The following is a 72,089-nucleotide window of genomic DNA, read 5'->3' on the forward strand; positions in this document are numbered from 1 at the left end:
CGGGACCTCAACCAAAGGTACCAACAAGCCACAAACCACTACCCAAACTTGTACCAATCCTTAAAATGACCTAAAACAACATCGAAACCTCTAATTGACCATGGATTCAAGCCTAAGATCTCCAAAATTCCCAAAATACGCTTTCGATCAAAAAGTCTATCAAACCTCGCTCGAATGACCTGAAATTTTGTGCACATATCACATTCAACACTACGAAGCTACTCCAACTTTCGGAATTCCATTCCGACCCTTAGATCAAAATCTCACTATAGAACCGGAAACTTCAAAAATTCAACTTTCGGCATTTCAAGACTAATTTAGCTACAGACCTCCAAAACACAATCCGAGCACGCACCTAAGCCCGAAATCACCCAACAGTGCTAACAGAACCATCGGATTTCCATTCCGAGGCCGTCTTCATATTGTTCCGACTACTGTCAACTTTCCAACACTTAAGCTCTCATTTAGGGACTAAGTGTCCCCCAAAACTCTCCGAAACTCAAAACCGAACATCCCGGCAAATCAAAATAGCAAAAATAAACTTGGTAAAAACAGTTAATAGGGGATCGGGGCATTAATTCTTAAGACGACCGGCCGGGTCGTCACACAATCGCTCTTGTACTTCATTCCCAATTTTCACTTGTGCTTGTCAAACTCCTTTGCACCAAGAGCTTTAGTGAATAGGTATGGAGCATTTTCCTTTCCATCAACATTTTGAATCTAGACGTCTCCACATCCAATGATTTCTCTTATCAAGTGATCCCTTGGCAGAACGTGTTTGGATTTTTGGTATAATTTTGGTTCTTTTGCTTGAGCAATGGATCCAGTGTTGTCACACAACAATGGAATTGCACCTTCTATTGATGGAACCACACCAAGTTTAGTTAAGAACTTTTTCATCGATACAGCTTTCTTAGCATCTTTACTAGCTACTATATATTCTGCTTCAATCACTGAATCAGCTACTGTAGCTTGTTTGGAACTTTTCCAACTCACTGTACCACCATTTAAGGTAAATACATAACCAGAAATAGATTTGCTATCATCTTTATCTGAAGAGAAACTTGCATCTGTATAACCTTCAAGTTTCAACTCAGAATCTCCATAGATGAGAAATTGGTCTTTAGTCCTTTTTAAGTACTTAAGAATAGTCTTCACCACCTTCCAATGTTCCTTACCAGGATTTGCATGATATCAGCTAGTCACTCCAAGTGTATAAGCCATATCAGGACGTGTACATGTCATGGTATACATGATAGCTCCCACTGCACTAGCGTATGGGATCCTACTCATGCGTTCTCTCTCTTCAGGTGTTTTAGGACAATCCTCCCTACTAAGAGTAATTTCGGTGCCTATCGGTAGATAGCCTCTTTTGGAATTATCCATATTATGTCTCTTTAAGATGGTATCAATGTACAAAGACTGGGAAAGTCCAAGCAGCTTCCTAGATCTATCTCTATAGATCTTTATTCCTAATATATAAGCTACTTCTCCCAAGTCTTTCATGGAGAACTGTTCAGATAGCCAAATCTTGGTACTTTGCAATACCGGTATGTTATTCCCTATGAGCAATATATCATCAACATACAACACTAAGAATATAATTGTGCTCCCACTAACCTTTTTGTGCACACAAGGTTCTTCTTCGCATCTAACAAAATTGAACTTTTCAATTGTCTTGTTAAAGTAAATATTCCAACTTCGAGAAGCTTGCTTTAGTCCATAAATGGATCTTTATAGCTTGCAAATTTTATTATGATCAGACGAAGATGTGAAACCTTCAGGTTGTGTCATGTACACATCCTCTTCTAGCTCACCATTAAGAAAAGCTATTTTCACATCCATTTGTCATATTTCATAATCATAGCATACTGCTACAACATGCAAAATCCAAATAGATTTGAGCATTACCACGGGAGAGAACGTCTCGTCGTAGTCAACTCCTTCTTTCTGGCGATATCCCTTGGCAACAAGACGGGCTTTGTAGGTCTCCACCTTTCCGTCTGCTCCAATCTTTTTCTTAAAAACCCATTTACAACCTATAGGTTTTATATCCTTTGAAGGTTCAACTAAAGTCCATACTTTATTTTCTTTCATGGATTCCATTTCGGATTCCATGGCCTTTTGCCACTTCTCATAATCAGAACTTTGTATAGCCTCTTCATAGGTCTTAGGGTCATCATCATTATGATCAACCTCAGTTGATACATGACATTCTCGTGTAGACCTTCTAAGAGGTACTTGTACAACCTGTTCACCTTGTGCTGGATTTGGTCGTTGTTCAATTTAGTTTGGAACTGGTTCATTAACCTGTTCTTGATCTTCATTTAGTTCTTCAACTTCAACCGTTGAAGATGACAACTTTCTTGGCAACTTCAAAACATCAAATAAAGGTTCTTCAACTTGGGTCTTATGATCTTTATATTGTGTTGATTCATTAGTTTCTTGAACTTCATCAAGTTTTATTTCTCCATTATAATTTTCTTCTAAAAGAAATTCCCTTTCCAAAAAGGTTGCTCCTCTAGCCATAAACACTGTATGGTCAGAAGGGTGATAGAAATAATATCTCATTGTTTCTTTGGGATACTCAATGAACCTACACTTATTAGATCTTGAGTCAAGTTTATCAAACTGTAGTCTCTTAACATAAGCTGGACAAGCCCAAACTTTAATATGTTTAATGTTAGGCTTACATCCTTTCCATATCTCATGTGGTGTTATAGAGGCTGACTTAGTGGGAACTTTATTTAGTAAGTATGTTGATGCTTCCAAAGCATATCTCCATAAATTTATTGGAAGCTCAGTGAACCCCATCATATATCTCACCATATCTAATAAGATTCGATTTCTCCTTTCAGATACACCATTGTGTTGTGGTGTTACTGGAGGTGTCCACTATGAGAGAATCCCATTCTCTTTGAAATATCTGGTAAAATCTTCAGTAAGATATTTTCCACCTCTATCAGACCTTAGCACTTTGATACTTTTACCAGTCTGCTTCTCCACTTCACTACAGAACCTTTTGAACATTTCAAAAGATTCAGACTTGTGTTTCATAAGATACACAAATCCATATCTTGACATATCATCAGTGAAGGTGATGAAGTAAGAATATCCACCTCTAGCTTGAATTTTTATGGGCCTACAAACATCTGTATGAATTAGTCCCAATAATTCAGAAGCTCTTTCTTCACTTCCAGTAAATGGAGATTTGATCATTTTTCCTTTGAAGCAAGATTTACAGGTTGGATATGATTCAAAATCATATTTGTCAAGGTACCCTTCCTTGTACAACTTGTTAATTCTTTTCTCTCCAATATGACCAAGCCTACAATGCCAAAGGTATGCATGATTTACTTGATCATCTCTTTTCCTCTTAAGACTTGAAACATGCATAATCGAATTAGCATTCACATTAGGTAAGACATAAACGTCATGTTGGAGATAGCCATTCACATATAAATTATCACTATAATAAATAGAGCAAATATCATTGCCTATATTAATGCGGAAACCACGTTTGTCTAACATAGAAGCTGAAATTATGTTCGAAACAAATTTAGGAGCATAATAACAATCATCCAACATAAGTACTTTGTCCGTACGCATTATTAAAGAAATTGATCCTGCAATTATGGCCGCAACTTTTGCATAACTTCCAACTTGTAGATTAACTTCTCCATTCTTTAGTCTTCTACTTATCTTTAACCCTTGCAACATATTGCAGATGTTATAACTACTGCCAGTATCTAATACCTACAGTGAAGAATTAGTAGTAGCTAAAGAAACCTTGAAAAATATTTTTCATTAATGTCTCGCCTTGTTTCTTGTCCTTTAGAGTTGCAAGATACTCCTTGCAGTTTCTCATCCAATGCCCTTTCTTTTTACAGTGAAATCATTCAGCATCATATACTGACTGCAAGATCAAATCTTCAGAAAGCTCTTTACCAAGCTTGTACCCCAACTTCTCATGTTCTTCGATAAGAACAATCATATGATTGACAAGGGATCCAACTGAAGATTTTTCAATATCCAACTGTGTACCAACCATCTTCTTAAGATGTTCAATGATTGCAGTTGGATCCATATTTTGATGTTTCCTCTGGAGTTCAGAACTCATAGAAGCGAGAATGAAATGTTTAATAGCAAGGCATTCTTCCAAGTGTTTCTGATAAACCTTGGTGCCTTGATCATCATTCTCTGATGGGATTATCTTTGTAGGCTTATCGATCACATCAATGAGCTTTTCATGCATGAGAACAATTCTCAAATTTCTATACCAGTCATCAAAGTTTGGTCCTACCAACTTGTAGGTCTCAAGTATTTCACGCAGTGATATAACAAACATATTGAGAAATCTAAAATATAGAAAAGAAAAGGCAATGATATAAGAACATATTTGCATATATCATAAAGACATGGACTTTTATCTAAATGATATTTCCACTAATTATTTTAAACTATTGACCCTCATTATAGTTCACGAAATCTTTATTTCTGTTAGTGGAGCAAAGGAATCTTTTAACAATATATATGAGCCCTTTGGAAGTCAAGTCATTTCTCACATATATTTTAAAGGTAGGTACTCTTACCAATTGCATCCCCATACAATTTTCTTAAATAGCTCTATGTCAAATAGTCTCATGGTAGTCAGGTTGATCCTACTGGCATAGTTGAGTTCAACTATCATGATAGCAAAGAACTTATTAAATTTTATACTCCCCGAGTAGTCCAGGCGTCTAGTTTAAAATTAAATAATTCTTTCAATCCATACATCTAATACAATAAATAATTTTAACATATTCTCAAACTATAAGTCTCCTGGTAGTCAGGCCGCTCCTTATAAACAAGAAATAAGTAAAATTATTTACTTTGATGGATAGATCAATAATAAAATATCTTATATTTTATTATTTAAGAACTCAAATTTTAGAAAGAGGGAATTGTTACTAAAGCAGTTTTTAATAACATGAAGATCAAATCTTTTATAGCATGTGAATTTAGTTCAAGATGTCTACATGCTTAGTCCTAAATTGATTTACATCACATGTAATAAATAATTCAAAATTATGTAACGAATAAGCATGTGACATAAAAACGAAATTCAACATCTTCTAACATGATTATCTTATATATCACATAAAAGTAATTCATGCCAGAATATCGTTATTAATTAACATCTCATGAACTAATAACAATTAAAAAAATTATTTACATGTCAATAGATCGGATTTAAGAAGTACATGGTGAAGAAAGTCTCGTTTCAAATTCTTCGATAATGCGAAGACTCTATGCGTATCCACACCGAGATTGATCCTTGCTATCAACTCTTTGATCAACGAAACCCGCGAACAAATTGAATGAAAAATATTGTGTTGAAATTTTTCTCAAAAATCTCAACTCAATGTTAGAAGAACAAGAAACACTTTTCTTGTAATTGTATTTTCTCTCTTGGCTTTGTATTGCACTCTCACTTTCACAAAGTATTTTTTCTTCTCGAGAATTAATCATCTGGCAAAATTTTCTCCATCACCCTTTATATAGTATCACCTATAAACCCATATTTGATTGAGGTAATGATTTACTTAGGGTAAAAATTTATTCCAAAAATAAACTTATGAAATTTTCCATTGGAGAAACATATATACCATTCCAATCGGAAACGTCGTCAGCTTGTCCTCTAAGGACATTCCAATTCAATTCCAAATTGGATTGGATTGTGAAAATTAACTAATATTTTATATTAAAAAATATCAATCCCATTCTTAATGGGTTTGAGCTAATCTTACGTCCACTTTTGGACTTTGTTATCCATTCCAATTCTAAATTGGATTTCCAAATAAGTTTTTATTAATATACTATATGCACACTTTGTGCAAATAAATATTAATTATATATATCACATATATATTTTAACCAAGAAATATAATTTATTTTTCTATTCCAAATAGAAAACTTCAATTCGTTCACAATATTAATTATAATCTCTGTGCTAGCAAAGAGTATAATAATATTTCATTTGGACTAACAACTTTATTTATTTGACTAATTAAATTTTTTAATTCAATTATCAAATAATAAGTTAATTCTTTAGCAAAGATCAGAACACTCGTTAGAGTGCGACCCCATAAGTTCAATACTAAACCGGTAGTAAATTGATCACATCAATATACTAATCAAGGGTGGCGTCTAGCTACACTCCTTAACGACCGGATAGAATGAAGTATACAATTTACTCTCAAGAACCTGTAGAAGAATAATGTAGTAATTCATTCTGTCCTTATAGCTCTGGGTCACCCTAGGATATGATTCAACTGTCAAATCCAAATAGGTGACCAACTATGTGTTCATGTCAAATATAATTGACCACTGAATGACCTAAGAAACTCATTTCTTCTTTCATTCAGTTGCCCTGACCAAGGTCTTAGTTTGGTCGTTTATAATTCATGACAACATGGAGCTTAAACTCATTACCAAGAGTTGACAGATTCCATCTTGATCAATCACTAATTCTACAAGTATTTAATCGTACCCAATTATCCTTTCAACTATCACCTAGGGCCATTGGTGTCTAGTATCAAAGCACAATAAATAACTTGTCAATTACTATGACGATCTCAAGTCAAAGGAAACTTTTACATTACATTCTTCAAGAGAATATCCTATTGACAATTTATGGTAATTCTAACCATTAGGAATTATCCAATGAGTCGGTTCAATGATCATATCTCTATATGCATCATCTATCTATGTAATTTAGTTAATGAGATCAACTAATCTTTATCCCATAAAGACGATCACATAAATATTGATCTAACCGGATTACTAATGTCCAAATTAATAATCCTACGATCAAGAACAAATTTAGATTAAATTGTAAGAGACTTTCTCTCATTATCATGATCTCTATCATGATGACAAATCTCAAAATTTAATCAAGGACCTTATCAAATTAATCAAACAATTAATAATAACTATGATAAAAGAATGCCATATATTTTTATATCAAATAACGTTCACAAAAATATGTTCAAATCATCAACTATTAGATTGGATCTAAGACATATCTACTATATCCCTAACAGAAGTGACTACATGTATTCAGAGGATTAGAGACATGATACTGCAATTACACCTCAGATTACAATATCAGAGTAAATGAAAGAACCTTTTGGAAAGTTTGAATAGTTATAGGGATTTTGTTTTTTGGCTTAGCTCTAGCATCCAAGTGAGCTAGCGGTTTTTTGTATATATCTACACTTGGTCAAAGAAAATTTTGCCCATTTAACCATTTTTTTTTTTTGGGTGTAACTGGGTCTAGTAAAGTGAAATGAAACAACTTTTGGGATGTTCAAATTTGGGAACTTTATGTCCAGCCGACAGGATTCACATTTGCTTTTCCTAGCTAGTATACATGGATTATATATCAATTATACACGATTATACACATATGAACTATAAATTATACGTATACTACATATGCGCTAACTGTTTTTAATTTAAACGATTGAGTGGACGGCTATTTAAGTAAATTCTTCTTTTAAAAAAAGTATTCTTTGGTTTGGGCCATCCTAGGCTTGTTGGGTATTGATCATGGACAAGTCCTTTTGCAAGCCAGCCTCAGGAGCCAAGGCCCAAATGATATTTTTGCTTTTGGACAAGATAAAGATTTTCTCTTGATACTCCCCCTTTTAATGTCAACCAATCATTCTGATAAATCAACTTAGCTCCACTTCCATGTCATCAACCACCTCAAATGTTTTCTCTTTCTATATTATTCTTCTTTTTCCCTATGAAATGCTATTGATTAAGACCACCAGAATCTTTGGCTAGCACCCAAGTTTCTTGAACTAGTTCAAAGGAAAAAAAATGTCTGCTTTTGCTCCTTTTAGTAAACTTACACTTCAATCAACTAAAGACCATAACTTTAAGCAACTTTTGTCATCTCATTTCATCAATCATGTTCAGGTAAGTACAGTCCCTTATGCAATTCCTTTTCTTTCTGTGAATGTACCCTTTAGAGTTAATTCAAGAAAGCTTAAACCAATCACAGCTTTAGCTGCCTCTACTATTGAAAGCCCCAAGATTTCATTCAGAGGTAAAAATCCAAAAGATATTAAAGTTTTAGTTGTGGGGTCAACTGGTTACATTGGAAAATTTGTGGTTAAGGAGTTAATTAATAAAGGGTTTAATGTTATAGCTATTGCTAGAGAAAAAAGTGGTATTAAAGGAAAGAACAGTAAAGATGATACCTTGGAACAATTAAATGGAGCTAATGTGTGTTTTTCTGATGTTACTAATTTGGAGAGTTTGGAGAAAAGTGTGGAGAATTTAGGGGTTCCAATTGATGTTGTTGTGTCTTGCCTTGCTAGTAGAAACGGTGGGGTAAAAGATTCTTGGTTGATTGATTATGAGGCAACAAAGAATAGTCTTGTTGCTGGGAAAAAATTTGGGGCTTCACATTTCGTTTTGTTGTCTGCAATTTGTGTGCAAAAACCCCTTCTTGAATTTCAAAGAGCTAAGCTTAAATTCGAGGCGGAGTTGATGAAAGAAGCTGAAATGGATGATGGTTTTACTTATAGCATTGTTAGGCCAACTGCATTTTTCAAGAGCTTAGGAGGTCAGGTTGAATTGGTGAAAGATGGGAAACCTTATGTGATGTTTGGTGATGGAAAGTTGTGCGCTTGTAAGCCGATAAGCGAGCAAGATTTGGCTTCTTTTATTGCTGATTGTGTATTGAAAGAGGATAAAATCAATCAAGTTTTGCCAATTGGAGGACCGGGGAAGGCGTTGACGCCATTAGAGCAAGCGGAAATTTTGTTTAAACTTGTGGGGAAAGAACCAAAGTTTCTTAGGGTTCCTATTGAAATAATGGACTTTGCGATTGGGTTGCTTGACTTCCTTGTAAAAATATTTCCATCGTTGGAAGATGCGGCCGAGTTTGGGAAGATTGGGAGGTATTATGCAGCGGAGAGTATGTTGGTTTGGGATCCTGAGACCGGGGAATATAATGCCGACGCGACACCTAGTTATGGAAAAGATACATTGGAAGATTTTTTTCAGAAAGTACTCAAAGAAGGAATGGCTGGTCAGGAGTTAGGGGAGCAAACAATATTCTAAAATTCTCCATCATGTTGAAAGTTTGTAATCAAAGAGGTCTTAACTAGCTACTCTCTGACAAATCAATTTTGAGGTATGCAGTTTGTTCAGCTGTAGCAGATATTGAAAAGTTATCAATTTATTTATGTGTACATTTTACTCTAATATGAATATATGCGGTCGTACCTATCCAATAATGGAATATGGAATGGTGTAAATTCCTGAATGTTAAGCAGCTCACCTATCATGCGCACTTTTCTTAATTGTTACTTCTTATAACTAGTTGTGTCAAATTAGATCATTCTTTTCCTGCATAGACAATATGGAAATTACCCTGCTGTCAAATTGCACTGTTTAGGATATGCTAGAGGTAAATTTAACACCAAATGAGCAATTTAAATGATCCCTTATCGAGGATAATTTCTGAGAACAGATGGTGGAGTTCAGTTTCAGAAGATGATAGATGTTCTTTTAGAGTTGGTCTTATGCTCTGGTAATATATAATAAGTACTGAAAATGCCATTTATACGAGTTAACTGATATACGGTATTTATAGGACTGGTCATTGCAGTCGTGGTTCACTTAATTTGTATGTGATGGTCTGGTTTATCTGGTTTAAAATGTGGCCTTCAAATCTAGGTAGCCCACTCTCCAAACCCAATTTTGCAACTACACATCTTTGTGCACAATTGGTTCGCAAATTTGGAGTCTGTAGAGAGCCATTCATCCGTAACACTCACGCTTTTTGTATGGTTCTTCGCCATTCTTTTAAGTTTTACCCTCCTCTTGAGGGTGCAATTGATATGTAATTGTCTGATCGTGCTAACTTGTCTTAGTTTGGAAATGCTTCTTTCCTAAGATTAACACGGTAGCCTTTATGCTCACCGAAGAAAAATACTAGTAATAATTGAACTCAAAATCTAGATAAGGATAGCTTGCGTCGTATATCATAAGATGATCGGTGTGAAAGCAAGTCAAAGGTGTGGTTTAACTAACTGAATGCATAAGAATTGAATCTGTTCTTGGCTAGTTTGACCAGCAACATTTGTTTGGTTCTGGACGTTGTCCAATATTATAGTTTTACTTCTTCTTGGTTCATTCTGCTTTTTAAACTGTGTTATTCAGATGATGTGCATATACTTGTTAATCTATGCATGTGTAAGTGTTGCTGAATATCGTGGGTTAACTAACACACAATCTCACACAAAGCAAATAGAGAAGAAAAATCAACACAAGGATTTAACGAGGTTTCGCTAAGCCTAATCCTCGGGGCAAAAGAAGAGAGTTTTCCACTATGAATGAGAAGAAAAGCACAATACAATCTATAGAATCCCCAACTACAACCCCTATATATAGATCCCAAAAGGTCTCAAACGTATAAGAGAAAGATTTCCTAATTTGACAAGGACTATAGATTTTCCTTTCCCAAATCTATTAGGACAATGAGTTTTCCTAAACCTATAGGGACTATGAGTTTCCTAAAAATACAAGGAAATAATTCAAGCCACAAATAACAAATCTTCCCCTTGGCTTGAATTCTCTTCATCAACAGGAACAACGTCTCTCTACCTTGCCCTCAACCCTCGCAAGGGCTCTATCCATTGCCGCACATCAACCAAGTCTAGGCTATGCCTAAACCTGTTAAGAGACTTAATCTCTTTAGCCATAGCACTAATCCGTCGATTTGGTTCTATACTCGGAATAGCTTCTAGATAGCTATAACACTCAAATGCATCAACGGTCTCTGCAACTGCCAAAGCAAATCCCACTGGATTCGTATATCCAAGAAGATTCCCATCAGCTACGTTTGCAAACCTTTGCGGTCGGTTGATCACTCTCTTCTCTCTGCCTGTTGCAATGCTATATGGTTGTTGTTGTGCAGGTGCATCAACATTATCGTCTTGATCAATATTTTGCACCTCCTCCACTTCCTCTACTTTAGAACTATTGGGCTGAGCTAGTGGAGATTCAATTTCTAGCTTTATGCGGTCACTGACACCACGATCTGTTTCTACTATTGCCTTCTCCCTTTGACTGTCCAGTAAGGCAGATTCATTGAATGTTACATCCCTACTGATAATTAGCCCTGGAGTCTTTTGATCTGTGCACCACAACTTATAACCTTTCACCCCAGTTGCATACCCTAGAAATATGCACTTCTTTGCCCTCGACTCAAGTTTTCCATCCCTCACATGAGCATAAGTAGGACAACCAAATATCCTTTAATTTGAATAATCAGCAGGCTAACCGGACCATACCTCAAAAGGAGTTTTGAACTCAATAGCTGTTGATGGAGATTTATTGACCAAATAACAAGCTGTATTGATTGCTTCAACCCAAAAATCTTTGCTAACACATGAGTGTGAAAGCATGCTTCGTGCCCTATCACAAAGCATTTTATTCAAAAGTTCTACAACACCATTTTGTTGTGGTGTTCCGACACAAGTGCGGTGTCTCATTATGCCTTCCCTGCTGTAGAAATTATCGAACTCAGAATTGCAAAATTCCAACCCATTGTCAGTTTGAAGACGCTTAACTTTTCTTTCCGTCTGCCTCTCAACCATCGTCTTCCATTTAACAAATGTCGAAAATGCCTCATCTTTTGTTTTCAGAAATACACCCATACTATCCTTGAGTAATCATCAATCAAAGTTATAAAATACCTGGCACCACTCTTGGAGGGAACTCTATTTGGACCCCACAAGTCAGAGTGTATATAATCTAACTTGTCTCTGGTTTTGTGCTCGGCCTTCTTGATGAACTTTACCCTTGTCTATTTACCAAACACACAATGCTCACAAAAATTCAAAACTTGATTTTTGTACCCATTCAACAAATTCTGCTTACTCAACAAAGACAATCCATTATCACTTATATGGCCAAGTCGCAAGTGCCACAACTGAGACTGATTCAGATCACTTTTTCCAGACGCTGCAGCAGCTTCCCCTTCAACTATACTGGCTTGAAGATGATACAATTTAGAATTTAATTTACCCTTCATGAGTACCATGGAGCCTTTACACACTTTAAGTATTCCATTCTCGGAGTGAAATTTATACCCTTGATCATCCAAAGTCGAAAGAGAAATCAAATTTCTCTTTATCCGAGGAACATGCCAACACTCAATGTTTCTAATAATTCCGTCGAACATTCTCAATTTGATGTTACCAACCCCCTCTACTGGTAATGGATTATCATCTCTCATACAGACAGTCCCACTCATTTGTTTGTAAGTTGCAAACTAATTCTTGTGTGGACACATATGGAAAGTAGCACCAGAATCAAGAACCCAAGAATTTTGCCCATGACTAGAATTCATAGCACAAACTTCCCCTATATAATCACTATCATCAGAATTATTGCCAGTGTCAACAATATTTGCCGAATTATCTATTTTCTGCTTTCCTCTTTTCTCCTTCAGCTTAAGACAATCTCTCTTGTAGTGACCTTGCTCCCCGCACTCATAACAGTTTTGCTTCCTTGCTCTAGACTTTGATCTTGCGGTTGACTTTTTCCTGTTAAAGTCCTTTTGTTGTGTTCTTCCTCTAATCACAAGACCCTCGCCCTCAATTCTGTTATCTGGAAAGCTCTTTTTCAACTCTTTAGATTTTAGTGCATTACTAACATCTTCTAGTGAAATGCTATCTTTCCCATATAGCAGTGTATCGGCAAAAGTGACTGTGGTAAAGAACATAACACAATCAAGGCCTGATCCTCACTCTCAATTTTGATATCCACATTCTTCAGGTCCATTATAATTGAATTAAACTCATCAAGGTGAGTTTTAACAGGTGTACCTTCGTTCATACGGAGATTGTATAACCTCTTTTTTTAGGTAGAGGCGGTTTGTCAGCGATTTCTTAGAATATAGATCTTCCAGGTTCTTCCATGCCGTTGTTGCAGAAGTTTCTTCAGCAATTTCCCGAAGAATGCTATCTGTAACGCTCATGAAGATCGCATTCAAAGCCCTCTCCTTCAGGTCTTCCTTCTTTGTCTCTTTCATATCTTCAGCAAAATCATCATCAATTGCTTTCCATAATCCTTGTGACACTAAGGACGATTTCATCCTAATCTTCCATAGACTGAAACTAGAACCTCCGTCAAATTTCTCTACTTCGTACTTTGTTGAAGATGATGAAGACATCTTAACCCTAAATTATGTGTAGAAACCCGAACCTTGCTCTGATACCAATTATTGCGGAATATCGTGGGTTAACTAGCATACAATCTCACACAAAACAAATAGAGAAGAAAAATCAACACAAGGATTTAACGAGGTTCGGCTAAGCCTAATCCTCGGGGCAAAAGAAGAGAGAGTTTTCCACTATGAATGAGAAGAAAACACAATACAATCTATAGAATCCCCAACTACAACCCCTATATATAGATCTCAAAAGGTCCCAAACCTATAAGAGAAAGGTTTCCCAATTTGACAAGGACTATAGGTTTTCCTTTCCTAAATCTATTAGGACAATGGGTTTTCCTAAACCTATAGGGACTATGGGTTTCCTAAAAATACAAGGAAATAATTCAAGCCACAAATAATAGTAAGTATTGAAATGCTCCATTCTTTCCATAATATCATAAACCATTTACTAGTTATACTTGTATATTAGACAACATTTCTTTACAAGTTATCCGATTACCTAGTACTGCATAGTTTTTGATTTCTATTGAACACTGTTAAACATATGGGATGTTCACTGGGGGTTGCTAAACTACAACTTCAAGTCCATAGAATTGAGACTCAAAACTCCATCCGTTAAAGGTAGGGCTACTTACGCAAACGGGTGCCTCAGATACCAGTAGGTTTACTATATTTGAATCCAAAATGCAGATGGCCTGCTGGTGTATCATTAGAACTAATAGAAGTAAAACACCATAAATTGGAAACTTTTGTTAATCCCAAAACAGGTAGAGATGATTGAATTCATATACAAGCACTGGTGTAATGTCGAATTAAACAAAGGCTACACAAGAAAAGAGACAAACATACACAAAGAACACAAACTTGAACAGTACTTAATAACAGACTCTCACATGCTGACATTTAACAAGGGGTTTTCTGCTATACATCAAGAATTGTACTTTTTGTGGCTAGCTTGTTTACTTTGGGATCTTCTTAGAGTATACAGAGAGGAGAACAAGAAGAAGAAGCAGAACGGTTGAGAACAATGAGACTCCAATGGAAGCTCCAAGGTATCTGCAGAATTTGCCATACATGTTGCAAACCTTTCCCCATCCCACATGAGTGTTGCCTTTTAGTCCTATGTATGCCACTGATGCTGCTGCTCCGGTTGCTGATGCTACTATCCCTAGCAAAAGCTGCAAATACACATAAAGATTACTGTCACGAGCAGTGGTGGACCCAAGATTTTATCTATAGTTGTGCCATAGTGATAGTAAACACTATTCTTATGGCCTAAATGGAAGCAGGAATTATTAGACCACTCAGACACACTCTTGATTGTTACAAAAAGTTCATACTGAAATTTCATAACCTTAATCCTAAGACCCTAATATGGAAGCGTAGCTCGAGAAACCTCAAGCATAAAATCCACTATCATTGGAGATACTTAAGCCACATTTCAATCCATGGTTGAAGAACAAGATAATCAAGAAAGTCTCCAACCCCACCCCACCCTACTCCCCTCACAATGTGCATCTCGCGCCTATGGGCCGCTGTAACTACCCAAGAAGAGACTCGAACTAGAAGGATAAGCAAATCCATCTGGTGGACTACCAACTTACAAATCCTGTGACACACGAGCGGGATTCGCTAAAAAGCTAAGGTCGTGGGTAGCAAAGAGGTACCACTTGGAGACTTGGGAGCTCAATAGGAAATACGAAGGTTGCTTAAAGCCGGCCAACCAAAGAGAATCAACTAGTTTAGTTCTGAACTGAAAAGGACTACGTAGTATTTCTCATGTGTGTTTAAGGGTGGGGGCACCCTATTAGAATAATGAAACATAAAAGAGTGTAAGAACTTACAACATCAATGATAATGAAATGGGAAATGATCTTTGCAGAACAACCAGGCTTAGTGAGGGAGTACAAGGAGCCAAGTGTAGTAATTATGCTGAAAAATCCAGCCACAGAGAATGCTGCTACAAAATAGCTACAACGTAAATAATTCTGTGTTAGGTAGCTTTCTGAAGTCAGTTGGAAATGTTCAAATGTAACCAACATTATTTAGTCAAAATGAAGAATCGTATTGATAACCAAGTAGTAAAAAGATAGGTACAACTAACAGTCTCGTCAAGAGATATTTTATTATGTATTAAATGATATAAAAATAAAAAAAATGACAGGATCAAGATGAATCCTGATAATGAGATTTGACTCATAAATAAAACAGCCAGTTGAGGCCGCTGCAAATCCACATGCTTCACATATTTTCAGAATTATATTGACTAAGAATAGATACAAAAATTCCAGTCAATAACGAAATATAATATAGTATCATAACAATAAAAACAAAAGAACGCAAAAGAGAAAAGAAAAGAGTTGGCTTAGCAACCACCCCGGATTGCATTTAATCGGGGGAATAAATACACAAAGTTCCAGTCAATATTATTGAATTTAATAACAATGAAAAAAATGGCTCTGTCCTTTAAGTTGTGAGTTGTTTAGATAGGAGGGTTGTTCAAGTGGTAAGCACCACTTGAATTGAGTTGTTCAATATTATTGAGTTGGCTTAGCAACCACCCTTCATTTTTTTATCCTAAGATTGCAGGTCTGAGTCACCAAAGAAGCAAAATGGAAACTCGAAATAATCATCTCAAGTTAAAGGCAGGAAATTCTAGTTAAATTGTGTTCCCACAAACAATATTCCTTTTGGTCTAATTTAATTATAGTATTTCTCTTTTACACATCCCTTTAAAACTATTAGCAAGGACTTTTTGTTTATCATACTCTTATTTACTCTTCGTATTTAGGTTTTCTATGCTATGTAATCAATGTTTTTTACATTCAAGAACAGTTAATATTAAGGGAAAAATTAACAAAAATTAATTATATCTTATTTTCTAAAATGATAGGTATTTTAGAAATTTAAGAACCATGACAACTAAAATAGACCGGAGGAAATATTTGTTAAAATGCAATTACGCAAAATTCCGGCTACACACAACATCTAAGACTTTAATTATTTAATTTGTTATCTTGAAAGAAATAAGGCTAATCTTTCTTATAATCATACTAACAAATTAAATGATCACAGCATGTGATTGGTGATGGATGAGTCTTACTAATCAGAATAATTTTCTCTTCATAATCAACTATATTTCAACAGTTTCTCTCTTACGTACTAAGTAATACTATCTTTTCAACCCACTGATGACATTTCATTTTTAGAGGCTTTGCCTGCAAATGTTTTGTGTATAGTTTTGGTTGTCAGTCTATCATGGTAGCCTTGTCGGCCCACACATATATGAGCAAATAATTTTCTTCTTGATAATTATCATATCATGTCATACCATGAAAAATAGTATATACGTACTTAGTAGTGACAAAATGATTAAAAGAAAACAGTTATTCACCCATATTATTCATTTAAAAAAATGAGTTAGATAATGAACTTTTTAAAAACGGGTTAAATATGAATAAGAACCATATTATCCACTTAGAAAATGGATAACCAATGGATAACTAATGAGTTTTACATTTGTAAAGCCACAAATTAGGAGTTCCTCAAGTTTAGGAGATTAGGAATTTTCCAAAAAATGATCATATTCAAGAAGCCATGGATAATAGAATATCCATATTATCCGCTGGTTAACCCATTTTTTATCTGTATTAAATATGGGTTGGGTTGGATAATTTATCCGTTTTTACACTACCCGTTTTCGACCCGCCCATATCCGATCGGACCTGACTCGCCCGTTTGCCGCCTCTATCAATGTACTATATATTACTATTTGAAAAATCTGCTACATCCCATGACAAAGTCATACCTTAGTTAAGGCTTCTTAAATTTTATCACAGTTCAAAATAATCTTCGCTTACAGTGGTCTTCGCAACACATCAATATTTTTCCGCTTTCGCTTTCTTTCTTTCTTTTTTTCTTTTTTCTTTTTGGGGTCAATACCCCCTTTAAAATTTGGCTATTAAAAGATCACCACCCTCCCAAGTGCAAAAATCCTAAAAATTTCACGTGTATACGTTAAATCCTATCCATATAACTTGGAAAGTACAAGGTAATTACGATTTAGTCTTAACTTATTATGAGGTTACTAATTCAACTTTTTATATGGACGGGTTACGTGTACATATCTTTTTCGTAACTTGATAGTACAACAATTATTTTACACTAGCAGCATATAAAAGTTAGACTCACGTATATTATGTTGACCAAAGAGAAGATATCTAAAACTTACATAAGTGCTGGTGAATGATTGAACTTAGCAGGGAGAGGTGCTCGATAAGGTGGAAATGGTGTTGGAACCATTTCTGTTTGCTTACTAACTGACATGACCACCACAGAAACTAATGCTGAAGCAAATACTAACAACCTCAACACCACATCCGCCACCGCAAAGTAGTCGGTGGGTCCGGTCGTCGGTGGCGGAGCCGCCTTTTCTGGCTCTGCCACCGATGCTTCTGCGGGTGGAACAACCTTTTCGGGTTCATTAGCCATAGGTGCACAATAGTACTATACTAGAGGTGCCAAATTGTTTTGAATAATAATTAAATTAGTGACCCTAAGAAGTGTGTGACTAATTAACACAATCGATAATGATATTTATAGGATGTACTTTAACCTAACTAAGGTGGTTGGAATTGCCCACACGCCAAGTTTAGATTAATTTGCATTATACTTGTTTTTCTTGAGGGTGTTATCAAAGTTAATTGATGCTAGCTCAAAAACGTTTTTGATGTCACGATTGATATACAGTCAGACTTCTCTATGACAGCATCTCTATATAACAACCATTTATTATAAAAGCCAAACTTGTGTCGAAACGATTTTTATGTTGTTATAATATGTGTTATCTATAACAGCACTTTATTATAGCAGCCAAAAAATATCGAAACAAACGAGATTATTATAGAAAGGTTTGACAGTAGAATGATAATTATATATAATTAGGACTCTTGTTGGTGTCAAATCTAATTTTTGTGAACGATAAGAAGCTTTTACACAAAGTTGAAAATGATTTAATGATTATCTTGAGCTGTAGCACTTTATTATAGGCCAATTAATATCATAGTCTTTTTGTTAGGTGAATAACTATTTTCCTAACTTCTACTTTTCTCAGTGTATCATGCACCTCAATTGTGACATTGCTTGAGTAAAATTAAGGATGTTGAAGGAAATATTCATGTTAAATTTATATGTATACTAAATAAACGTAATTTTCAACATCTCCAGACAAATTACTGAACTTGTTTGATTTTATCCTTTTAATCTGGGCTCGTGCCATTTACGTTATTGCATTTGTAATGGATAAAGAATAAGAAAGTTGGCGAGTTGGGTTCTATTAAAAGACAATATAGTCGATTCAATCTCTAATGTTGCTGAACCACCAACCAAAATTAATATGTGGGGTTTCCCACAGGTCCACAACACTAATCTGACTGGTTTCTTAATTGGTTCCTTGTTATGGGGTTTATTTAATTTGGGACATTATTATTTTCAAAGAAGGATTTAGAATTTTTTTAATTAATAATGATGTAGGGTACTATTTAATTTTTTTATTGCGAAAAAGTACTATGCCATTTACTGCTACTTTGTGACAGTTGATGAGAATTTATTATAAATATTCACTTTTAAAAAAAATTACATACATATTTATTTGAACTAAAAGCAATCAATACGTCAACAAGGCGGAGTTATAGTATTAGATATGCATTCAGACGAGTATATATATAAATATTTAATTGTAAAAATAGTAATTAAAACGAGTTATGAATTTATAAATTTAGAGTCATAAACTTAAATGTTACCTCCGCACGGTCAATATTCTTTGAAAGAAAAGGTTTAATCACTCATGACCTTAAGATTGTGTGTATTGCTGTGTAGTGGGTGGCTGATCTTCCACTTGTACTTTTCTTTTGATAATAATAAAGCTAATCATTTTTCAGAAAGCTTTGAGTTTGCTTTTTTGCTTCTGATAATGATCTTTTTTAATTTAATAATTGGAAAATAGGAAGCTTCAAGATAAATGATCATTGTCCAAGTTGATACGATATGTCACAAAAGTCTAACATAGATGTTTTTTTTTTCTTTTTTGTGCATGCAAACACGTCAAGGGAAGTATAAGCAGCTCTTATCCATTCATATTTGTTTTTCTTTTTTCCTGATTACTTGTCTAGTTCGAAAAATATCTAAATTTCTCAGGTAAATTAAACCTTAACTTCAATCTTTAATATAATTTGCCCAAAATACCTTCTTTTACGATGACTTTTTAAGGAAACTTAGTACTTTTTAAAAAGGTGAAATAGTAAATGAAAAATCAGTAAATTTCTTTTGAGAAAAAAAAAGTTAATTAAAAATGGTAAATTTTTTTACATGGAATAAAATTTAAGCTAAACGTATTATTCTTGGAGTCGTTTAGTAATTCAGTTTAGTAGCTAGTAAGCTGAATAATGTAACTTATCCAAATTTCTCTTTCTAATTTTCCTAATATTTCTAAGTAATTTTAATAACATTGGAGGGAAAAGATTTGAATAAGAACTTGGGAGGTCTGTGCAATAAATTAAATTCGAAGCATGTATTAGATATTTCTCAAACTAGACGGAATGTCCAAAAATGTTTTTGTTAAACTAGATTGGGGGTTTAAGTAATTTACTTTTCATTTTTATCATTATATAATTATTTTAATATCTCAAGAAAATTCCTGGTTAAGTAAAATAAGAACTCTAAAATTTTGTTCCTGGAAACCATGACATTTCAATATATCAATGAAAGAAACCGTATTATATAGGAATATGCAATAAATCTTTATCCAAATCTGTCCATGCATCAAAACAATGAAGTATACATATATCCTATATAGGGGTGTACAAAGAAAACCGATAAATCGTACCAACCCGATTATTCAAGTCAAACCGAGAAAAAAACCCGATTATGGTTTGGTTTGATTTGGTTTGGTGTTGGAAAAAAAAATCCGATCATAATTTGTTTGGTTTGGTTTTAACTAAAGAAAGTCAAACCGAAACCAAACCAACCCGACATTATATATATAGAAATTTTAGATATATTTAATATATAAATATACTTATTGTGATGTAATTTATAAATATTTCTTACAAAATTTCGTAATTTTATCTTTTAAGGTATTATTTCAAGGTTAGACTTAAAACTTTTAAATGTTCCAATAAATTTTATAGCCATTAATATTAGGAAATTAAATAATGCTAACAAAAACACAAACCAAAATCAAATCAATACTAATGCTAACAAAAGACATTTCAATTCAATACTACGAAGCGAAATGTATTGAATATCTATTTTTTATTTTGCAATAATTTAGATAAAAATGCATAACCTATTTTTATTTAATCTTTAGCGTTTAGTCATGTAATTAATACTCCCACTACAATATTATGTATCTATAGCTACGAAATTTTTGCTATGAATTTAATAATTATAGCTAATACCTAATAATAGCCACACAAATTAGAATTCCGTGGCTATTTACAAAATTATAAAATTTCTTTGCCACGAAAATTAAGTTGGTAAAGCTAATTCCTCGTATTAGCTATACTTGCTAACAATCGTGGCAATAGCTACATAAATAGCTATAAATTTATTGTTACAAATTAAATTTTGTAGCTAATCATAAGTTTTTGTCACGCGTCAATAGTTAGTATAGCAAAAGTAACCTTTTAGCTATAATAAATTATTTGAAACAAAATATTGTAGCTAAATGAATACTTTTGCTTCAAGTTTTAGAAAGTTGAGGCAGTAGTTAAGTGATATAGCTACAAATTTATTGCTATAACTGAATTCTGTAGCTAATCATTAATATTTTGCCACTAGTTGAAACTTACTATAGCTATAATAACTTTTTAGCCACAATAAAATATTTGAAATAAAATATTGTAGCTAAATGAATATTTCTGCTTCAAGTTATAAAAAGTTATGGCAGTATAGGTTAAATTAGCCACAAATTTTTTGCTATAATAGAATTTCATAGCTAATCATTAATTTTTACCATGAGTTGAAACTTCATATAGCAATAATAACCTTTTAGTCACAATAAATTTTTTAAATCAAAATGTTACTAAATAAATAATTTTGCTTCAAGTTCTAAAAAGTCATGGCCATAGTTGGCTTAGTAGCTACAATTATTTGTCACGCTAAAATGATACCACAAAATTGATAAGATAAAATTTTATAACTCATCATTAGTTTTTTTTTCCACAAGGTAAATCTAGCCACATTAAATATTTGAACTACATTTTGTAGTCAGATAAATATTTATCTTCTAAAATAAAAATAGTTAGATAAAAGTTAAAACTATTTGTCATGACAAAATTAATAGCCACAAATTTAAAGAGACGATAAACTTACTAGTTAATTATAACTGTGATCGTATAGTTAGGATTGTCACTGCAATAATAGTATTTTAACCACAATAAGTTATATGTACAAAATTTCATAGGTGAATATTTTTATTTCAGTGATAAAAATAAGAGTTGCTCGAACACTATCAAGTAATGAAAATTCAATTTTAACTATAGAAGTTAGATTTTCTCAAAATAATTGAAAATATAGTAATTATGTATAGATTGAAGTATTAATAAACTTTAAAATAACAGAATAAATTGCAAAAGTTAATCTTCAATAAAGATCATTTGTATGCCTATTTGTAGCCTCAAAACTTACCAATTTACTTTTATTCATCAAACTCATATTTTATTTTATTGCAACATGTTATATTTGGACGTTAATTATATATATATTTAGTGTAAAATTCAAAATATATTAACATATATAGAGAATTTATGTATGTCTTGTACTTAACTATTTTTTATGTAACTACTTAGAGTAATTTCTTATATATTTAAGATTTACTTTTTATTTAGTCCTCATATATTGAAGGCTTTAAGAGTTGTTTGATATATATATATATATATATATATATATATATACATTTAAGTATTTTTAATAAGTACTTAGAATAATTTCATATATCTAATGATTCATTTTAAAAATAAGTTCTCATATATTGTAGAACTTTGTGATCGTTTTGGTGCATTTAATTTTGATAAATGACCAAAGCTCCAAAATACATACAATGAACATATTTAACACTACAAAAATTTATGAAATTATAATTCATTAATTTTTATATAATTCTGTTATCGCTATTTACACAAAGAATTACGAAATAAATTGATACTTAAGTCCACATGAAAATTAATTATGTTATAATTCTTATTAAATATAATGGAATTATAGTTAATTAATGTGTGGATGACTAATTATATAAAATTTAAACAACTATAATCTTGTACCATATATGCGCGCACACACACTTAAGTCCACAGGAAAAATAATTATATATATACAAGTTTCTAATTTTCACAAATTAAATTATACTTCTAACATAAGAATTGAGAATTAAATATGATAAAGATATAGGAAGATCGGGATCATGTTTCTCTTGTGACTATTATTTGATATTTTATAATATGTACATAATTCAATATTATTAAGTTTCACTTCAAAAAAATTTAAGATTTTAATATGGGTTATTGATGATAGGCTATAATTACGTATTTTAGTCGATTATTATACTCTAATTTACTGCACTTTAGTTGAGTTTGCGCTTTAATCGCTAGTGTTTTGCACTAATGATGTGTTTTATGCTTTGTAGGAGTGATTCCGAGCTATATAGATGTTATAGAATAAATTCAAGTGATTTAGAGCTTTGAGGTCTGAGTAAAAGCCCAAGAAATTAAGCCGGGATCGTATTCGGGGATCAACAGATGATAAAACAACAAAACGAAGACTCGAGTAGGCATATTGCGCACTGTCTAGTAAAATACACATAACCTTTTGCTCAAGACTGCATTTGGGCTCCACAATATATGGTTGGAAAGCTAACTCAAAGAGCTAAAACTTCCATGTTTTACGTTTTTCCAAATTCCAAACGTAACCGGGTGAGAAAACGCGGTCGAAACCGTAACCGCGGTAGGACCGCAGCAGAACACTGTTGCAGATTCTGAAGGCCACTCTGGCCGCGGTCCTGGCGTAACCGCGGTAGGACGCGTAAATTTCAGGGACCAAAGTGCAAAATACGGGATTTTTAGCCCAAAACCCTATATTAAACAATAGAACTCGCACAAGGGAGGCATGTAATGTTTTAGAGAGTACTTTGGCAAGAAAAACAAGTGTGAGAGATCACCCAAAACATCATATTTTCTTCTTCTCTTTATTTTTCTTGCAATTTTGATCATAAATATTTTCATAGTTTATTTATTTACCCATTGTCATGAGTAGCTAAATCCTTTGTCTAGGGTTTTGATGGAACCAATTGAAGGATGAACTTCTTGATTATGTTAATATAGTTTGCCAGTTTAATCTCTATTTGTTCAACTATGTGTTTGTTGTAGTTAATTGACAGGATCCTCAATTAGCTGTGCCTATTTAGTGTGCATAACTCGGAAGAGAGTGCATATTTAGGTGATTGTTGAACAACACCACTCCCAAAGTATAAGAGGGATTTCTAACCGAGGGTTTAAAGGCAGGATTAGGGATGACGAAGCCTTGGGTGCGATCTGAAGTGAGATGTATTAAAAGCCAACTAGCATAGCTCGGGAGAGTGCGTCTAGTAAATTGTTGTGATTATTCGGGAGAGAATTACAATATGCAAAGTGCTCATGATCGGTAGAGAATACTTAGGCGAAATTATAGAAGACATAGAGGGAAGGATTCCGACAATTGGGGAAATCTTAACTCTAGACCTCCTTAATCTTCTCTCCAACCCGTAGTATCTTTAGTTGTTAATCTACTAATTTAATTATTTAATTAATTAGATATAAGAATCTTAATATTTATAACTTAGGAATTGTTAGAGCTTGTCTTTTTAGCAATATTGAACAGTTGTAGCTAAGCCTTAGTTCTCTGTGGGATTCGACTCCGGACTTGTAAATCGGATTATATTTGCAACGACCGCATTGTCCTTTTATAAGGCATAGTTGGGCGTGATCAAATTTTGGCGCCGTTGCCGGGGAACTAACGGTGTAGTTGTAAGTGTACATATTGCTAGGTTTCAAGTTTGAACTTTTATTTTATTTTTTAGTATTTTATTTTATTTTATTTTTTATTTTTAGTTTTATTTGAGAAACATGGCATCATGGAATTATGGGAATTTTGATGTTGGTAATTCTACTTTTAATTCTCCTTATGCATATTGTGAAGGAAACCACCCAGGGCAAAATTATCAAAATATTCCCGAGAACGAGTTTTGTGCACCAACTCAATCTTATGTGTGGAATGTGTGTGATATGTGTGGTGGTCAAGATGGTCACTTTCACGGTTGTGCTTATATTTCTTACCTTCCCCCAACCCCTTACTTTGATGGTTCTTCTTTTTCTTGTGAAGTTAATAGGAACAAAGAACCCAGGTATGGGGACCTGAAAGAGATCGAGGATATGCTAAAGTGCCTTACGGAACATGATGAGATACAATTGCAGGTACAAAGGCAAGGGGCAACTATTCACAACTTGGAGGCTCAAGCGAATAAATTAATTGAACCTTGTAAAGTACAACAAGTTGACATTGTGGATAGTAGCCAATATGAGCATGAATTGGCTGTAGAAATTGCCATTCTACTGGAGGATTTAAAAAAATACGAGGATGAGCTAGAGGAGGAGGCTAGAGTAGAACACCAACAATCAATCGCACTAGAGTTTGAGGATGTCGATGTTGTAAGAGAGATACTAGAGTCAACCAAGGATATTGAGGATACATATTTAGTTGACTCTATTGTCATTAGTGTTGAGAATGTAGACAGTCCCAATGTTCATGTAGTTGAGCGCATTGATCCTCACTCCAAGCATTTTTCCACATTGTGTTTAGATGATGATATGGAAATAGAGTCGTCCGAACCATTTGAGGAGTCAAGGAATGAGGAATAAAGTACTTACATTCTGGAATTCTTCTTGCTAGAAAGTCGGGATTACATACCTCATACAAAGGCCAAGGAGTGCAGAATACTACATTATTTCCTTGGGCCAGTTAGATTCATTCCACCGCCCCATGACCATAATCATAAGCTTGAATCAAAACTAGGGGTCCAATTCATATGTTCAAAGTGGAGGCAAAAAGTGATTCGTGTCATGCCGCGACGTTAAATCAAGCGCTTGTTGGGAGGCAACCCAACTTTACTGCTTTATTTTTTTATTTTTTTTTTATTTTTAATTATATTATGTTTGTAGTGTCGATTTTTAATTTTCTAGGAGCATGGAAAGCAAAGCTATTGGAAGAATGCAACAACAAACTAAATGGTTGGAACTAAGTGTGAGGTACCCGCACGAAGGACCAAGCTTGGGAGAAGTCTGAGTTACCCATGAGCTGCTAATGCTTCGGCCTTTGGCCTATCAGGGAGTCTCTTTTACCCTTTTATTAGTTATGGTGTGCATTGGGGACAATGCATAATTTTAAGTGTGGGGTGAGGAGATTGTCTGAGTGACTTTCTATGCTATTTTAGTTGTGTTAGTAATTGAATAATTATTTTTTTAAAATAGAAAAGAATGGACTTTTCCCGACGATGGATCTATTAGACAATTTTCTTGAGGGATTTAAGTCTTAAGAAAAAGTACAAAAAGATTTTTTTTTTGTTAGGTAGTGTAATAATTACCCCTTGGTTTTTCTTTAAACCACGATTCTTTTCCAAGGGTTTTATTTGAACTGGGTGTAGTTAGTTTTTTTGGGAGTAGGAGCCATTGTGTTGTGTTTTAAAGTGAAGCAATATCTCTTGACTTTGTTATGCCTTGAGAATAGTGAGTACTTTGGTTGTGATGCTTAAGCTCAGTTTTGACTCTTGTATAAGTACCTTAAATTGTGTGTTCTTAAAATTGCTTAACTGCTTTGACTAGAGTGTCCATGAATCCAATCCTAAGTGAGTTATGTGCCATGTGTGTGTAAGGAATTGTTATATTCTGTGCATTGCATTTGATGCCTAGAACTTGCCCTGTGTATTTGCAAAGCGAAATAGTAGTTTTATTCAGTCTTGGAAGTGATATAGGCGTTTCTTTGTTGAGCCAGATATGTATATTTTACCCACCTAATTGTTATATATCGTAGTTAACCCCTTTGAGTCTGTAATCTTGTTTCTTTGGCAACCACATTACAAGCCTTACCCATTTATTTGAATTAACCATCTATTTGAACCATTGTAACCTCTCATGAGCACTTGAATTGTTATGAACTTTGTAAAAGTTAAAGTGTGGGGTGATTGGTTTGGCTTTTGAGTTGAACTAATGAAATAAGGAGAAAGGTGCACTATTTTAAAAAAGTAAAAGCCACTTGAATTGAAAAAAAAAATAGCTGGATTGTTGTAAAAAAAAGAAAAAAAAAATAATTCCTTGATAAGTGGTGGCTCTTGATGTAAGTGTTCTTAAAGAAGTATAATGTAATATACATTGATGTGAAGGTGGAGTTTGGTTTGACATAAGTATGTGGTTTGAATGTTAAAAATATATGTATTAAAGTGCTTAGCGATGTGTAGTCACTCTTATATATAAATATATCCTACCCGGAGTGATTTGGAGTTTTGAAGTCTGAGTAAAAGCCCAAAAAATTAAGTCGGGATCGTATTCAGGGATCAACGGATGATAAAACAACAAAACAAAGACTCGAGTAGGCATATTGCGCACTGTCTAGTAACATGCACATAACCTTTTTCTCAAAACTCCATTTGGGCTCCATAATATATAGTTGGAAAGATAACTCAAAGGGCTACAACTTTCATGTTTTACGTTTTTCCAAATTCCAAATGAAACAGGGTGAAAAAATGCAGTCGAAACCATAACCGCGGTAGGACCACGGCAGAACACTATTGCAGATTCTGAAGGCCACTCTGGCCGCGGTCCTGGCGTAACCGCGGTAGGACCGCGACAGGATGCGTAAATTTCAGGGACCAAAGTGCAAAATACGGGATTTTTAGCCCAAAACCCTATATTAAACAATAGAACTCGCCCAAGGGAGGCATGTAATGTTTTAGAGAGTACTTTGGCAAGAAAAACAAGTGGGAGAGATCACCCAAAACATCATATTTTCTTCTTCTCTTTATTTTTCTTGCAATTTTGATCATGAATATTTTCATAGTTTATTTATTTACCCATTGTCATGAGTAGCTAAATCCTTTGTCTAGGGTTTTGATGGAACCTATTGAAGGATGAACTTCTTGATTATGTTAATATAGTTTGCCAGTTTAATCTCTATTTGTTCAACTACGTGTTTGTTGTAGTTAATTGACAGGATCCTCAATTAACTGTGCCTATTTTGTGTGCATAACTCGGGAGAGAGTGCATATTTAGGTGATTGTTGAACAACACTACTCCCAAAGTATAAGAGGGATCTATAACCGAGGGTTTAAAGGCGGGATTAGGGATAACGAAGCCTTGGGTGAGATCTGAAGTGAGCTGTATTAAAAGCCAACTAGCGTAGCTCGGGAGAGTGCGTCTAGTAAATTGTTGTGATTACTCGGGAGAGAATTACAATACGCAAAGCGCTCATGATCGGTAGAGAATACTTAGGCGAAATTATAGAAGACATAGAGGGAAGGATTCCGACAATTGGGAAAATCTTAACTCTAGACCTCCTTAATCTTCTCTCCAACCCGTAGTATCTTTAGTTGTTAATCTACTAATTTAATTTTTTAATTAATTAGATATAAGAATCTTAATATTTATAACTTAGGAATTGTTAGAGCTTGTCTTCTTAGCAATATTGAACAGTTGTAGCTAAGTCTTAGTTCTCTGTGGGATTCGACTCCGGACTTGTAAACCGGATTATATTTGCAACGACCGCATTGTCCTTTTATAAGGCATAGTTGGGCGTGATCAGTTATATAGCAGTGTATAATAAAACTAACAACTAGTATATCATAATTCATATTAAAAAATTATACTTGTAATTTTCAATACATTTTAATTAAGTATGTAAGTTATAAAGAATATAATTTATTATATAATATCTTTATTTCATGCAAGTTAATATTTTTATTTTATTTAGTATAAATTATGTATTTGATCTTTTGTATTTTACATAGACAATTTTCTTACTTACTTGCATATGTTAGGAGTAGTACTTACGTTTCTAGCATTTATGGCATTTGTAATATATTTAACTAAGAAATAAAAGGAATCAAATATATATATTAAAAATAGAAAAGGAACATAAAGGCCAATTGGGCCAAACCAAAATTCACAAACCTAATAACATTCTCACTTTATATGTTTCCCTACCCTGCCGCCAACCCCATCCCCCTTTTTCATTTCCTTCTTCAACAGCGCCTCTCTTCACATGAAGAGAGCAAACCAGCGGAATCACTGGCTAAATAGCCCGATGGCTTCTATTTTTTCAGGTATATTTATGTATATATATCTTAGAATTTTTAGATCCCAATACATCTAGGGGTGTGCATTCGATTTATCGATTCGATTTTTGACCCTTATCGATAATTACTTATCGATTTGTACATATGCTTATCGTTATCGTTTAAATAAAGTTTCGATTTTTTCGATTTCGATTTATCGATTTTGGGGGCTTATCTGTAACGACCCGACCAGTCGTTTTGAGCTCTAGCGCGTCGTTCCGCAGTTTGAGGCCATGAGCAACTTCACTTCAGGTATTATGACTTGTACGCATGGTCGGAACTGAATTCCGGGAAGTTCGGAGTTGATTTGAAAAGAGAATTCTCATTTCGGAAACATTAAGTTGAAAGAATCGACTAAGATTGGGTTTTTGAGTAAACGACCTCGGAATCGGGATTCGAAGGTTCCAGCAGGTTCGTATGATGATTTCGGACTTGGGCGTATGTCCGGATCGGGTTTTGGAAGACCCGGGACCATTTCGACACATATTGTAGAAGTTAGCATTTTTTGGGAGAATTCCATAAGTTTGGGCTGAAGTGCATTTCAGTGTTATCGATGTTCGTTTGGGATTCCGAGTCTGGGATGGTGATTCTGGTGTTGGGAGCGCGATCGGAAGTGAATTCGGAGGTCCGTGGGTCATTTTTGAGCCATTTGGCTAAAAATAGAAATTTGAAGGTTTTTGAGAAGTTTGACCGGAAGTGGACTTTTTGATATCGGGGTCGGAATCCAATTCCGGAAGTTGGAATAGGTCCGTAATGTCAAATATGACTTGTGTGCAAAATTTGAGGTCAATCGGACGTAATTTGATAGGTTTCGTCATCGAATGTAGAAGTTTGAAATTCTAAAGGTCCTTAAGCTTGGATTGGGGGTAGATTCATGATTTTAGCATTATTTGATATGATTTGAGACCTCAAGTAAGTCCGTAATGTGATAAGGGACTGGTTGGTATGATTGGATGGGGTCCTGGGGGCCTCAGGTGGATTCCGAAAAGTTAACGGATCGAATCAAAATTTGGAAGAATAGCTGAATCAGCTGATATCTAGTATAACCGCACCTGCGAAGATTTGGCAGCAGGTGCGGAGCCGCAGAAGCTGCCAAAGGGACGCAGATGCGGTGGTGAAGGGCGAAGGCTGGGACCGCAGATATGGTCAGGTCACCGCAAAAGCGGGACCGCACCTACGGAAGAAGGAGCGCAGAAGCGGAAATGGGCTGGGAGCCCAGGATCGCAGAAGCGGCAATTGGTCCGCACCTGCGGGACCGCATGTGCGAAGGACTGGAGGCAGTGAACTCTCTTTAAAAATCGAGTTTTGGTTCATTTCCACCCATTTTCACTTCAGGTTGGACGATTTTGGAGCTTTCGGAAGAGAGATTTTCTTCACCTATGTCAAGGTATGTTGTTCCCACTCATTAGACGTTAAATACATGGTTTTGTTTCGGATTTGAGCATGAAAATTGGTAGAAACTTGGGGTTTTGGTGGAAAGACCTAGGATTGGTATTTTTGGATTTTGACCACGATTTTTGGCATGAAATTGAGAGCAAATTATATATTTGAGTTCGTGAGGTTATGTGTAAACTTTATCTTCGAAAAATTTCGGAATTCGGGCACGTGGGCCTTAGGGCAATTTTGTCAACTTTTTGATCGGGGTTAGAAATTGTTATAGATTGGATTATAATGAGTAATTGAACATATATTAATGGGTTTACATAATTATTGGCTAGTTTTGGAGCGTTGTGCGTCAATTTGAATCTTCAGAAGGACGTGGAATGCCGGTGAGAGATCTTCGGAGCGAGGTGAGTCTCCTTTCTAACCTTGTAAGAGAGAATTGTCCCCATAGGTGATATAATTGGTTATGTGCTCTTATTTGTGGGGGCTACGTAGGCACGAGGTGACGAGAGTCCGTGCGTAGCTACTAATATGTGTAAGTCCGGGTAGTCTAGGACACAAAAGCATGCTATACTTGGAATATCTGTAATCTTATTGACAGTTGAATTGCTTAAATCCTATCGAATTGGTAAATGAATTTCTAAAAGGATTAAACTTCATTTTCTTAAATCGTTAAAAGAGAATTGGCTTTTATTTGGATAAATGTTCCCCGATAAATTCTTAATTGGCTGTTGGAGCATGTATTTCTATGTGTACCTGCATCGCATGTATGATTCGCGAGCAGGGTGATTGTTTATTTAAATTTGACCGCGTCGCATGTAGGATTAGATGCATCTATGGTTCGCGCCGTTCGACCCTCGGCAGTGCACATTTTACATTTATGTTGGATCGGGCCGTACGACCTCAGTATGATATGCACATGCTTGTATTGTTGCTTGAGATTTATAAATGTTGACATTTGCCTTTCCTGGCCGGAGATAAATTGATAAAGATAATGAAAACTAAATCTTTGGAAATTCATTATTATTTGGGAAGCTGTTTACATGCTATCTGACTTTATGAATTATAATTGTTGTTTTATAAAATGCCCTGGTCTCCTCACATTTTTTACTATATTATCATTGGACCACTAGTAAGTGTCGAAGTCGACCTCTCGTCTCTACTTATTCGAGATTAGACGGGATACACATTGGGTACACGTTGTTTTGGTACTCATACTACACTTACTGTGCATTTTTGTTGCACAGGCACATGCAGCTCTAGTGGCCTAATGGGCGTAACAACATGATTGATACGGAGACTTAGGTGAGCTGCACTTTTCGAGATGACCCACCGCCAGCAGAGTCTCTTTCGAATTTCTGTATTTACTTTCTGTCCAATATTGTATTTCGGGCGGTTGTTGTATTACATTATTTCCTAGAAATTGCTCATGTACTTGTGACACCAGGTTCTGGGATGATCACGGGATTTTTCAGTAGTTAAATTTTGTAAAGACATCCTCATTTATCCAACAGGATTTATTATTTATTATTTATTTGTTTAAAGGAAATGATTTCAAAATAATTAAAATGAGAAATTGCTAGTAAGTTGTAGTTGGCTTGCCTAATAGTGGTGTCCGACACCATCACGACCCTTAGTGAATTTTGGATTGTGACAACATGGTATTAGAGCACTAGGTTCCCTTAGGTCTCACGACTCATGAGCAAGTCTAGTAGAGTCTCACGGATCGATACAGAGACATCTGTACTTATCTTGGGAAAGCTACAGGGCTGTTAGGAGCACTTCCCTTCTTGATTCCTCATCGTGTGATCTGATTCCTTGAGGCTTATGCCCTTGTTTCCTTCCTACTCAATCTTACGCGACGCGAACTGCTTGTTATAAATCGAGAATTAAAGGATTTTAATGGTACTACAGATGTGGTGCGGGATGTTTCTCCCGGTATAGTTGGTCGGGCTATTGTCGTCACCTGGCCGAAGAATTTTTCTATCGTTTTGGCTCGGTAGTTGTGCTTCTAAGAGCTTGGAGGTTATGCACAAGTTGCTATGATGCTCACGATTGGTTATCGCACAGTATTGACTTGATGGTAGGATACTTGCCTATGTGTTGGGGCAGTGAATGATTTGAAAGGAAGCCTACTCAGTGCACGATTCAAAGATCTGATATTTCATTTCCGATAGAGGAAAAGCAATTGGCCTAGGGACGTCTAGATTTGGAGCGATGGAGTAACAAGACTTGGTGATTTCAAGCGTGATGGGATTTTCATCTGCGATGTGGTGTCGTCGTCCGCGATTGAATGTGTTAAGTTCGCCGGTGTTATGGTCTTCTGCAATTCGCCTTTGGGGTAAGATATTGTAAAATAATATTGGAGAAATGACTGTCAGAGATCGCAGGGTGTGGTGGTTCAGGATTGAATCGGTATTGCTAATGTTGACGGCTCGAGAAAGATGATCTTCAGAAAGGTTTAAAGTTAGTAGCGATTTGTGGGTTCAAGTGCTACGAAGATAGATTTTATTTAAGGCAACAACTGAGCAGCAAAGGATGAGGAAGGACATGTGGGAAGTGTCAGGCGGTGGTTAAAATTTCTAGAAGGCCAGGCATAAGAAACAAAGGTCGAGTAGTCGATTAAAGGGGGTGAGTTCCGCCAAAGTGGAAGAGTGACGGAGTTGCATATGGGCTTTGTAGTAGGATGACTACGCACCTTAAGGAGAGTTTGGAATGATTTGGGAATTTTAGAGATTGGTGATTGGGGCCTACGGATTTAATTTGGAGCATGGGCTATTATGCGGCAGGAAATTTGATATAACGGAAATGAGCTGCTTGGAATGAAGAAGGATACAAAATAACTTTGAATGGGAAGGATTTCAAGGAATCTGCGGTTTAATTGCGCGAGGTCATGTCAATAAGAGATAAAGAATCTTGGTGAATTCCAGAGGTTAAGTGGCTTCAAGCTAAGTGGGAGAGTCCCACTGCCTATGATTGGGTTGCATAGTTAACTACTTGCGAGGTTTTTGGTTATTAGCATATTGATGAGTTATTTCAGCTACGGAAAAAGGACATAAGTGGTAATTTGAGCAAAGGGATTGTTAAAGGTGTGCTATGGTTTGTCTTATTTGGCTCATGTTTAGACTGAGGAAGGATTCAGTATTTATGCCTTGTATAGATGCAGGTTCCAAGGGAAGTGATTCTGCCGGGTGCTTCGTCGAGAGGGTATTCATGTGCTAGAAGATTCATGGAGTTGATTACATTCGGGACCAAGTCAGAGCGGGTGGCTCTCAACAACGGTCCTAGTGGATTCAAAGGGGTAAAGTGCGATGCCTAATGATTTCGAGCCTATAGGTACGGTTAAGAATCAAGCTTTGTAGCAGCTTATGAGAAGAGGCCCAGAATGTTCTATGATGTTTTGACTTGCAGTGTAGCATTTGGGCGGAAAATGAGAAAAGACTTCGGATTCGTAGAGGGATTATCAGAATGGGCATGCCAATTGAGGATGCGAATGTGCACGCAAGGGAGGTATGAAATGGTTCGTGGGATTGGAGACAACATGGTCTCGTGATTCAAGGTCACTCGGGATGAGTGCGGATGGAGTGTGTTATGTGTTGAATGAAGTTATTAATATTTCTAAGGCAATCAAGGATAAATTGGAAGAAGATAGATTGGTTAGCCATAGTTAGGTTGGCGTATTGGTGGTAGTGATCAGTTCCTTCAGCATGGTCAAGATATGCAAGTGAATTGTGACGGTGCGTGTGAGGCTTGTCGGCCGCCATAATTGATGTTATTCAGAAGTATTCTACTATTATGGCCTGTTATGTGTAGGCGGATCCCAGAAGTGCTATGGTGGCTTAGACCACTACTTAGAGATTTCCATATTCTATGGTTGTGAGACCTCATCTGCGTGTTGCTATGATTCTACTGAAGTGAGTTAAGTGAAAGATTTTTATATGATGAAGTGTTAATCTATTAGTGGTTCCGGAGTTATGACGAAAATCATGTTTTATCGTATATTGGAATGATGGGTGCAGTGAGTGGTATGAAATTTAAATTGAGGATCAAGGTTGCAGTTTGGTGTTGACAAGGATGTCACGAGCTCGGAGGAGCAGGAAGGGAGTTTCGATGTTTAAAGTAAGTTGGTATTGTCCTCAGCGTCACCTGAGATTGGTGCTTTGTGAAAAAGTCTTTGCATCCTGGTTAAGGATTCTTGATCGCTTTTCAGTGTTAGTGCGGCCGATGTTTTGGATGTACAAACCTGTTATCTGTTACAGAAGGTTATGGGAGCGTGCCCCACGGGAAAGTTGTATAAGTGTGGCATGTAGTCACTTGATTGATTGAAGAGTTAAACCAAGTATGAAGATTGTAGTGATATCGTTAAATTGAGAATTGATGCCTGGAGGGCACTCGGTTTATTGGGTTGTGGACTGTGGAGGATTACTCCGGACGTGATGGTAGTTTTCGTGTGTTATGAGAAAAAGGGGAGTTATTATGGACCTTTGAAAGGTTATTAGCCTAGTTCAGTGTGATCAGAATCAGCTTGAGGTTTGTGGATGGATCTAAATATGAATATGGGCTCTATATCAGGCCAGATGTGTTCATTTCAGCAATGCACTCACTTATGGAAGAGTAGTCGGGGTACTATTTCACCGTCAGCTATCTCATGTAATGATATATTGCATCGTATGAGTTGTGAGACGGCTTGGTGAATTTCTTATGTGTTGAGGTTCCGCATAGAGATGATGTTATATGAGCAGAATGGCTCTTGAGATTCAGATCGTATATCGCACCTCACTGTGCTTGAGTTTTGTAGCTTATGGCGCTATATGGCTCCCCAGGGATGGTATTATGCACTTAGCGTGCTTGTGATAGACATTCAATATTTTGTTGTAATGAGCAATCTGGCTCGGTGTGTATCTCCTTATGTGAATTTTATGTGTGGATCAGATGGCACGCCTCCATGTGTATGTTGTTTGGATCGGATTGCGCGTCACAACAGTGTGGCATTGAGTACAGTTCCCCGTATATGTTTTTATGTGTTTTGTTTCCTATTTTTTTGAGGAAAGCTTATATTAGCTGTGTGCCCGCGTCATATGTATGATTCGCGAGCGGTGTGTCTATTTAATTATTTTGACCATGTCGCATGTATGATTCGCGAGCGGGGAATTGGATTTCCTTTTCAGAGTTTGTTTCCTTTATGTATCATGTTCGAATTGGTAGCCTATTGGCACATAGTGATAGCATATGAGATTTTTTGGGCTTATTGCCTGAGTAGTTCATACGGGGTGAGACGAGATTATTGGATTTAGGATCATTGTAATCTGATTATATGAAGTATATTAAGGAGCAAAGACCATTATTTGGTTCAGAATAAGGTGATGGTTCCTGACAGGAGTATAGACCCAATGAATTGTTGATTCGGCAGTTGGTTATGAATTTCTACACATCTCTTCCGTCGTTACAGTATTGTAAGAGTTAGATCAAGACTTATATATATCATGAGGTGCATTGGGAGCTTTAGATTTGTGGAATTTCGACTAATTTGATCAGAGAATGTTATTATGGTCCTGTGAGTAAAGTGGTGCAAGGTGCGAATTCGGCTAAGGTATGCAGTCATGTTTTGGTGCTGCGTGTAGTTATTAATACAGTGAGCATATGTTGGAAACAGGCCTGGCAGAGAATTCCGGATGTTGGAATTGGGCTCTAAGGCTTATTTGCTTGAATAAAAGGAAATATCTTCAGAATTGATCGAGCTAATGTGCTCAACTGAGTTGTGTAGCACGGGTAGGTGCACGAGGTGTTAGACAGTGATTTCAGACTACTTCAGTGTAGTTCTCAGCACGTTCGATGACGAACGTATGTTTAAGTGGGAGAGAATGTAACGACCCGACCAGTCGTTTTGAGCTCTAGCGCGTGGTTCCGCAGTTTGAGGCCATGAGCAACTTCACTTCAGGTATTATGACTTGTACGCATGGTCGGAACTGAATTCCGGGAAGCTTGGAGTTGATTTGGAAAGAGAATTCTTATTTCAGAAACCTTAAGTTGAAAGAATCGACTAAGATTGGGTTTTTGAGTAAACGACCTCGGAATCGGGATTCGAAGGTTCCAACAGGTTCGTATGATGATTTCGGACTTGGGCATATGTCCGGATCAGGTTTTGGAAGAACCGGGATCGTTTCGACACCTATTGTAGAAGTTAGCATTTTTGGGAGAATTCCATAAGTTTAGGCTGAAGTGCATTTTAGTGTTATCGATGTCCGTTTGGAATTCCGAGTCTGGGATGGTGATTCTGGTGTTGGAAGCATGATCGGAAGTGAATTCGGAGGTCCGTAGGTCATTTTGGAGCCATTTGGCAAAAGATAGAAATTTGAAGGTTTTTGAGAAGTTTGACCGGAAGTGAACTTTTTGATATCGGGGTCGGAATCTAATTCTGGAAGTTGGAGTAGGTCCGTAATGTCAAATATGACTTGTGTGCAAAATTTGAGGTCAATCGGACGTGATTTGATAGGTTTCGTCATCGAATGTAAAAGTTTGAAATTCTAAAGTTCCTTAAGCATAGATTGGGGGTCGATTCATGATTTTAGCGTTGTTTGATATGATTTGAGACCTCGAGCAAGTCCGTAATATGATATGGGACTGGTTGGTATGATTGGACGGGGTCCCGGGGGCCTCGGGTAGATTCCGAATGGTTAACGGATCGAATCAAAATTTGGAAGAATAGCTGAAGCAGCTGATATCTGGTATTACCGCACCTAGGAAGATTTGGCCGCAGGTGCGGGGCCGCAGAAGCGGCCAAAGGGACGCAGATGCGGTGGTGAAGGGTGAAGGCCGGGAACGCAGATGCGGTTAGGTCACCGCAGAAGCGAGACCGCACCTGCGGAAGAAAGAGCGCATAAGCGGAAATGGGCTGGGAGCCTCGGATTGCAGAAGGGGAAATTGGTCCGCACCTGCGGGACCGTAGGTGCGAAAGGACTGGAGGCAGTGAGCTCTCTTTAAAAATCGAGTTTTGGTTCATTTGCACCCATTTTCACTTCGGGTTGGACGATTTTGGAGCTTTCAGAAGAGAGATTTTCTTCATCTATGTCAAGGTAAGTTGTTCCCACTCATTAGACGTTAAATACATGATTTTGTTTCGGATTTGAGCATGAAAGTGGTAGAAACTTGGGGTTTTGGTAGAATGACCTAGGATTGGTATTTTTGGATTTTGACCACGGTTTTTGGCATGAAATTGAGAGAAAATTATATACTTGAGTTCATGAGGTTATGGGTAAACTTTATCTTCGAAAAATTTCGGAATCCAGACATGTGGGCCCGAGGGCAATTTTGTCAACTTTTCGATCGGGGTTAGGAATTGTTATAAATTGGATTATAATTATTAATTGGACATATATTAATGGGTTTACATAATTATTGTCTAGTTTTGGAGCGTTGTGTGTCAATTTGAGTCTTCGGACGGACGTAGAAGCCGGTGAGGGATCTTCGGAGCGAGGTGAGTCTTCTTTCTAACCTTGTAAGAGGGAATTGTCTCCATAGGTGAAATAATTGGTTATGTGATCCTATTTGTGGGGGATACGTACGCACGAGGTGACGGAGTCCGTGCGTAGCTATTAATATGTGTAAGTCCGGGTAGTCTAGGACCCAAAAGCATACTATACTTGGAATATCTGTAATCTTATTGACAGTTGAATTGCTTAAATCTTATCGAATTGGTAAATGAATTTCTAAAAGAATTAAACTTCATTTTCTTAAATCGTTAAAAGAGAATTGAATTTTATTTGGATAAATGTTCCCCGATAAATTCTTAATTGGCTGTCGGAGCATGTATTTCTATGTGTACCTGCATCGCATGTATGATTCGCGAGCAGGGTGATTGTTTATTTAAATTTGACCGCGTTGAATGTAGGATTCGTGAGAGGGGTAATAGATGCATCTATGGTTCGCGCCACCCGACCCTCGGCAGTACACATTTTATATTTATGTTGGATCGGGCCGTATGACCTCGGCATGATATGCACATGCTTGTATTGTTGCTTGAGATTTTTAAATGTTGACATTTGCCTTTCCTGGCCGGAGATAAATTGATAAAGATAATGAAAAGTAAATCTTTAGAAATCCATTATTATTTGGGAAGTTGTTTATCTGCTATGTGGCTTTATGGATTATAATTGTTGTTTTATAAAATGCTCTGATCTCCTCAAATTGTTTACTATATTATCATTGAACCACTAGTAAGTGTCGAAATCGACCTCTTGTCTCTACTTCTTCGAGATTAGACAGGATACTCATTGGGTACATATTGTTTTCGTACTCATACTACACTTGCTGTGCATTTTTGTTGCATAGGCACATGCATCTCTAATGGCCTAATGGGCGTAGCAGCATGATTGATACGAAGACTTAGGTGAGCTGCACTTCTCGAGACGACCAGCAGCCAGCAGAGTCTCTTTCGAATTTTTGTATTTACTTTCTGTCCAATATTGTATTCTGGACGGTTGTTGTATTACATTATTTCCTAGAAATAGCTCATGTACTTGTGACACCGGGTTCTGAGATGATCAAGGAATTTTTCAGTAGTTAAATTTTGTAAAGTCATCCTCATTTATCCAGCGAGGTTTATTATTTATAATTTATTTGTTTAAAGGAAATGATTTCAAAATAATTAAAATGATAAATTGCTAGTAAATTGTAGTTGGCTTGCCTGACAGTTGTGTCCGGCGCCATCACGACCCTTAGTGAATTTTGGGTCGTGACATTATCGATTCGGTTATCGATTACACCAATAAGAAAATTTGTGGGATTCCACGGAAAGTATATCGCTATAAACACGCCTAACTAAAATGGACAAAAAAGAAGCTAAAATAAGACGAACACCGTTTATAACATAAAATTTTTGTTAACAAGCACATGCAACAAAACTAAAGTAAGAGATCAAATGTATGTCACCAACACTCCAACGGTATAAAAAAATAAAATAAAATATATCATCACCGCTAATTCTGTTTTCCATTAATTTGAACTTCATTCCCTTGATCTTTAAATATGATCATTCCTTAAATGTAGTAAAAGAAATAATAGAGTTAGAGACTTAGGGTAAAGGAAAGGGTATTATAGAAAAAAAAAATTAGTATATCTTATCGGTTTATCGATAAACCGATAACCGAAGAGGACAAAATCGAAATCGAAATCGATTGCTCGATAAGAAAAATTTCGAAATCGAAATCGATAAATCGATAAACCGATATCGATGAACCGATAACAAATAATCGATTCGATTTATCGATAAACCGATTCGAATGCACACCCCTAAATACACCTATTTGATTTAAAATTTGGAATTTATATTCTAACAATTTGATAGATATTTTTGCCGTATTGTGATAGGTATTGAGTGGGACTTTGAAGATTAAAATCTAATATTGGAAGGAGCCACAGTTCGTCGAAAAGACATTACAAAAATGAGATGAGAATTCTTTCAAAAGTTTTTAAAAAAGTATACAGGTTTATTTTCTTATCTTGTTGCTTTGAGTTTCCCCCTCTTATTGTATACTAAAATTCTTGTATTAATGCGCTTTTTGGTTCACTCATTCTTTTGTGTTAATTATTATTTCTTTTAAATTTATAGGGTGCATTTCAATCTATTCAATGCAAGAAAATTAAGGATTCAACCTTGATGCAAAGAGTGAAAGTACTTCATCCTTGACTGCAAAAGATCATCTGGTGGTGACATCTGAAATTCCCGAATCAAATACTTAGAACTTAATTTTCTTTTGATGTGGAACCCTTGAGAATTTTATAGATTATAGATAATGGTGCATAATTTGTATTATACTCCTATTAGTTTGACAAGAATGTGAGTTTTAGTTTTTTCTATTATCTAGCTGCATATTAACTAGTTGTTATGTCTCTTGTACAAGAGTTACATACTTGTGGAAGTGTGAATATTATGTATTGTAAATAGACAATTATATATTTTAGAATTAATTTATTAAACTATTTAGATTTCAATTTGTATAAAATAAGTGATATTTAAAGTTTATTACTGTGTATTTCTATGGTTTGATAAAAAAAAATGTATGCATATGGAATATTTGAAAATTTTAATAAATTAATTTTTGATCAATAAAAATAAAATGGATAAAAATCTATTCACCAAATAAAATATTTAATCGTGGATATTTGACGATTTATAGCCATAAAATTATGGGTTGGTAGCTAAATATAAATGCTATAATATAAATCTAATATGAGAGCATAGCTACGTATTTGAATTTTGTAGCTAAATAAATAATACATTTTGCCACAGTATATCCCTTTGTATCTAAAGTATGGAAGATAGTTACAAAGTTAATTTATCGTGGCAAAAGATAAAATTATTAGCTATAAATATATATTCTTTGTGGCAAAAAGTTTTATTAATATAGCCACGTCACAAATTTTTTTGTAGCAATAAGTATTAATCCTTAGCCATGAAATGTTAAAGTTTGTAGCTAACTTTTAGTTACGCTACTTCTAGCTACGGATGCTACGGAAAAATTATTGTGGCTAAAGTGTTTAGCCATGAAATTTTTCATGTTTAGCTACGACGTACTTCGTAGTTGTATATGCATAATGTTGTAGTGTCCCTTATTAGTCTACTTATTTTAGCATTGCTTAGTACTTTTAGATTATTTTTATTTTTATTATGGCTGTTTAATTAACAATATTTATATTATATAATTTTATTGTCTTTATTGTTGAATATTTTAGGATACTGGCGTGACAACTCTCATGTTTTGTATTATTTTCTTGGAAAATGCTTTATATAGTTGTATGACTGTATCTTACTAAGATTAAAGAAACATTTTGAGCACAAGTTATATGTTTTGTTCTACGAAGATTTTACCGGAAACAAAACCCAAAAAAATCCGAATAATCCGAAAACCCGAGAAAAACCGAGATTGAAAAACCCGAGTTTTATTGGTTTGATTTGGTCTTTAGATTTAATAATCCGACACAATTGGTTTGGTTTGGTGATTGTAAAATCCGAACCAACCGACCTATGTACACATTCACATATATAGTTAAGGTTCATTATAGTTAAATGATATGTGTTTTAGTTTTAAGTTTAATTTTAACGACTCAACTATAGTGAATTAGCATGATTTGGTGCATGAATTTAGTACGAGTCTAGAGACGCAATAAACGAGTTACTCTAGCTGTTAATTATAAGTTGTTTTCGTAATTCATTATAAATATGGTCTTCTTTTCATTATATGGTTAATGACTTGAACTTCAAAATATTAATTTAACCAATTCGATCGGAATTATCACTTTGCTTGATCTATTTGATCTTTCTATTGCGGGAGATTTCATTTGTCAGCAGGATTTTGAAAGTCTACACTGGTCTCTAGACTTTTTATAAGATATTTAATAGTCAATTTTAATGGTGATTTGCCTGTAAAGAATAATGGATAAAGCGAGTTGATAATTATTTTTCAAAAAATATTGAAACGCTACGGCAACTTTAACTTAAATCTCGCCAAATGACATTACATATTATTACTTTTTTTTTTTGTCATTTTAGTTGAATATCTAATTCGTTGACCAACATGATATTCACGTTGATCCAGCATTCATCAATAGTGCAAAAAAAAGGGCTAAATGGATATTGTTGTTATTGAGATATAACTAATTAGTTAAAGTGTAACGACTCGGCCAGTCGTTTTAAGAATTAATGCCCCGATCCCTTATTAATTGCTTTCCCCGTATCTATTTTCTACTATTGTGACTTGCCGGGATGATTCGTTTTGAATTTCGGAGTGTTCTGGGACACTTAGTGCCTAAATGAGAGCTTAAGTCTTATAATTTGGACTGTAGTCAGAACAGTAGGAAAACGACCCCAGAATGAAATTCCGTCGATTTCGTTAGCTCCATTGGGTGATTCTTAAGTCTTAGAATTTGACCGTAGTAGGAACATTGGGAAGACTGCTTCAGAATGGAATTCCGTCAATTTCGTTAGCTCCGTTGGGTGATTTTCGGCTTAGGGGCGTGTTCGGATTGTGTTTTGGAGGTCCGTAGCTCATTTAGGCTTGAAGTGGCGAAAGTTGAACTTTTGGAGTTTTGGACCGGTAGTAGAATTTTTGATATCGGGGTCGGAACCCGATTCCGGAAGTTGGAGTAGGTCCGTAGTATTGAATATGACTTGTGTGCAAAATTTGAGGTCAATCGGACGTGGTTTGGTTAGTTTCGGCATCAGTTGTAGAATTTTGAAGTTTCAAGTTCTTAAAGTTTGGATTGGAGAGTGATTTGTATTTTTTAGCGTTGTTTGAGGTGATTTGAGGCCTCGACTAAGTTCATATGATGTTTTAGGATTGGTTAGTATGTTTGGTTGAGGTCCCAGGGTCCTTGGGTGAGTTTCGAGTGCTTAACGGATTGGTTTGAGACTTATGCAAATAGTTGAAGTTGTTGCACTTGGTGTAATTGTACCTACGCACTTTGGGCCACATGTGCGATGTTGCAGAAGCAGCCATCGAGCTGCAAATGCGATTTTGGGTCTGCCCAGCTGGGACCGCAGAAGCGGTCAGAGTAGGGCAGGAGCGGAGAAAAAGACTCAGAAGCGGGCGCGCAGAAGCGGCCCTTGACCGTAGAACCGATTCTTGAGGACTTAAGTTAAGTCCGCACCTGCGATGGTTTTTCCGCAGGTGCGAGACTGCAGATTCGGTGGACCCCTCGCAGAAGCAAAAATCGCTGGGCAGAAAAGGGGATATTCGAGGATTTGGAATTCATATCACAAAATTCGATTTTGAGCTCGGAGGAAGGAGATTTTTCAAGGGTTTTTCAGAGGAAATCATTGGATAACGATTCCTAATCCTATTTTGATCATATTTCATTAATCCATAGTTGTTTCCTTCATAAAATTAATGAATAAGTGAAGAAGTTGGGAAATTGAGGGAAAAGTTTCCCAACCAAAAATCTGAGATTTGTGTGGGATTTAGGCGTTGGTTTTGGATGATTCTTGTACGAGTGAACTCAGGAGTGAATGGATGTCCATAATTTGTGACTTTTACCCGATTCCGAGACGTGAGCCCAGGGAGGATTTTTAGGTGTTTTTCTATTTTCTTGCCTTAGCCTTGATTTCATTAGCTAAATTAGTTGCTTGTAGCTATATTTACTTTATGTAATTGATTTGATTAGATTTGGGCCACTCGGAGTTGGATACTCGTGGCAAGAGCATGATTTCGGATTGATTTGAGCTTGGTTCGAGGCAAGTGGCTTGCCTAACCTTGTGTGGGGGACTCCCCTTAGGATTTGGTACTGTTCGATATATATGAGAGTCGTGTACTTGAGGTGACGAGTGCGTGCACGAGCTATTTGTTGAAAAAATTCGTTTTCATTAAGCAAATATCTGTTTTTCCTTTAATTGAGCAACACTAGCATATGTAACTATCTTGTTTAGCTTAAGGAAGCATGCCTACGTGTCTTAACTGCCTATCTGAACTCTGTACAACTTGTTTTTGTGAAATGTCCTGTTTTTCCTTGACTCGGACTTAGCCTGAATTGTGGTTTTCTTGCTGTAACTGCTATCTCTGTTTGGTTGAGCTGCATATTTACTTTGGGACTACAGAATGGTATTCCGGGAGACCCCCCTGTACTGCAAATTTATTTTGGGACTACGGAACGGTATTCAGGGAGATCCCCTGCACATTTATATTTGGGACTACGGGACGGTATCCCGGGAGACCCCCATGCATATTTATGTTTGAGACTACGGGACGGTATCCCGGGAGATCCCCTATTGTTATATCTATGTACTGAGCTGTTGGTTTTCTGTGATTTCATTCTTGTTAAATCTTAGTATTTATCTTTACTGAATTGTTTCAATCTGCTTCATTTTATTATATATATACCAGTAGGTCCTTGACCTGATCTCGTCACTACTCGACCGAGGTTAGACTTGGAACTTACTAGGTACCATTGTGGTGTACTCATGCCCTTTCCTACACATGTTTTTCGTGTGCAGATCCAGGTACCTCTTACCAGCCATATCACCAGTAAGGCGAGTCAGCTATAGAGAATTCAAGGTATATCTGCCGCGTCCGTAGACCATAAAGACCCTATCTATCACGACCCAATTTCATTACAGGTCATGATGGCGCCCAACAGCGTTGTCAGGCAAGCCAACCCGAAGTTATTAGTGTGTTCTCATTTTACTTTACCAAAACAACTTTAGCATTTTCTTAACTTGAATTGAAAATAAGTAATAATTAACAACTTAAAGTAATAGATATACAACCCAAAAGAATAGTCTACCATTGTGTGTTCCAAGACCTGGTGTCACAAGTATATGGGCATCTAGTAGAATATACATAAGAATAAATCTATCCTACTGTCTGAAGTAGAATAGACAGTCAAAAACAAAGAGAGACTCCATCATGCTGTTGAACGACATAGGAAGGGAGCAGCTCACCGTGGAATCTCGGCCTACTATCAAGGATGCGCACCAGACGGGTAGCCAGATGTACCTTCCTCAGATCCTGTACAATTAAGTACAGAAGCGTAGTATGAGTACATAAACAGTATGTACCTAGTAAGTATCCAGTCTAACCTCGAAGAAGTAGTGACGAGAGGTCGACTTGACACTTACTAGGGTCAAATAATATAAGTAAGTGTTATGCTAAGCATGGATGACATAAATAAATAACAAATTTATAGCAAGAAGTGATATGTTCTTTCCTAGACAATATCACATATAGCCATTTACATTTTGGGGCATTTAACACAGTTCAAATCACAGAAAGTACCGAGCAAGAAGCATGCGCAAATAGTGTCGAGGTCGTACAGTCTGATCCAACATAAAAATAAAGTGTGCACTGCCGGAGGGTTGAACGGTGCGAACCATAGATGTATCTGTTACCCCGCTCGAGAATCATACATGCGACGCGGTCAAATATAATTAAACACAACAAACAGTCAAGCAGTAATTTATCAGGGAAGCAATTACTCACAGAAATGTCAAGTTCTCTTTAAATGGTCAAGAAAATGATGTTCCTCTTTATAAATTCATTTACCACATTCAACTTGATTTAAGCAATATACATTGAAAATAAAGTTACAAAAATAGCACATAAAGCATACTTTTGGGTCCTAGACTACCCGGACTTAAGCATAATAGTGGCTACACACGGACTCTCGTCACCTTGTGCGTACATAGCCCCCACATTTAGTGACAATTATTCAACTATTTCACCTATGAGGATAATTCCATCTTACAAGGTTAGAAAGGAGACTCACCTAGCTCCTAAGCTTACTTCCAATATCAAGAACGTGCTCAAACCCTCAATCTGGAGCCGAACGATCCAAAACTAATTAAACAGAGTAAGAACTAGTCAATACAAGCTCAAGAGTTCATATTCCAACTATTAAAGTAATTCCCCAATCCTAAATTCAAGTTTCCTAAAATCCATCCCCGGGCCCACATGCCCAGATTCCTAAAATATTTGAGGGAAGTTGTTACCCATAACCTAAGGATCAATAATATATGATTTTTACTTTATTCCATGATAGATTTCGTGGTTGAATCTTATTTTTATCAAAACCCTAGGTTTTACTCTAATCCCATGATTTTTCACTAATCTTTATGTGTTAATCTACCCAAAACCCAAGTATTAAACTCACATTAAGTAGGGATAACTTACTTCTCAATGCTAGGTGAAAATCCCCTCTTTGGAAGCTCCTAAATCGCCCAAACAATGAAGGTAATATGTCAAAAATGACACATTCCCATATTAAATGAAGGCACTGCCTTCAACGATTTCCGCTAGGGGACCGCATCTGCGGTCTCGCTTCTGCGAGGGATAGCCCGCATCTGCGGAATTGGGCTGGGGCTGGCTGGGACCACTTCTGCGGTCTAGGTGCCGCTCCTACGGAAAAAGAGCCGCATCTGTGGTTCCTGGGCTCCTCCCCCTTGGCCGCACCTGCAAGGTTTCGACCGCTCCTGCGGTATCGCACCTGCGGCTGACCAACCGCAGGTGCAGTTATGATAGATACCTGGAGCTTCAGCTCCTTCAAAAATTTTCCAACTTCACTCGAGCCTCGTCCGATTGATTCTAGGGGCCCCGGTCCCCGTCCGAACATACCGATAAGTTCGAAATCATAAAACGGACTCGCTCGGACTCTCAGAATGCCCAAAACAACGCTAAATCTAAGAATCACCTCCTAAAACCAATTGAATCAAACTTATGAACTTCAAGTTCTTCAATTTACTTCCAATGCGACGAAACACACTTATATTACTCGGATTGACACCAAATTTTGTGTGCAAGTCTTAAATGGCAATACATAACTATTCTCGATCTCGGAACTCCATTCGGACCTCGATAACATAATAACCCACTCCAAACCAAATAATTAAGAACTTCAAAATCCTTAAGGAATCAACTTCCTTTATTAGGCGCCGAAATGCTCCTGGGTCATCCAAACCCCGATTCGGACATGTGCCCAAGTCCGAAATCATCATACAAACCTATTGGAACCATCAAATCCTGATTCCGAGGTCGTTTACTCAAAATGTTGACCTAAGTCAAACTTAGCCTTTTAGGCTAACCTTAAGGAACCAAGTGCTCTGATTTTAACCCGAACTCTTACGAATCCCAAACCAACCATCCCCGCAAGTCATGAATCGCTTAAAGCAAGTATGAGGCAGTCTTATTTAGGGGAACGGAGTTCTAGATAGCAAAACGACCGATCAGGTAGCTATATTCTCCATCTCTTAAACAAACGTTCGTCCTCGAACGAGTTTAGATTCATACCTAGAGTGCTGAATAAGTATGGATATCTTCTCCGCATGTCCTCCTCGGACTCCCAGGTCGCCTCCTCGACTGGTTGGCCTCTCCACTGGACCTTTACTGCGGAAACCCTCTTAGATCTCAACTGGCGCTCCTGTCTATCAACAATGGCAACTGGCTCCTCCTCATTGCCCAAGCTCTCGTCTAGCTGAATAGTACTGAAGTCTAGCACATGGGACAAGTCGGCGTGATACCTCTGAAGCATAGATACGTGAAAAACTGGATGAACTCCTGACAGGCTGGGAAGTAAAGCGAGCTCATAAGCAACCTCCCCAACTCGCCCCAACACCTCAAATGGGCCTATAAACCTGGGGCTCAACTTGCCCTTCCTCCCGAATCTCATAATACCCTTCATCGATGAGACTTTCAAGAGAACCTTCTTACCGACCATGAATGATACATCACGCGCTTTCGGATTCGCGTAATTCTTCTGTCTGGACTATGCTGTGCGAAGCCTTTCCTGAATCAACTTTACCTTTTCCAAGGCATCTTTCACCAAGTCTATACCGTACAACTTAGCCTCACCAGGCTCAAACCACCCGATAGGAGAATGACATCGTCGACCATATAAAGCCTCAAATGGAGCCATCTCGATGCTGGACTGATAGCTGTTGTTGTAAGCAAACTCGGCCAAGGGCAAGAACTGATCTCACTGCCCTCCAAAGTCAATCACACATGCTCTAAGCATGTCCTCCAAAATCTGAACTTTCCGCTCCGACTGTCCATCGGTCTGAGGATGAAATGCTGTGCTGAGCTCCACACGGGTCCCCAACTCACTCTGAACGGCCCTCCAGAAATGGGAAGTGAACTGAAGGCCTCTATCTGATATGATGGAAATAGGCACACCGTGCAACCGGACTATCTCCCGAATGTAGATCAGAGCCAACCTCTCTGAAGTATAAGTAGTCACAACTGGAACAAAGTGTGCCGACTTGGTCAACCTGTCAACAATGACCCACACTTCATCAAACTTCCGCAAGGTCCGGGGCAACCCGACTACGAAGTCCCTAGTAATGCGCTCCCACTTCCTCTCAGGTATAAGCATATGCTGAAGTAGGCCACCTGGCCTTTGATGTTCATACTTAACCTGCTGGCAATTCAAACACCTAGCCACATACTCCACTATGTCTTTCTTTATTCGCCGCCACCAATAATGCTGCCTCAAGTCACGATACATCTTCGTAGCACCTGGATGAATGGAATACCATGAACTGTGTGCCTCCTCTACAATCCTATCACTTAGGCCATCAACATTAGGAACACATAGGCGACCCTGGAGTCGCAGAACACCATCTTCGCCAATAGAAACCTCCTTGGCACTACCCTGTAGCACCGTCTCTCTAAGAACTGCCAAATACAGATCATCGAACTGCCGAGCCTTGATGTATCCCAATAATAAAGACTGAGCAACAACACACGCAAAGACCTGGCTGGGCTCCAAAATATCCAGCCTCGTAAGTCTGTTAGCCAAGGACTGAATGTCCAAAGCTAGTGGCCTCTCCTCTGCTGAAATGAAGGCCAAGCTACCCATACTCTCCACATTCCTGCTTAAGGCATCCGTAACCACATATGCCTTGCCCGAATGATAAAGAATAGTGATGTCATAATCCTTCAGTAACTCAAGCCATCTACACTGCCTCAAATTGAGATCCCTCTGCTTGAACAAATATTGTAAGCTGTGATGATTAGTATAAACCTCATATGACACCCCATACAGGTAATGCCTCCATATCTTAAGAGCATGAACAATCGCGGCCAACTCTAGATCGTGCACAAGATAATTCTTCTCATGAATCTTTAGCTGAAGCGAAGCATATGCAATAACTCGCCCCTCCTACATCAATACACAACCCAAGCCAAGGCATGAAGCATCACAATATACCGTATACGTCCTCGAACCGGAAGGTAACACTAGGACTAGTGCTGTAGTCAAAGTTGTCTTGAGCTTCTGAAAGCTCGCCTCACAATCATCGGACCAACAGAAAGGAACACCCTTCTGGGTCAATCTAGTTAAAGGTGATGCAATAGATGAAAAGCCCTGCACGAATCGACGGTAATAACCTACTAATCCTAGGAAACTCCTGATCTTGGTCACTGAAGTACGACATGGACAACTCTGAACTGCCTCAACCTTCTTGGGATCTACCTTAATACCCTCTCCTAACACAATATGCCCAAAGAATGCCACTAATTCTAGTCAAAACTCACTTGGAGAACTTAGCATATAGCTTCTGCTCTCGCAAGGTCCGAAGCACTACTCTCAAATGCTACTCGTGCTTCCCTAGGATACATGAGTATATCAAGATATCTCAATGAAGATGATGACAAAGGAATCAATATAAGGTCTAAACACCCTATTCATCAAGTCCATAAACGCTGCTGGGGAATTATTCAAGCCAAAGCTCATCACCAGAAACTCATAATGACCATATATAGTACGGAAATCAGTCTTCAGAACATCTGAGTCCCAAATCTTCAACTGATGGTACCCTGATCTCAAGATGATCTTAGAGAACATCCTAGCACCCTGCAACTGGTCGAAAAAATCATCAATGCGCGGCAACGGGTACTTGTTCTTGATGGTAGCCTTGTTCAACTGGCGGTAATCAATGCACATCCCTATGGTCCCATCCTTCTTCTTTATAAACAACACTGGTGCACCTCAAGGTGACACACTTGGTCTAACAAACCCCTTTGCTAACAACTCCTCAAGCTGCTCCTTCAACTCCTTCAACTCTTTCGGAGCCATATGGTATGGTGGAATAGATGTAGGCTGGGTACCTGGAGCCAAATCAATACAAAAATCAATATCACGATCCGGTGGCATGCCAGGAAGGTTAGAAGGAAACACATCAGCGAACTCCCGAACTACTGGAACTGAATCAATCGTCAGAGACTCTACGGTGGTGTCCCGAACATAAGCTAGATAAGCCAAACAACCCTTCTCAACCATATGCCGAGCCTTCAAAAAGGAGATAACCCGACTAGATGTATTAACTGAGGAACCCTTCCACTCCAACCTTGGCAACTCTGGCATTACTAATGTAATAGTCTTGACATGGCAATCTAGGACGACGTGATATGGAGATAACCAATCCATGCCCAGGATGACCTCAAAGTCGGTCATATCAAGCAATAGGAGATCTGCTCTAGTCTCGAAATCGCAAAATGTGACCACATAGGACCGGTAAATCCGATCCACAACCACAAAATCACCCACAGGAGTGGACACATGAACATGAGTACCTAAAGGCTCACGAGGAATATCTAGGAAGTGAGCAAACAGAGATGACACATATGAATAGGTAGACCCTGGATCAAATAGTACTGAAGCATCCCTACCGCAGACGGAAATAATACCTGTGATAACGACATCTAAGGCCAATGCATATGGTCTGGCCGGAATGGCATAGAATCTGGCTGGAGCACCGGCTGGCTGGCCTCCACCTGACTCAGTAGTAGCTGGCTGACCTCTCCTTGTCTGGCCTCCACCTCTAGGATGGTCCCTACACGTCTGTCCCCCATCTCTGGGAGGCTGGGCAACAGGTGCTGCAATCATGGGCTACTGACCTTACTGTACTGCCTTGCTCCGAAGTCTAGGTCAGGTCCTCTTCATGTGACCCGGATCTACACACTCGTAAAGACCTTTCGGCACCATAGACTATTATCCGAAAGTTTGGCCCTGATGGACTGAATACCCATTGGAGGAACTCTGCATAGTTGGTGGACGGTATGAACTCTCCAGCATAGCACTGAAATAAGAACCAGAAGAATCCTGGGGATATGAATACCCACTGGAGGAACTCTAAATAACTGGCGGACGGTAGGAACTCTCAGGGATGACACTGAAATAGGGGTGCGCTGGAGCACCTCGAGGAGGTAGTGGTGCTGGATATAGGGGCCTGCTAGGCTGACCTCTCCCAAACTGACCTCTGCCCCTAGCTGGGGCACCTCTAAACTCTCTGGAGAATCGGGCCCTCTTGTCCTGCTGCGCCTGCTCTCTACCTCTCAAACGGTAGCCCTCAATCCTCCAGGCAATCTCCATTACTAAGGAGTCCCCATCTCCACCTCTCGAGCTATGTTGGCTCTAATGCCAGAATGCAACCCTGCCACGAACCTCCGCACCCTCTCTGCGTCAGCAGGAAGTATTATCAATGCATGGTGGGATAACTCAGAAAATCTCGCCTCATAGTCGGTCATGGACATCTGACCCTGCTCAAGCTGCTCAAACTGATATCGCAACTTTTCCTTCTCAGAGGGTGGAATATACTTGTCCAAGAACAACTGCGTGAATTGACCCCAAGTGATGGGAGGAGAACCTACTGGCCTACCAAGAACATAAGACTGCCACCATCTACGGGCCCTGCCCTCTAGCTGGAAAGTAGTGAAGTCAACCCCATAAGACTCCAATATCCTCATGTTGTGCAGTCTGTCCCTGCACCTATCAATGAAATCCTGGGCATCTCATGACACTCACCCCCAAAGATAGGAGGGTGTAGCCTAGTCCATCTGTCCAATAACTACTGCGGATCACCATCCGCAGTTGGTCTGGGCTCGAGTACCACTGCAGCAACTAGCTGAGCCCCATCCATAGGTTGTGCACCCGGATTCTGATACACTGCAGCTGCATGACCAGAGCTTGAGTAGTATGGGTCTGTGCTCCCCCTCCCTCCTGTGATGTAGATAGATCTGCTGGAAATAAACCAGCCTGAGTCATGGTGTCCATGAACCGCAACATACGGCCCATGACCTCCTGGAAACCAGTGCTGTCATGAAGTCCGCTGGGGTAGGCTTAACTGCGGGCACCTCGCCCTACTCCTCAATGATAGGATCTCCCGCAGGATCCGCCGGTGATGCTACTGGAACAGCTCTAGGATGCCCTCGTCCCCTCCCTCGGGCCAGTGCCCTCCCCCGGCTTCTACCTCAGCCTCTAGCAATGGGGGGAGCGGCTCCTCCCAGGCCTAGAACATCTATCGTGTGCATTCTCACCATCTGTGAGAGAATAAAAGAGGAAAATTTAGTATACCAACTACTGCACGATAGAAAATGAATAAAGAGTAGTTTCCTAACACCCTATAGCCTCTCAAAGATAAATACAGATGTCTCCATACTGATCTGCATGACTCTATTAGGTTTGACCATGACTTGTGAGACCTACATGAACCTAGTGCTTTGATACCATGTTATCACGACCCAATTTCATTACAGGTCATGAGCCCAACACCATTGTCAGGCAAGCCAACCCGAAGTTATTAGTGTGTTCTCATTTTACTTTACCAAAACAACTCTAGCATTATCTTAATTTGAATTGAAAACAAGTAATAATTCGCAACTTAAAGTAATAGATATGCAACCCAAAAGAATAGTCAACCATTATGTGTTCCAAGACCTGGTGTCACAAGTATATGGGCATCTAGTAGAATATACAAAAGAATAAATCTATCCTACTATCTGAAGTATAATAGACAGTCAAAAACAAAGTGAGACTCCATCATGCTGCTGAAGGACATAGGAAGGGAGCAACTCACCATGAAATCTCGGCCTACTATCAAGGACGCACACTAGACGGGTAGCCGGATGTACCTGCCTCAGATCCTGTACAATTAAGTACAGAAGCATAGTATGAGTACATAAACAATATGTACCCAGTAAGTATCCAGTCTAACCTCAAAGAAGTAGTGACTAGGGGTCGGCTTGGCACTTACTAGGGTCAAATAATATAAGTAAATGTTATGCTAAGCATGGATGACATAAATAAATAACAAATTTATAGCAAGAAGTGATAGGTTCTTTCCTAGAAAATATCACAGATAGCCATTTACATTTCGGGTCATTAAACACAGTTCAAATCACATAAAGTACCGAGCAAGAAGCATGCACAAATAGTGCCGAGTTCGTACGACCCGATCCAACATAAAAATAAAGTATGCACTGCCGGAGGGTCGAACAAAGCGTACCATAGATGCACCTATTACCCCGCTCGTGAATCATACATGTGACGCAGTCAAATATAATTAAACACAACAAACAGTCAAGCGAGAATTTATCAGGGAAGCAATTACTCACAGAAATGTCAACTTCTCTTTAAATGGTCAAGAAAATGATGTTCCTCTTTATAAATTCATTTAACACATTCAACATGATTTAAGCAATCTACATTGACAATAAAGTTACAAGAATAGCACATAAAGCATACTTTTGGGTCCTAGACAACCCGAACTTAAGCATAATAGTGGTTACGCACGGGCTCTCATTACCTTGTGCGTACGTAGCCTCGGCATTTAGTGGCGACTATTTAATTATTTCACCTATGGGGATAATTCCCTCTTACAAGGTAAGAAAGGAGACTCACCTCGCTCCAAAGCTTACTTCCAATATCAAGAACGTGATCAAACCCGCACTTTGGAGCCGAACGATCCAAAACTAATTAAATGGAGTAAGAACTAGTCAATACAAGCTCAAGAGTTCATATTCAAACTATTAAAGTAATTCCCCAACCCTAAATTCAAGTATCCAAAAAACCAACCCCGGGCCCATATGCCCGGGTTACGGAAATTCTTTTTTTACCTAAGGATAAATAATATATGATTTTTACTTTATTCCATGATAAATTTCGTGGTTGAATCTTGTTTTTATCAAAACCCTAGGTTTTACTCTAATTCCATAATTTTTCACTAATATTTATGTGTTAATCTACCCAAAACCCAAGTATTACTCACATTAAGTAGGGATAACTTACCTCTCAATGTTAGGTGGAAATTCCCACTTTGGAAGCTCCCAAATCGCCTAAACAATGAAGGAAATGTGTCAAAAATGACACATTCTAGTATTAAATGAAGGCACTGCCTTCAGCGATTTCCGTATCTGCGGTCTCGCTTCTGTGAGGGATAGCTCGCATCTGTGGAATTGGACTGGGGCTGGCTGGGACCACTTCTGCGGTCTAGGGACTGCTCCTGTGGTTCTGCTTCTACAGAAAAGGAGCCGCATCTGCGGTTCCTGGGCTCCTCCCCCTTGGCTGCACTTGCGAGGTTTCGAGCGCTCTTGCGGTCTCGCACCTGCGGTTGACCAACCGCAGGTTCGGTTATGACAGATATCTGGAGCTTCAACTCCTTCCAAAATTTTTCAACTTCACTCGAGCCTCGTCCGATTGACGCTCGGGGCCTCCGGGCCCCGCCCAAACATACCGACAAGTTTGAAATCATAAAACGGACTCGGTCGAACCCTCGGAATGCCCGAAACAACGCTTAATCTAAGAATTACCCCCTAAAACCAATTGAATCAAACTTATGAACTTCAAGTTCTTTAATTTACTCCCAATGCGACAAAATACACTTATATTACTCGGATTGACACCAAATTTTGCGTTCAAGTCTTAAATGACAATACAGAACTATCTTTGATATCGGAACTCCATTTGGACCTCGATAACATAAAAACCCACTCCAAACCAAATATTTAAGAACTTCAAAATCCTTAAGGAATCAACTTCCACTATTAGGCGCCGAAATGCTCCCAGGTCATCTAAAATCCGATCCGGGCATGCGCCCAAGTCCAAAATCATCATACGAACCTATTGGAACTGTCAAATCTCGATTCCAAGGTCGTATACTCAAAATGTTGACTGAAGTCAAACTTGGCCGTTTAGGCCAACCTTAACGAACCAAGTGCTCCGATTTCAACCTTAACTCTTCCGAATCCCGAACTAACCGTCCTCGCAAGTCATGAATTAGTTAAAGCATGTACGGCCAGTCTTACTTAGGGGAATGGGGTTCTAGAAGGCAAAAGGACCGGTCGGATCGTTACACTATCTATTCCACCCCATGTCAACCCTTATTGTATATTTCTTCTTTGTATTAGACTCTGGAGTATGGGAGTACTGTTTCTTTCTTTAGCTTGTGACTTATGACATTCTGCGTTTTAGAAGAGTTTATGAACTGTTCGGAATTGATTAATGTATATGCCGAGCGACATCTCATTTCCTTGTTTAAATTTACTTATTAGTTGATAGCTTTTATGTTTTCATCCTTTATTACGCAAATGTTAGGCTTACCTAGTCGTAGAGACTAGGTGCCGTCACGATAGTTCACCTAGGGAGACACTGGGTCGTGACAAGTTGGTATCAGAGCTCTAGGTTCATAGGAGTAGTGAGTCACAAGCCGATTTATTAGAGTTTCGTGGATCGGTACGGAGACGTTTGTACTTATCTTTGGGAGGCTATGGAACTATTAGGAAAATTCCACTTCATTTGATTCCTTGTCGTGCGATATTATTGACTTCAAATTCTAAACTTCTGTCTTCTATTCTCTCACAGATGGTGAGGATAAATGCAGGCCGGGGCGGGTAGAGGCCGAGGACATACACGTGGTGCAGCCAGAGCACCCGCATGAGCTGCTGCAGAGGAGCCACCAGTACCTCCAGCCGGAGCACAGGCTCCTGATACACCTACTACTACTACTACTACTACTACTACTATTCCAGCTCTCCAGGTGACCCTTACACAGTTCATGAGCATGTACAACACTCTAGATCAGGCGAGGTTAATTCCCCTTACTGCAGCCACATCTCAAGCCGGGGAAGGAGCACAGACTCCGGCGGTCCGTACTCTAGAGCAGCGGGTTCAAGTTCATTAGATCCTGAAGGTTATACCGGTATCGACTGTAGCCCCAGTTCAGCCCGAGGGTAGGGCAGCAACTTTAGAGGAGGAGGAGCGGAGGCTTGAGAGGTACAAGAAGTATAAACTCTACATTCAGTGGTCTGGCATTAGAGAACGCTCAGGGATTTCTGGAGGAGTGCCACCGTATCCTCCGCACTATGGGCATAACAGAGTTGAGTGGGGTTATGATAGCATCCTACGAAGCTCAAATCTATTCAAGGACAAGAATGAAGCCTTTTAATCTCAAAGAGGACCTTTAACAAGATCTCAAGCTAAAAAGTTGCAAAACAAGGTCATTTGACTTCAGGAACGATCAAATTAGTTGTTAGTTGGGAGGAAGAGCTTAAGGATAAAGTATATGAGTTATCTAGGTGTTATAATTATTTTATGGACCAAATTCATGTCTAATAAGAGGTGGATTAGATCCCAAGAAACATCCTCTGAAGAAGGTCCAAACCAGACCACTATTTGACCAATTTAGCCCCTAAAATGTGTCCAAACTTGCAGCCCTTGAAGTCCTACATAAAGCCACGTTTTTATAGCATAAAAAGGACTTACTTGATATCCAAGAATGGTACAATAGTCATGCTAGATGTTGAGTGCAAGTTGGTGCCAAGTTGCTTGCAAATTTCCTTCAAGATTTCCAAGATTTTCAAGATTCTATCCAAGATTGGTTTGGGACTTATTTCCATATATTATGGGACTATATTTATTGCTTTCCTAATTAGTTAAGGTTATGCTTTTCTTTACTAAGATTTTTGGAATTACTTTCCAAGAATGACTTGGTTTTTGCTTCCGAGTATTTTTCTTTTCCTAAGGTAGTTGGACTTGTTGTCCACAGTAGTTTAGGACTTTATTTCCTTTTTTTAGGTACAATTTCATGACCCCCTCTCTATATAAAGGGGTGTCTTCTTTGTTTTTAGACATAGATTATTCAGATTATTATCAATAAAAATTGTGAAATTTTTTTTGTACTCTTGTGTGTGGCTACTCTTGGATTTATTCTTCAACCTTCAAGACTCAAATTAAGGTGGTAAGATTAAACCCTTTTTGAAATCTTAGATCTCTTCTAGTTATTCAAGAAAGGTGATAAGTTTAGGCTTATTGTTGTTCTTGTTATTCTAAAGGGTCGGATTTAACAATCTATCTCTTATTTTTAAGTCTCTACCAAAGACGATTAGTTCTTCGTTAGCTAATTGTTGTTGTTAGGATTCAACTTCAAGAATAGACTTCTTGAATTCAAGAAACTCTTTCTTGAATTCAATCTATCTTTAATTTCTATCTTCTTTTTTGTTTCTTTATTTTCTTTTAGCTTCCGCATATTTCTTGATTTTTCGTGTTTTTTTTACTAATTCTTGAATCCCCTATTATGTTGTTATCAAGTGGTATCAGAGCATAGGCTAATCAAGATTTCAATCTTGATAATCTTGGGAGGTTCTTGAGCAACCAAAAAAAAAACAAAACAAAAAACGAAAATCAGCCCAAAAAGTGTTATTGCTCATTATTATTTTTAGAATTCAAGTATTATTTGGTTTCTAAGTCAAGAAAGGAAACAAGAAGAGGGGATCCTTGTTCTTGAAGACTAAGGAAACTTCTTTCCTTATTCTTGTGGGTTTTGGGTTTCCTAAAATTCTTTCCTTTTTTTCTACTAACCAATTTCTATTCTTCCTAGGTTTGGTCATTCACTTTTCTTTCTTTTTCTAACTCCATATTCTTATCACTAAGGGTTGTGACTAGTAAGGTTTATTAATAAATCTAAATATTAACGGCCAAGAGTTGCATTGAGTGGAAAAAGGCAAGAGAGGTAGGAATATTAGAAGGAAAAAACAATTTTGAGAGAGACATAATTCTTCTAATCTTTGTTCAAGATGTTTCAAACCGGTAGTTATTGTGAAAGGAGGCGAGCTATGACTCAACAACTTGAAAAGTCGAACTTACAGCATACCAAATAGAAGGAAGATAATGGTAAAATTATTTTTCAAACAAGAGCTAAAGTGATGTCTGCAATTTGTGCCCTTCGAATTGACAAAGAGTTTGGCTATAACTCAATTAGCACTTATATGGTTGAGAAATTGAATTTGCATTGTGTTGAGTATATTGAACCCTACATGTTGAGAGGAGTAAAGGTAGATAAAAGAGTCTTATTACTATTCTCAGTTGAAAGGTATGAGGATGCGATTTGGTGTGATGTGATTCCCATGAATAATTATCATATCTTGTTGGGAAAATCATGGTATGTCTATAGAAGAGCTTCATATAACATGGAAAAAATAGATACTCTTTTGAGGTTAACGGAAAGAAACTCATTCTTAGATCTTTGACTCCCTCACAAATTTATGAAGATGAAAAGACCGTTAAAGAGAATATGAAAAAATATGAGAGAAAAAAGAACGAGAGGAGTAAGGGAGTGCATGTCGACATCCCAAGAGAGGAAAAATGAGAGGTTACGTTGAGTGAAGAGAATGGGATGTCAAGTGATAAAAAGAGCGAACTTGAGGGAAAAGAAAAGAGAGAAGGCCATGAGATAGAAAAGGGATTTGAGGTAGAGATAGAGAAAAAAGATGGTTTGAGTGAAGAAAAAGAAGAAAACTTTGGTGAGAGAGAAGAGGATAGGGACGAGGAAAAAGTTAGTTTTGTGATAAAATCCAAAGAGAGTATAAGCAAGAAAAAGAATTCTTTACTTCCTAACCAATTAACTCTTTCTTGTTTTAGTTCTTGTGATTTTGTGTAGCCACGTGTTGAAAGAACTTTTGAAAGGGGAGGTGAGGCGCAAGAGATGGTGGCAAAAGATTCAATTGGATTCCAACATGAATTTGGCGAAATCAATTCTTGTTGAATAGTAGAAGATAAAAGCTTGGTTAAATTCTTTGTTATTGAATCTTTTTACTACTTTGATTCTTATTTACAGGTTTATGACACAGAGTTCCCTAAAGCCATTGCTAAGCTGGAATCATTGCATAAAAGAATACAAGGTGATGTTGTTCCATTAGTAAATAGGTCCAAGTATGGTATGTATAATTGGTTTATTCGTATTCTTGGCCTTTCTAGAACACCTAAGGTATTTTTGGAGGTGATGAACTATACTCTTAATTCCTATGTTGGTGACTTTATAATTTTTGTGGATGATGATATTTTGATGCACATCAAGTCACTAACTGTAATATCTAAGTTCAAGTATAAGAGTAATTTACTTTGTTTTGAATTGAGTATGACATAGATCATTATATATTCCAACTTGGTGGAAAGAGGCTTGAATTTTATGAGAAGAGGCTTGTGAATGAGTTAAATATTTCTTCTTCTCTTATTCAAGTGCCTAATGAGTTTTCATGTGATAAATTGCTAGAATGTGAGTTTTGTTGTGTGATAGGAAGTCATTCTTCTAGTCATGTTGATTGTGAGCATGTAAAAGTATTTAATACTAGTAAAGAGGATATGCATGATTATTGTGACATTAGACATCAAATACTCTTTCATGAACCTATCTATGACTCTTTCTGTGACAGTTTGAGCAATTATGTAGAATCTATTGATATTGCGAATATTATTTGGGAAAGTTATAGTCATGAGCTTGAATATATTGAAGTTTTTATTTTGGAATTTATGGGTTCTTCTAATCTTCTTGTGAATTTATATAGCTTACATGTAGAAGAATCCATGAAATTTGTAGAGATACTTGTTTTAAATGGATGCGTGATCAATCTTTTATAATTTTATTGTCATGCACATCTTTTGACTACCTTAAGAGAGGTTTTTATGGGACAAATCTAATTATGCATCAATTTTATTGGGATGATGATGTTCTTATGCTTTATAAAGGAGTACTTACACCTATTAGGCTTAATTGGGTTAAGTGGACACATGGTCACTATCTTATTTTATTCTTACTATTTTTTCAGATTAGTGGATTCCATTTTCTAGTGCATGTATTCGTTTTCATGCAAGGTCGAAATTCGAGGACGAATTTTCTTCAAGAAGAGGGGAATGATAGCATCCTAGGAAGCTCAAATCTATTCAAAGACAAGGATGGAGCTCTGTAATCTCAAAGAGGCCCTTTAACAAGATCTCAAGCTAAAAAGTTGCAAAACAAGGTCATTTTGTCTTCAGGAACGATCAAATAAGTTGTTAGTTGAGAGGAAGAGATTAAGGATAAAGGATATGAGTCATCTAGGTGTTATAATTATTTCATGCACCAAATTCATGTCCAATAAGAGGTGGATTAGATCCCAAGAAACATCCTCTGAAGAAGGTCCAAACCAGGCCATTGTTGGACCAATTTAGCACCTAAAATGTGTCCAAACTTGCAGCCTTTGAAGTCCTACATAAAGCCACATTTTTATAGCATAAAAAGGACTTACTGGATGTCCAATAATGGTACAATAGTCGTGCTAGATGTTGAGTGCAAGTTGGTGTCAAGTTTCTTGCAAATTTCCTTCAAGATTTTCAAGATTCTATCCAAGATTGGTTTGGGACTTATTTTCATATATTGTGGGACTATATTTATTGCTTTCCTAGTTAGTTAAGGTTATGATTTCCTTTTACTAAGATTTTTGGAATTACTTTCCAAGAATGACTTGGTTTTTGCTTCCTAGTATTTTTCTTTTCCTAAGGTAGTTGGACTTGTTGTCCAAAGTAGTTTAGGACTTTATTTCCTTATTTTTTAGGTACAAATCGTGACCCCATCTCTATATAAAAGGGTGTCTTTTTTGTTTTTAGACATAGATTATTCAGATTATTATCAATAAAAATTGGGAGATTTTTCTTGCACTCTTGTGTGTGACTACTCTTGAATTTATTCTTCAACCTTCAAGACTCAACTTAAGGTGGTAAGATAAATTTTTCGAATTTTAGATCACTTATAGGTATTCAAGAAAGGTGATAAGTTTAGAAGACACCCCTTTATATAGAGAGGAGGTCACAAAATTGTACCTAAAAAATAAGGAAATAAAGTCCTAAACTACTTTGGACAACAAGTCTAACTTAGGAAAAGGAAAATACTAGGAAGCAAAAACCAAGTTATTCTTGGAAAGTAATTCCAAAAATCTTTTTTGTTTCTTTATTTTCTTTTAGCTTCCAAATATTTCTTGATTTTTCTTATTTTTCTTTACTAATTCTTGAATCCCCTATCTTGTTGTTATCACTTGATAACAACACGATAGGGGATTCAGGAATTATTAAAGAAAATCAAGGAACGTGCAGAAGCAAATAGAAAATAAAGAACAACAATAAGCCTAAACTTATCACCTTTCTTGAATACCTAGAAGTGATCTAAGATTTCAAAAAGGGTTTAATCTTACCACCTTAAGTTGGGTATTGAAAGTTGAAGAATAAATCTAAGAGTAGCCACACACAAGAGTATAAGAAAAATCTCACAATTTTTATTGATAATAATCTGAATAATCTATATCTTAAAACAAAGAAGACACCCCTTTATATAGAGAGGGAGTCACGAAATTGTACCTAAAAAATAAGGAAATAAAGTCCTAAACTACTTTGGACAACAAGTCCAACTACCTTAAGAAAAGAAAAATACTAGGAAGCAAAAACCAAGTCATTCTTGGAAAGTAATTCCAAAAATCTTAGTAAAAGAAAAGCATAACCTTAACTAACTAGGAAAGCAATAAATATAGTCCCATAATATATGGAAATAAGTTCCAAACTAATCTTGGATAGAATCTTGAAAATCTTGAAGGAAATTTGCAAGCAACTTGGCACCAACTTGCACTCAACATCTAGCATGACTATTGTACCATTCTTGGAAATCAAGTAAGTCATTTGTATGCTATAAAAATGTGGCTTTATGTAGGACTTCAAGGGCTGCAAGTTTGGACACATTTTAGGTGCTAAATTGGTCCAACAGTGGCCTGGTTTGGACCTTCTTTAGAGGATGTTTCTTGGGATTTAATCCACCTCTTATTGGACATGAATTTGGTCCATAAAATAATTATAACACCTAGATAACTCATATCCTTTAGCCTTAAGCTCTTCCTCCCAACTAACAACTTATTTGATCGTTCCTGAAGTCAAATGACCTTGTTTTGCAACTTTTTAGCTTGAGATCTTGTTAAAGGCCCTCTTTGAGATCACAAAGCTTCATCCTTGTCCTTGAATAGATTTGAGCTTCCTAGGATGCTATTAGGTTCCTTTCACTACCTTTCAGCTTCGAGGGGTAGCTTGTCAGTGGTTTCATACTTATGAGTTGGACAGTCCGGCTGAGAAAGCTTCCCTTTTATGGACTTAGTTCTCTGACATGTTTTTGAGAGTGTATGTCCCTCAGAGCCTCAGGGTTGCATGGCATGCGGAGTTTGAGCAATTGCGCCAGGGTGCTATGACTTTTTCAGAGTATGCATTTAGTTTCAGTGACTTGGCTAGACATTCACCGACCTTGGTTTCTACAGTTTGAGAGAGGGTTCGCTGGTTTATTGAGGGACTCATCCCAGCATCAAGACTAGCATGGACCGGGATCTTGAGATGGATATCTCATATCAGCAGGTGGTGAGTACTGCTAGGAGAGTAGAGGGCATGCTTGCTTGGGATAGGGAGGAAAGAGAGACCAAGAGGTCTCAAGAGTCGGGCCATTATTCTGGTGCCCGTGCCCCAGCTGCAGTTCGTCATGGTAGGGGTTATATAAGTCACCCCATTCATTCAGATCTTCCAGCAGCCAGTGGTATTCCAGTTTTGCCTAGACCTCAAGAGCCTTATTATGCACCCTAAGAATCTAGTGTGCATCCTACACGGGGTACCATCAACGGTCAGTCCAGCAAACCTGGCCCGAGCTAGTCTCAGCCTCCACGTCCTTCCAGAGCTTGTTTTGAGTGTGGTGACACTCGCCATATGGTGAGGATTTCCCTAGACTTAGGAAGGGTGCACCTCCACAGACATCTCAGTCACATCGTGCTCCACTAGGTCCTCAGGCTATGATTACAGCACTAGCTGCCACCCCACCTGCTCAGCCAGCCTGAGGTGGAGGTCGGAGTGGTAGGGGTCGCCCTAGAAGGGGAGGCCAGGCCAGATACTATGCCCTTCCTGCTCGTATAGAGGCTGTTGCTTCCGATTCAGTCATTACAGGTATTGTTTTGGTCTGTCGTAGAGATGCATCGGTTCTATTCAATCCAGGCTCCACTTATTCCTATGAGTCCTCTTATTTTGCCATGCATTTGGGTGTATATCGGGATTCTTTGAGTTCCCCTGTTTATGTGTCTACTCTTATGGGAGATTCTCTTGTTGTGGACCACGTTTATCGATCGTGTTTGATTGTGGTTTTGAGACCAGAGTCGATTTATTTTTTCTCAGCATGGTAGATTTTGATGTTATGTTGGGCATGGATTGGTCATCGCTGATCGGCTCCAACCCTACACCACAATATAATGATTTGGAGTGGTCGATGCAGCTTTTACCCGAAAGGTCGAGATCGAATCCACAAAGAGTTAATATTGGTTTGGAATCGGGTTTTTGTCCAATCTAGCTACGTGTGTTATTCTTAATTGCACTTCTAAACATGTTGGGATTTGTTACTATTCTAATTTAATGCTGAAAAGAATCTAAGTACAATATTTTTTTGTAAGGGTTTTCTCAAGTGATAAAAGGCACTAGGGAAGTGACGTACACCTAGGCGAGTATCTAATGAGATCTAAAATAGGACAAACTTGTTATATTTGGGGTCGTGATATAACCATTACACATAATTACTCACTCTATACCTCTCGATAGTTTGAGTGACTTTGCCCTAATTGGCTTTCTCAAGCCCAATTGGGTGTTCAAACAATAAAAGTAAAATTGGCTCAAGTCGTATATTACTATCTCTAGGTTTAATCCTTTAGTTGGGGCTATCAATCTCTGAGTACACCCCAATTCTTTGTTAGCCTAAATTTCCTAGACTTAGTCCCTCTTTCTCAAGAAGAGTCTAAGTCATAAAGGCATGAATTAGTGTTTGCAACCACCAATTCTACAATTAAAGCATGAAACAAGCTAAATATCACTAACTCATAAACAATTAAGCCCTAAAATAGAAGACCCATTAAATACCCACACTAAGGTTGGGTCATAACCCTAGCTAATGAGTTTAGCTACTCATAATAAAGGTAGAAATCAAAGATGATGATGAAATATAAGCCATAAAAGTCAATTACAAGAAGAAAATCTAAGATAGACTAAAGATGTTCTAAAATTACTCTAAGTAGTAAAATACGGCTGCTCACTAGCTCCACAGTACAAAAGATACCCTAAAAATCTGAAAAAGATCTATTTATACACAGCTGAAATTACTGGACAAAAATGCCCCTACCTAGGTTCCGCTGATAGCGGAAAACTGGTTGCCTCAGCGCTTAGAGTTTCGCGGCCGCGGAAAAGCAAGCCCGGACCGCGGTTCTTCTCTTCTGAGCTTGGTCTGGACTTGATTCCGCTGGGAGCGGAAAATCAACCGCCTCAGCGTTATCTTCAACCGCGGCCACAAAATATGTTCGCGGGCCGCGCTTTTCAGTTGAGCTCCAATCTCCAGTCCTCTGATTCTCAATTCCGCTGAGGGCGGAATTTGGACCGCAGTCGTGTCAAGTAATACCGCTGCCACGCTATTTCACCACGGTCAGCGGCCTCTGATGCCTTCAAAACTCCTTCTCTGAACCTCTCTTTCGCTGGGAGCGTAATTGTGGCTGCCCCAGCGGTTGTCCTTCCGCGGCCGCACTCTTACACCGCTATCAACGCTATTTCTCTCAGCTTTGAACTTGTGCAGATTTCACTCATTTATGAGCTGGTTATGACTTTCTTGCTTCATTTTGATCAAATCGTGCAAACAAGCACAATAAGTTAGATTTTTGGGAATACTTTTATACATTTTGATGCAAAACCTAAGCAAAAGAGAGCATAAGATAGGCTAGAATCCATAGTTATCAACTCCCCCAAACTAAAGCTTTTGCTTGTCCTCAAGTAAACAAAGTAATTCCCACTCCAACAAAGTAAAAGAAAGAACAATTTCAGCTGTTCTAAGGTGACTTCAACAAGCATCAATTAGGACTAACAATTACCCTAACACAAATGTATTATCAACAACACACAACCTTTCTAGCACCATGGCTCTAGGGCGACACAAGAGCTTCAAGAGTTGACTTAACTCATCAACGAAACTCACTCTATTACATAGGTCATTGTGGAACCCAAACTCTTTCTCCTCTGCTCTCCATAAGCAAATCTCATTTTAGATTATAGCACTCAGAACAAGGATTTTGAAAAAATACACTCATCTCTCTCAAAGGAAGGTCACAAGTCCGGCTCTAAGTACCATAAGCTTGCCCCTCATGTGAATCACCACTAATATAAGCTCACTCAACTCAAAATCATATAGGACTTTTGTGAAAATGTAATGAAGGCTTTTGGTTCAAGGTAGGATATATCGGTCTATGTAGGTTTCATCTTTCCTTAAGCACTTCATTTTCTCATTTCGGCTCACACTTTCTTGACTGTTTGAGTCATTTTCTTCTTCCTTAGGAGATTAGAGAGACACACTGTCACTCTTTCTTGTTCTTGACAATCATCTTTCTCCTTTATAATAATTCCAAGCCTTTCATCATTGCTTTTATTGAATCCCTTCTTTTTCTACAGTGTTCACTTTCTTTTTGGCCTTTTGGTTTTTCTTTCTTTTTCTTTTGCCTTCCTTTTTCTTCATTTTGTACCTTTTATCACTTTTGTATTCCTCGTCTCTCCCCCTAAACTTATGCTTTTACCAATTGTGCTAAGGAAATATCCGGTGCCAAGAGAGGATCATTTTAGAACGGATAAAGGCTTGTATCATGGTTATTGAAAGAACAAGGGCTATGACTCAACGTGGTTGACTAGGGATCTAATATTTGGTAGGCTATGGATGCTTTAAAGTTTTCAATTTGGATCAAGGAGAGCCTATAATCATTTCTCAAGTCGAGCTACACTTAGAATTTTGCCTAGACAAACATTCAGGGCAAGTTCTAGACTTATTAGCACGGGACTTGGACTTGCAAATCAAAACCTCACCACACAAGCTATTGGATTGCTAAAGAGAACAGAGTCGAGGGCCCACAACAACTTTAGCTAAGATGGAGCCACACAAATGGCTCCTAAAAACCACTCGATGATTGTTTAGCCAACACAAGAGTCTAAAGGTCACAACTATCACCATCCTTTACACATCAATTTGTTTCTAACCATAAGGTCAAAGATAAATGTGTTAGGCCCACGTGAAGCTTTTCCTAAGACACTTTTATTCATTACTACTATTTACACAAAAATGAAAAGAAAACGGATTCAAAGCCTTAAGAAGGTTGTCATGCCATCCATCATCGGGAAGAGCCACCCGGTTCACACAAACTCCACCCTTGGAAAGAACCACGACATTAAAAAAAACTAAAGGCTTATTGATAACAAAAACTTGTAAAAGTAAGCTACAAATTGAAAAAAGAAGCTACTAAATGAAAAAAGAAGCTATGCTATTAAGGAAAATTGCAAAAGAAGTCATAAAGTAAAATACAGAAAGTAAAGTGAATATGTACAATAGGGGATTTAGACGAATATACATAACGGGGAATGAATATATACATGGAAAAGTAACTTTATACACATATCGAAATTGAAAAATAGCAAAAAGTGAAAAATAACAATAAAGAAAAATCAGTATCATAATTACAATCCAGTTCAAATCATCAAAATAGGACCACTCCCCCCCCCCCGAATAAAAACTAGCATTGCCCTCAATTCTAAAAGAAAAAATAAGATCAAGGAGGGGTTAGAGACTAAATAAAACTCCCTATGGATCCTCTGTCTGAATGGGGTTCGGAACATCAGTGGGGTCCTATGGCTGGGTCCCTGGGTCACCTCCCTCAGTGTCCTCCAGCTGAATCACAAAGTAATCTGTCTAGGGAATCACCCCTCTCCTCATAGGCTCTCTATCAGCTTCCTGCTCCCCTGCCTGAGCTGCCGGAACTGGGTCCCTTAGTAATAGCTCCAATGGAATGTCCCCACCAGATCTAATCTTGTCCACCTCCTTCCTCAGCAGCTTCACCGGCTCCGTTGAAACTCGAGTCTTCTTCATCTTCTTTGTTTGCTTGCTCAAGTCTATGATAACTTTTCCCTGGGCCTCCAAAGCATCCATAATCAACTTCTGGTTGTTCAGGAGCTTCTTCTGGTTGTCCAGAAGCTCCTTCAGTGATTCCTCCACGGAAGCTAGCACCTGAGGCTGAGCGGGAACTGCCTGAGCTGCCACGGTGCTGGATATGATAGCTAGCTTTGATGTAGCTGCTTGCATCCAATTGTTAATGTAGGATAGAGTCTTGTTAACCCTCAGTGCAGTGAGAGGGCAAGCTGATGAAGATGGCACCGTAGTAGGCATGGAAGTAGATGGTCCGACTGGAGGCTATGGTATGGCAGTAGGAGGCTCGGAACCAGTAGCCACCACCCCTGGCTCTTCAGACTGGCAAGTGGAAGTGGAGGCGTTTCCCTTGAACTTAGGGTTGCCTGGACCCTGAAGACTGTACCATGAGAAGGGCCTCTTAGGTTTCACCTTTGTATCAAAATCCCTTCCCACAACTTCCTGATCCTCCAAGTACATAGTGAGGAAGTTCAGGAATGAGTAGGAACTCTTATTTTGTTTGACCACTATGGTGATCACCCTGGACATGATATTCCCGATATTGATCGGGTACCCCACCATGATGGCCCCCACTATAATCGCCCATGAGACCGGCATGTCACTATCATGAGTAGTGGGGTCTAACCGGTTGCACACGAATGTCTCCCAACCCTTTGCCTCAAAGCTTAATGTGTTTCGGTAGATTGGGATACCTAGTGTCAACCAAGCTGGAGTAGTCTCCGGGAGAACAATTATTGATGCCAGCCATGGGCAGACCAACTCATCCATGGCCACCTTCTCCAAGTACAAAGACTCATCCTCATCATTGAATTCGGTATAGTTTTTCAGAGTCTTCCCATCAAATTTGTTTTCCAGGTTCCGCACCTTGGTCACAAATGTGCCCTTTTTGATGTGGGCAACATTGGCATAAAACTCTTTCACTAAATGCTCATTGGCATCCGGTAGCTTGCTTGTGAAGAACTTCCACCCCACTTTTTCATCAAATTGTTGCTTCACATTAGGGTTGTGGGGTAGAAGATATTTTTCTATGAAATGCCTCTCATGTGTGAGTGACCTCTGAGGCCACCATTCCCGGAATTTGTGGTAGACTTTCTCACTTATGAATCTTTCTTGCCAAACCACCAGGTTCCGTGTTCTCTCCAACACTCCAGTCTGGGTATCACCCCCTCTCCTATCATCCCGTATCTCAGCATCTACATCAATTGGCTCCTGTCTAGGTGGAGAGGCCGATGCTGAAGGCTCACTCCTCTCCTCTGAGCTATCAGATGACTCAGAAGAAGCATGAGAAGTACGTGAAGCTGGGGGTGTAGGCACGTCTCTCAACTAAAACCTCCCTGAGAACTCCGGGACATTAGTAGGTACAGAATCACCTTCTGAGGCTTCCCAGGAAGGGACATAGTCACTACCCTCGGAATGGGATGCGGCTCTATCCATATCTTTGATATCCTTCTGCATTTTCCCAATGGATTGTCGTAATGCTAGGGGTAACTTGATTTGTCCTCATCCCCTACCCCGGGAGGACTCTGCTTCCCTTTTTGTTTTTCACTTCCACCTATAGATTTGACCATTGTCTGCATACACAATCAGTGAAAGATCATTAGTATTGATGCTAAAAGAAGCAGTAAAGAAAAGAGATGAAAAGTTGACAGTGTTTTAAAATCTCAGATCCGCTGACAGCGAAAAAAGAAGCATGGCCGCGGAATGGGTACCGCTGATAACGAAAAAAGGACCACGGCCGAGGAGGACTGGGAATCAAACTACCCAGCCTCTAATGTTGATCGACCACTGAGAGTGAAATTTTGGGCGCGTCCACGGAAGTTGAACCGCTGTCCACGGAAAAACAAACGCGGCTGCTGACGCAATTTGACACTTCTCTGAACTTTAATTTTGCTGATCGCGAAAAATGAGGCACGACCGCGTAAACAGGTCCGCTGACAACGAACTTTCCACCGTTGAGAGCGGAATTTAAACCAATTGCAGCACAGGATTTCACAAGAACGCTGACCGCGGAATTGCATCCGCGGCTGCGGAATTCAAAAATGGGAATCATAAGGTTTCATATTTTCTAGTAATTTAACGGGTATTATGAACATTACTCACCCCTCCTAGGCATGCCCAACAAGTAGTTTCATGGATTTTTGCAACAACTAATTACAAACTACATAACCCTAATTGAAACTAAAAGAAAATAGGAAAAAGTTAAACTAAAAGAAAAGAAAAAATAAAATTATAGAAGAAATGTTATGATTTGAACATACCAGTAGTTTGAATTGGTGTTGGTAATTAACTTCTAATTAGTGATGCAAATGGGTTCGGGTTTAGGATAGATGAACAATAGAAATATTCTTGTGAGATTTCAAGGAGCGAAAAGGGTAAATAGTCTCAGGACCTTCTATTTATACTAAATAGCACAGGGGCCCACAAGTCTTACCTGGTGCGGCCGCGAAATTTCACTGCGGTCCATGCTTTTACCTAGGCTGAAGAGTTGTCTGTGCAACACTACCACTGAGAGCTGAAAAATGGGAGCAGCCGCGGAATAGGTCCGCTAACCGCGAAAAAGCCACGTGGACGCGGATGAAACTTCAGAGAAGTTTTATTTTGGAATTTTCTAGTCCGCGTCAGCTTCCAAATTTTGCCCCCACGAAATGCTTCTGCTGAGAAGAAAATAAATCCTACACTAAGAAGAAAATGAAAAAGAAGAAAATGAAAAACACACGGGTTGCCTCCCAAGAAGCACCTAATTTAACGTCGCGCACGACGCAGGTTACCATCAATTATTTGAGATGGATCATTGCCACCACGTGGTTGTCATCAAATTTTCCCACGTAGTATTTGACTCGGTGCCCATTAACTCTGAAAACTTCACCATTTTTATTCTTCAAATCAAGAGCACCAAATGGAGTCACATGTACCACTTCAAAAGAGCCACTCCATTTTGACTTGAGCTTTTCCGCAAACAGTCGTAACCGAGAGTTGAATAAGAGAACCAAGTCACCCTCCTTTAATTCCTTGCTCCGTGCACATTTGTCATGCATGTACTTCATCTTGTCCTTATACAAGGACGAGCTGGAATAGGCATGAAACCGGAACTCATCAAGCTCATTGAGTTGCTCTACCCGAAGATTTGCTACAACATCCCGCTCAAGATTTAACCTCTTCATCGCCCACATGGCCTTGTGTTCTAGCTCAACTGGAAGATGGCACGCCTTCCCAAATACCAACCGGTACGGAGACATACCAATTGGAGTCTTATAAGAAGTCTTGTAAGCCTACAAAGCATCATCCAGTTTTCTTGACCAGTCAGTTCTATTTGCATTGACAGTTTTTGATAATATGCTCTTTATCTCCCTATTAGAGACATCAACTTGTCCACTAGCCTGAGGATGATAAGGGGTTGATACCTTGTGATTGACACCATACTTTGCAAGCAAAGTGTCAAATGCCTTATTGCAGAAATGAGAACCCCCATCACTGATGATCGCCTGAGGAGTGCCAAACCGTGTGAAGATATTTTTCTTGAAAAACGCCACCACACTACGGGCTTCGTTGTTGGGTAAAGACACGACCTCAACCCATTTGGATACATAATCAACAGTCACCAGAATGTAAGTGTTGCGACAGAACTCACAAAAGGCCCCGTGAAGTCTATTCCCCACACATCAAAATTGTCAACCTCAAGAATAGTGGTGAGAGGCATTTCATCCTTCTTAGAAATTCCACCTGCTCTGTGATTTTCATCACATCTCTTGACAAGCTTACCAACATCTTTATACAAAGTAAGCCAATAAAAACCATAACTAAGAACCTTTGAAGCAGTTCTCACCCCACCATGATGACCACCGTAGGGCGAGGAATGGCAAGCATCAAGAATACTCATTTGCTCCTCTTCCGGAACATATCTCCGGATCATACCATCATTACAAATCTTGAAAAGATAAGGTTCTCCCATTTAAGATTCTTCCTTTTGTTAGAAGAGAGCTCACTCAGAACAATGCCGGTCACAAGAAAATTGGCCACATCGGTGAACCAAGGCATACTATTCATAGAAACTGAGAGAAGTTGTTCATCTGGAAATGCATCATTAATTTTGAGACAATCTATGGATCTCCCCTCCTTCTCCAAGAGGGACAAGTGGTTCGCCACTTGGTTTTCACAACCTTTCCGATCAACAATCTCTAGGTCAAATTCTTGAAGCAACAAAACCCATCTCATCAATCTAGCTTTAGAATCCTTTTTGATCATCAAGTAACGGAGTCCTGCGTGATCAGTGTGAACAATCACCTTGGCACCCATGAGATAAGGCCTAAACTTCTCCATTGCAAACACAATTGCTAGCAACTCTTTCTTTGTTACAGTATAATTAACCTGGCCGGATGAAACATCTTGTTCACCCTTTGACCCAAGACCGCTCCAACCACAACGTCACTAGCATAACACATGAGCTCCAATGGCAAGCTCCAATTGGGTGCGGTGATGATGGGAGTGGTCGTCAATCTATACTTGAGAAGCTCAAAAGCTTTCATGCACTCATCATTAAACACAAACTTTGCATCCTTCTCCAACAATTTGCACAAGGGATTCACTACCTTAGAGAAGTCCTTGATGAACCTTCGATAGAACCCCGTATGCCCAAGAAAGCTCCTCACTCCTTTGACGGAAGTAGGAGGAGGGAGTTTTGAGATCACTTCAATCTTCGCTTTGTCCACTTCGATACCGTTCTTTGAGATCTTATGGCCGAGGACAATGCCCTCCTCGACCATAAAGTTGCACTTTTCCCAATTAAGCAACAGAGTTGTCTCCTCACATCGGCCCAACACTTTGTCAAGATTACCCAAACATTCTTCAAAAGAGTCACCCACAACACTGAAATCATCCATGAACACTTCAAAGAAGTCCTCCACCATGTCAGTAAATATACCCATCATACACCATTGAAAGGTAGCCGGTGCATTACACAAACCAAATGGCATCCTAGAAAATGCAAAGGTGCCATACGGACACTTTGTAACTTGAGTACCCATCCAGAAAACAATAGTAGGAACGCCCAGCAAGTCTATACAACATTTGGTCAAGAAAAGGCAATGGAAAATGATCTTTGCGGGTCACTTTGTTCAGCTTCCGGTAGTCCATGCATACTGCCATCCGGTGACAGTCCTAGTAGGGATCAACTCATTTTGCTCATTTGTGACCATAGTTATACCCCCTTTTTTGGCACACATTATACCGGAGAAGTCCAAGAACTATCCGAGATGGGATACACAACCCCTGCATCTAGCCACTTTATAACTTTCTTCTTGACGACCTCTTACATTGCCTCGTTCAACCTCCTTTGATGTTCCACAGAGGGTTTGGCATCTTCCTCATGTATAATCTTGTGCATGCAAAAGGCGGGGCTTATCCCCCGAGTATCAGCAAGAGTCCATCTAATTGCTCTCTTCCTTCTTTGAAGCTCCTCAAGGGTGGCATCTACCTGCATGTTA

General features: G+C 38.1%; 3 protein-coding genes across 3 annotated transcripts in view; 1 reads left to right on the top strand and 2 right to left on the bottom strand.

Moving 5' to 3' along the window:
- The first annotated feature begins 7,723 nt into the window (after positions 1-7,723).
- LOC104215321 (divinyl chlorophyllide a 8-vinyl-reductase, chloroplastic) lies at positions 7,724-9,325 on the top strand. Its single transcript, XM_009765089.2, has one exon. It carries the CDS (start codon positions 7,870-7,872, stop codon positions 9,118-9,120), a length of 1,251 nt encoding a protein of 416 aa, XP_009763391.1. The 5' UTR covers positions 7,724-7,869; the 3' UTR covers positions 9,121-9,325.
- Positions 9,326-13,983: 4,658 nt separating this feature from the next.
- On the bottom strand, positions 13,984-17,808 carry LOC104215320 (CASP-like protein 1). The gene is made up of 3 exons (XM_009765088.2): positions 17,478-17,808; positions 15,091-15,217; positions 13,984-14,424 (listed from the first exon to the last, which is right to left on the bottom strand). The coding sequence occupies exons 1-3, from the start codon at positions 17,735-17,737 to the stop codon at positions 14,206-14,208; spliced, it is 606 nt and encodes a 201-aa protein (XP_009763390.1). The 5' UTR covers positions 17,738-17,808; the 3' UTR covers positions 13,984-14,205.
- Positions 17,809-71,914: 54,106 nt separating this feature from the next.
- LOC138869776 (uncharacterized) overlaps positions 71,915-72,089 on the bottom strand; it is a 996-nt gene continuing 821 nt past the window's right edge. The window contains exon 1 of the mRNA XM_070147442.1: positions 71,915-72,089. This exon is cut by the window's right edge and continues 821 nt beyond it. Coding sequence (XP_070003543.1) covers positions 71,915-72,089 — 175 coding nt within the window.

The sequence above is a fragment of the Nicotiana sylvestris genome, chromosome 1, assembly GCF_000393655.2.
Source record: "Nicotiana sylvestris chromosome 1, ASM39365v2, whole genome shotgun sequence".
Taxonomy (NCBI): Eukaryota; Viridiplantae; Streptophyta; class Magnoliopsida; order Solanales; family Solanaceae; genus Nicotiana; species Nicotiana sylvestris.

Excerpts from the sequence above, each read along its gene's own strand:
- LOC104215321 (XM_009765089.2), top strand. The coding sequence starts at position 7,870 with ATGTCTGCTTTTGCTCCTTTTAGTAAACTTACACTTCAATCAACTAAA.
- LOC104215320 (XM_009765088.2), bottom strand. The coding sequence starts at position 17,737 with ATGGCTAATGAACCCGAAAAGGTTGTTCCACCCGCAGAAGCATCGGTG. Across the intron at positions 15,218-17,477 it reads AATCATTCACCAGCACTTAT|CTATTTTGTAGCAGCATTCT; the intron begins GTAAGTTTTAGA and ends TTTACGTTGTAG. Across the intron at positions 14,425-15,090 it reads ATTTCATTATCATTGATGTT|CTTTTGCTAGGGATAGTAGC; the intron begins GTAAGTTCTTAC and ends GTGTATTTGCAG.